This window comes from Cyprinus carpio, chromosome B20, assembly GCF_018340385.1.
Source record: "Cyprinus carpio isolate SPL01 chromosome B20, ASM1834038v1, whole genome shotgun sequence".
Classification (NCBI taxonomy): Eukaryota; Metazoa; Chordata; class Actinopteri; order Cypriniformes; family Cyprinidae; genus Cyprinus; species Cyprinus carpio.
This window is the reverse complement of record NC_056616.1, coordinates 21,537,763-21,609,851: the sequence shown is the minus strand read 5'-3', so window position 1 is coordinate 21,609,851 and position 72,089 is coordinate 21,537,763. Positions and strand designations below refer to the sequence as shown.

The 72,089-nt window shown below is 35.3% G+C and overlaps 3 protein-coding genes across 4 annotated transcripts; all 3 read right to left on the bottom strand.

Annotated features, from left to right (window-relative positions):
- Positions 1-954: 954 nt before the first annotated feature.
- LOC109053750 (protein stum homolog) lies at positions 955-16,785 on the bottom strand. Of its 2 annotated transcripts, XM_019071070.2 has the most exons (4): positions 16,480-16,783; positions 6,675-6,854; positions 5,369-5,377; positions 955-2,411 (listed from the first exon to the last, which is right to left on the bottom strand). In XM_019071070.2, the coding sequence occupies exons 1-4, from the start codon at positions 16,646-16,648 to the stop codon at positions 2,377-2,379; spliced, it is 393 nt and encodes a 130-aa protein (XP_018926615.1). In that variant the 5' UTR covers positions 16,649-16,783; the 3' UTR covers positions 955-2,376. The 2 variants fall into 2 exon arrangements, with proteins under 2 accessions (XP_018926615.1, XP_018926616.1); XM_019071071.2 differs by lacking the exon at positions 5,369-5,377 and having other exon boundaries at positions 16,480-16,785.
- Positions 16,786-31,176: 14,391 nt separating this feature from the next.
- Positions 31,177-32,043, bottom strand: LOC109053777 (C-C motif chemokine 8-like). The gene is made up of 3 exons (XM_019071095.2): positions 31,835-32,043; positions 31,550-31,661; positions 31,177-31,464 (listed from the first exon to the last, which is right to left on the bottom strand). The coding sequence occupies exons 1-3, from the start codon at positions 31,902-31,904 to the stop codon at positions 31,353-31,355; spliced, it is 294 nt and encodes a 97-aa protein (XP_018926640.1). The 5' UTR covers positions 31,905-32,043; the 3' UTR covers positions 31,177-31,352.
- Positions 32,044-45,219: 13,176 nt separating this feature from the next.
- Positions 45,220-65,073, bottom strand: ehd3 (EH-domain containing 3). The gene is made up of 6 exons (XM_019071072.2): positions 64,325-65,073; positions 60,439-60,615; positions 58,608-58,705; positions 51,406-51,818; positions 49,015-49,179; positions 45,220-48,528 (listed from the first exon to the last, which is right to left on the bottom strand). Exons 1-6 carry the CDS (start codon positions 64,549-64,551, stop codon positions 48,001-48,003), a joined length of 1,608 nt encoding a protein of 535 aa, XP_018926617.1. The 5' UTR covers positions 64,552-65,073; the 3' UTR covers positions 45,220-48,000.
- Between the last annotated feature and the right edge of the window lie 7,016 nt (positions 65,074-72,089).

The window sequence follows — 72,089 nt, the reverse complement described above, 5'->3', positions numbered from 1 at the left end:
CGCGGCTGTACACATGACATTAAATTGTTTACTGAAACTATTCACGGTGCCTTTGGTTGGTTTTATCACGAGAGACGAGAAAAACCAGTGACACTAGAGGAATGCAGGGGAAAAGCCTATGATGACAGAATACATGCCCAACTGCACGAGGAACAGCCTTATTTGGAGGCAAATGATTATGCTTTGGAAACAGAGTCAAAGGTAACCCTAGAGCCAGAAACACTAAAAGCGGGAGGAAGAGATTTTTAGGGCACAGATTTTATGTGCTGTTATCTAAAGTGCTCTACTGCACAAAGACAAAACTACACATTTTGTTGAAATTCAAATTGGATGATACAAAAAAAAAAAAATGACTTCATACATTTGAAATAAATAAATAATTCACAATATGGCTGTTAACTGTATTTTTGATCAAATACATGCAGTCCTATGCACTTGAAACCCAATGCAAAGCAGGAATTAAACTAGGCAAAAAAATAATAATAACAATAAACTTTATCTGGAATAAAATACCTTTAATTTTCAGTTATTTTAACTTGATGTACTAAAATAACTAAAACTAAACCTTAAATAAAATTAAATAAAAACTAGTTCAACATTAAAAAAAAAAAAAAAAAAAAAACTAATAATAAAAATGACAGAAACACATCAAAATTACTAAAAATTATAGAAAAATAGAAACATTTTCAAAAATATTAATAAAAACTATAGTACTCAATGGTACTAAAATAACACTGCTGACAGACCAGGCTCCATAATACTTAAAACATGGCGATGATATAAATAAAATTATTAAAAATTAAGAATCCACACACCTATTTAGCAGGATTTTGAGTATTGCAAAATTGCTGAAAAACAAACGTTGCTTTGAGTTTTGATCATGCCACCAGATTAGTTGCTTTTGGATGTGTACATTTCTTAGTTTGTAATTAGAAAACAAAACAAGACACCATGTCACTTTTTGAAAGCAGAATTTATTCGATATGGTACCTCTGACATTTCTGGAGATGTGACAGCATCATTGTGTAAGTCTGCTTAGTAACATATGTTTGGCTGTACTATATTTATGCCTTTGGACTTAGCACTGAATGATGTAGTTTGTATTTAAAAGGCAGCACTAAACACAACAGCACACAAATTTACATGACTAATTCACTTTCTGTCCATATGTACAACAAATCCTCAAACACATTCACAGCACACATTCACACCAGAGACCAGTTAATATCCATTAATAACATCCAAACTTGAGACTCTTTAGTGTGAGTAAAATATTAGAAACCATTTTAGGGTACCTAATATTTAGGGCTTAAATTTTTCCGAATATATCGCATACTCAGCAAGAGCACGAATTCTGCTTACTCAGTTGCTGCAGTCATTTGCAATTGGTGGATAATTTTTTAATGTCAGTCTTAAATCATAGTGTTTTGACTATTTCAATATGCACCGTGCCTTTCTCTTATATCGGTCACATAAAAATAACTTGCACTTAATTATGTTATTTCATACCCTATGCATGGGTTGATTAAAGTGGCCAGTCACTATGGCAACTGGCCTACCGTGATTCACCAATACTTGGCTGTTTTACTAAACAACAGATAATTACTGGGCAAAAAGGTTATGTTTTTGGCTAATGGTCTCTGGGTATTTAAGACTAACAGAGATTAACAATAACAGGTGATGTATTCATGCAGAATACAATGTATGTTTTATAAAACCACGTAAATACACTTTCTGCTTTATAAGGCTTAATATGAGTAATAAAACACAGCACACTATAAAGAAATACTGGAGACACTGTAATGCACATGACATATAAATATTCAGTGTAATATGTATTCATAATGCTCTGTGGGAAGCAAAATAGGAGTAGTTCACCCAAAAATGAACAGGCATGAGGGTGAGTAAATAATGACAAGAGATTTTCATTTTTGGGTGAACTTTTCCTTTAAGATTCTTTCAGCTACTTCATTAGATACCTCAAAGCTTTTTAACAAATATAGTTATTTTACAAACTGCAAATGTCCATAGTGTATATTGGCCAGCTTAATACATTAAGACTACAGAGTAGAGTGTGATTAAGATCGGTTTTCCCTGACAGGTATAGGATGTGTTCGGCACATAGACGGTGCGCACGTTTGCACAATTTTTAGAGATATTCACAGAATGTTCATGCTCTTCTGCTGTACCTCAACAGTCAGGTGCCCTTAACGCAGTACCTGACAAGAATTTAGCAGGAGTTGGGCTGAGAATCTGCATGTGATCAACCCCTGGATCTCCCAGGCCTCGTGGGGGCCGTCTCAAAGCTCCCATACGTGTTGGCCAGACAGCACAGGAGAAAGGTGCACATTCAGGATTAGGTTTGGAGGACGGCAATCAGAGCTGCTGAGGAGTGGCCTGCTCCCTGTAGCCTAAAGGAAAAGAGCATCAGACTTCACAAGACAGCTATACTGTATGTATGCATTACAGGGGTCAGCAATATTTTCAAAAATGTTTTTCAAGGTCTCTAATGCTCACCAAGGCTGCATTTATTTGCTTAAAATACAGTAAAAACAGTAAAATAATTTCAAGAAAAATTCTTATTATTATTAATATTGAAAAAAGTTGTGCTGCTCAATATTTTTGTGCAAACCATAAAAAATAGAAAGTTAAAACCTTTGTTTTTGATTTATAAATCTTTTGAAACTTCATCCTTCAACTGCATCCTTGCTGAATAAAAGTATTTATTTGTTTCCAAATGACCAAACAACAGTTTCATACATAAAAAAAAAAAAAAAAAATAAACATCCAAACCATCCTCAGTAAACCTAAATCATAAAAAAAAAACAAAAAACAGCCCCTCGACAACAATATTGAATGCTACCACCTGATGCAAGTGGCACATGACACAGTTCAGTTTTCATATATATCGCCTAAAAAAGCTCACTGGGGTTTACATTTTACAGCACTGGTTCATATCTGTGCACTGAAATATCACAGGTTTTGGCTTTATCTTGCAGTATTTCTAATGAGATGTACAATGGGAATAGATTAATGACTCATGACCTTCTTAAAGCATTGTTATAATAGGATAAAACGCAGATGACTCAATGCATTAAAGCTTTCAAAAGATCAAGACCCAAGCTTCAACTATCAAGCCTATTCTTTTTAGCATGCGAGCCATTTAGTAATCTCTGCTGCACACTTTAAAGCATACAGTATATAGTAGTTAAAGAGATAGTTCACACAAAAATGAACAACTGTAGTTATTTGTTAATATTCATTGCATTCCAAACCCAAATGACTTTCCTTCTTAAAGAAAATCCTGGGCATAATCCTCCTAATAAAAATGTTTTTTTTTTTTTTTTTTTTTTTTTTTTTTTTTAAATCTCTCAGTAGATCCAGTTCAGAAAACTGGTCTCGTTCACAAATCGGACTGATTGAATTCTCCCTGACTCATTGATTTAGGCTATTGACAGCCTACAAATCTACTTTTAAATATTCTTATGGTGCATTTTGAAGCTTGACAGCCCTATTCCTTATTTAATTTAATTATATAAGCCTCATTCTTCATTTCTCATTATATCCTGTCACCACAACATTGTTCAAAAATTCACCTTTTGTGTTTCAAGAAAGAAAGAAAACCATGCAGGTCTGGATTATGATTTTTGAGGTGAACTATTACTTTAAACTGTCTTCCAAGGCGGCCGAGCCACAAAGGCAAGGCTGCTGAAAGATCTTGTCAAAGGGCTCAGTGTGCGACTGAAGGAGTTAGTGGTGCATCGTCACAGTCTCTGTATGAAGTCACACTGTTGCAAAGCTTCTTTTCTAATGAGCACTATGGTTCTACTGGCATTTAATGGACAAAAAGTGGATCAAACAGACTGAGATGAGACTGGCAGATGGCAGGTGGTGGGAGGCACATTATCCGAGATGGATCAGAATAAACAGAATGGGAGAAGCCGAGCTTGCAGCATGGGTAGTGATAATGGGCTGAGACGAGATGAGTGACCAAACTGTGAGGACAGCAGACCTGTATCAAATAATTGTGTTTGCATCTAGAACGGTTTTCATTAGTGTAATGTTTCATAAGGGTTACATACACACTGCAGATTTGACAATTATTTGACCATAAATATTTAAATGCAAGAATGAATCCCCTAAATTCATTCTATTAAAAAACTGGCATAGAGAGATTTGGGTGTCTCATGTCTATGAACATACAGTATACAATGTATGTAAATGTATGAACTTAATTATGCTAAGTTTAAGCCATATTTTAAGGCAATGTTTCATGCATTAGTGGAAAAGTCAATCTTATAATGCATTGCAACAAGCTCAACAAAATAAATTATTTTATACCGTTCAAATTAATTAAAACAAGCTAATGCAACATAACTCTTAGACATTTTGTCCCTTAACCTTAATTTCATTCAGTTTTATCTTTTCTGTGACCATAAGTTTTAAATTTAGATCCAGAACAAGAAGAAAGTCAGGATAACTAAATGAATTTTAGTTTGCCCAAAAAGAAATACTATAAAGGAATAAATTACATTTTAAAATGTATTAAAATATCATTATAATTCTTAAAATATAAATATAATTCTGCATTTTCTTTATAATAATATGTGACCTTAGACCACAAAATCAGCCATAAGGGTAAATGTTTTGGAACTGAGATTTATACATCATTATACATCTGAAAGCTGAATAAATAAGCTTTCCATTGTTGTATGGTTTGTTAGGATAGGACAATATTTGGCCGAGATACAATTATTTGAAAATCTGGAATTGGAGGGAACAAAAAATCTAAATATTGAGAAAATCGCCTTTAAAGTTGTCAAAATTAAGTTCTTAGCAATGCATATTACAAATCAAAAATTAAGTTTTGATATTTTTATGGTAGGAAATTTACAAAATATATTCATGGAACATGATCTTTACTTAATATCCTAATGATTTTTGGCATATAAGAAAAATCAATAATTTTGACCCATACAATGTTGGCTATTGCTACAAATATACCTGTGCTACTTAAGACTGGTTTTGTGGTCCAGGGTCACACATAATATTTTTATTAGGTTAAAAATGGGACTGTTGATGCGTCTCATGCCTGTGAAAGAAACTAATAATAAAATATTAATATTTTTATGTTATTTTCTATAGCATTTGCTGCCTCCAAAACACATTAAATTTAATATTAAAGCCCTTACACTCTTAGACAATATTGAGGTTGCAAAGGTCGGTTATAACAAAACACTTATTTTTTGCAGTGTAGATGCAGTATGTTTGTGCAAGGCCAATGCTTGCAGGCTATGTTTTATTATATTTGAGACAGGTCTGTGTATAATTAGTGAAAAGACATAAGTCAAATATTAGGTTCACCTACCTTCAGAAACTTTTGATCCAAAAGGTTGTAAAACAGCAAAATAAATAAATAAATAAATAATACATTAGAATTTGGAATCTTCAATGACAGTATGAACATTCCACAGTAAAAACATGTGACAAAGTTCTCTGATTTGCTTCGTCCGCCTACACAGAACAATTACTGCAGAGCTTTCAATCCACTCCTACCAGCAGACCGCTCTAATAGTCATTGTTCAAAGGATTCTGGCACCTTCTACAGCCCTGGAAGGCGGAGGTGATATTAGAAGAAGAGAGAAAAATGTCAGGTTGAACATGAACGGAGCTGACTATGGTCCACAGCAGGGTTACTGCTGAAATCCTGTCATCTTCTACACTTACTACGCATGTGAAAAGGATAGTTCACCCAAAAATGAAAATTCTGTCATCATTTACTCACACTCATGTTCTTCCAAACCTGTATGATGTTCTTTCTACTGCAGAACAATCACAAAAGAAGATATTCTGAAGGATGTTTCAGCAGTTTTTGCCTATATGATGAAAGTCCAAAACAACACTTGATTTATTATCCTTAATTGTATGGACAAAAACAACCCAAAAGATAGTTTTTTCTCTCTTTTTGCATTTGACAGAAGAAAGGAAGAAATTTATACGAGTTTTGGAATGAAATGAGGGTGAGTAAGTCATGACAGGATATAAATTTTTGGGTAGACTATCCCTTTAAATGTACAGTATGTAAATGTACTAGACCATATACAGTAAAAGTTTTCCTAGAGATCAATAAAAACAGATCTGTGAAATCATGATCATTGATCTCCTATTCCTAGAAGGAAAAACGTTGCATTAAGAACCGGGGGGGTGAAAACCTTTTGAATTTGAAGATCTGGGTAAATTTAACTTTTTTTGTCTTTTGAGAAACCAGTAAATATCTTCTGCAGCTTCTTAAGGGGAGTACTAAATGAAAAAATATGATATTTAGGCAAAATAAGAAAAATTTACACATCTTCATTCTTGTTCAAAAGTTCTTAATGCATGGTTTTTCCTTCTGGAGCATCAGTGAGCATTTGAACCTTCTGTAATGGTTGCATATGAGACCCTCAGTTGTCCTCAGTGTGAAAAGATGGATCTCAAAATCATACAGTAATTTTTGGAAAGGGTTCAAATATGCAGAAGATGCTGGAAAACCAAAGAATTTGTGGGGCCTGAAGGATGTTTCTCAAGAACAGCAGGCAGTTTCAGGATGAACAAGGGACAAAGGTTTCAGGGGACTACCGAAACAACCAAAAAAAATTAATAAATGAAAAAGGTGCTTGTAGTGGAATACTCACTTGCAAGAATGACCATGTCCATTCCCCAAAATATGCTCATGATCCAGCCCACCATGACAATGGCAGTGACGATCTGGATGAAGGCGGCTGCGATGTTCAGCCAGAAAACGCAGCACATGTGCCTGTCGGGAAGGTCTGTCCTCGCTCCGCACAGAACTGTGAAGGCTGAGATGAATGTACCTGAAAATACAGCGAGATGCCGTCAACATGGGACAATATGATCCTCTTCTGTGGTTAAAATAGTTAACACATACAATATGACCTCATCTTGATCTTGATCTCATCTTAAAACTGCACACTGTAATGATAATCATTCATCATGGTGTGAATAATACCGTACATTACAGTAAAGTCTGAGACATAATTATGGCATAAAATATTAACAGAGGAGCTTGAATATAAATTAACATGGTGATTTTAGTAGCAGTCAGTGTCAGACATGCCTGTAGCTTTTATTACATCTGCGGTCTTGGCCTTAAATTAATGTTTATACTGTGCTTAAATGATTATCATTGAATAATAAGTCATATGGATTACAAATTACAAATATGTTTTTTTTTTGCAAAGACAAATAAATAAACATTTGTTGCATGTTATTTAAGATGTGAAGATATTCTATTCATGTTCACTTTAAAGAGCAGTCTGCTTTTAAATCTGGGCACAAAGCAATTCCAAGGAGACATTTTCAGTATTTAAGTATGTGTTATGTTGTTCTGATCTTTCCACAGATCTGCAGGACTAGTCTGAAGAAGAGTCTCATTTGGGAACTCTTGGGAACTTTAACCAACATGGTACTATAACTCGCTAAGACATCTCTTGTCAGATACATTTTTTTCCTATCCCCCTCAATCCAGGGCAATTAGGTTATGAATAGCTTTCCATATTTGTAAGGCCGATAAGCATAATTCACACTGAAGGAGTCTGAGCAAGCAGGCAGCACTATGCTGCCAAGCACAACTTAGCATTTCATTAGTGTTATCACAATAATAGATTCCAATAGGGAGGACAGCGGCTGAACATTAGCATAGCCTACAAAACTGATGAGCCTCCTCATTATGAGAAATGTACTTTATTCACCACGGATACAGCCTGTTCTTTAGTTAACAGTATGGTCTGCCACTATAAAATACTTGGCTGTTATTGAGAAGGACTGGGATAGAACCTCTTAAGTTTATCATTTGGAAGGGGCTTTCCAAGTAGAGAAGGGAAAACATCACTTTTCACAGTTTTTTTATTCCCACGGCTGTTATACAAACAATACGCTTACTGTACTGCCCCCAAAAGCAGACAGCTTACAATATACACCAAGGAATTAAAGAACGAGTGTAGGAAGTGGAAAAAGACATCCTTCTCTCTTAGTTCCTAGACTTGAGGAGAAGATATGCATAAGCATTCTCATTCATCAAATAGAAATCTTTTTTTAGCGTAGTACAAAACTTTTGAATGGCAGTGTATACAGTATACATTGAAATTCAACTGAAATATGTGTTATATATTAAATATCATTTAAAACTGACAGACAGACAGATAGACAGATAGATAGATAGATAGACAGACAAATAGATAGATGCTCAACCCTGCCAGCCATCCATCACTATGCTTTCAGTCTGCATGGCTGAGTGAACACTGCTCAGGTCTAAGTGACAAACAGAGCCTTGGGTGTTTGTAGCACCCTAATTAAACTGAATGACGCGAGGACCCCTACACCACCATATTATTAAACACTCACACACACACACACACACACTCGGAGGTCAAATCAACTGTGTGATCTAGCATCAGGCTGTCAACAATGCTTCTGCCTGTCAAACTGCATTAAGCACGGTATACCAAGGCAAATGTCTGCTTGCATATGCCACACATATAATTTAGAGGCCACATCACACGTCATAACTATTCAACATGCACACATTCACACTAATTTTCTCTGTGAAGAAGGGATGCTTGAAGATAAGATACAGTAGGGTGGTGAGGGGTCCTAGTCCCTGCACATCAGGCTCACAATCACTATAATTTCCCTCAGCCCTTCCTCACATGCACCCCATTGCCAGTGTGGGAGGTTAATTATCCCGTTCAGTTCCTTTTCTTCTGAGAGAGACAAATGTTGCTAGGAGAGCATGTGTGGAGGTTCTCAGGTGCCAATGTCATTTTTTTTAGCGCTCTAGGATGTTTTAAACATACATACTGTAAGCATGCTTGGTATAAATAGTCTTGATGACCCTTGGAGCTGAAAGGAATGAAAATCAGTTATCTTCTCTCCCATTGTTCACCCTCTTCAGACTGGAAGCAAGTGGATGCACCATTCAGTTTCAGGAAGTCATTCAGAGACTCTTTACTTGTTGATTGCACATATTGATTGAGTTTCTTTAAGTCAGACAGCATGGTTTGGCAAACCACTGCATAAAACTGGAGAGACAAAGAATGACCTTAAGTCTAACAAAACAGAGATTTCAACACACTCTCCTCTTTTCAGATTTAAATAGAGCACAGTAGTAGTGTTAGAGGTTATAATGCTATTCAAAATCTCCATAGAGATATTGATTTTTAGCAATAAGGAATAAACATTTCATGGAAGACCTATGCCTTTAAAAATATAAATTCCAAAAAGGGGGTATTCACAACGATGCCATAAGAACCATTTTTTTATTTTTTAAATTATTTCAAGAACCATTTTCCACTATGAAGAACCTTTTGTGCAATAGAAAGTTTCCATGGATGGTAAAGGTTCTTCATGGAACCACTGATGCCAATAAACAAACTTTTTTTAAGGTGTGCGCTATGAGCTTCAAGCATGTTAAGCAATATGCTTCTGCTAAAGCTGGGTGATTTTAAATTAACTACAGAACAGCTGACATCACTTCACAAGCCAAATTTGCAGGACTGAATTTCTATTTTACAATATTAGTTTTTGATTTCTGAGTAAAATAATGTCTGTTACTATAGGACTAAATTCACAAAATTCTCCATTGATGTACACTACTTTTCAAAACTGTTAATGCTTATATTCAGCAAGGATCCATTAAATTGATGAAAAGTGACAGTAAAGACATTTTAAGGTTACTAAAGATTTCTATTTCAAACAAATGCTATTAAAATAACTTATTAATAATATATTAATTTATTAGCATATATTGATCAAAGAATCCTGAAAAAATCATCACCTTCTCCACAAAAATATTAAGCAGCACAACTGTTTTCAACAATGCTTATAATAACAGATGTTTCTTAAGCAGCAAATTAGTGTATTAGAATGATTTATGAAGGATCATGTGACACTGAAGACCTAATGTATAACTGAATAAATGACCTTAACATTTTTTAAACTCTATTAATATTTTACAATATTACTGTTTTACTGTATTTTGATTAAATAAGTCAGTGGCGTATGATTGTGTATATCCTCTTGAGGGAATCCATGGTTCGAAAATGTTAATGATAACTCATGGCAATGTGAGTTTTTGTAAGCTAGTGGAGCTATATGATTAAGTCATTTTTTAAGTCTTATTTTTTTTTTAAACGCATATGGAGAAAATTAAGCATTATACATACAACACCTCTCTAACATTTAACATTATGTACGCTGTGTTTGGTGCACAGGTGGCGAGTAAACTAGGCCCGAGAGCTTGATGTATAACAGAGTCATTTGAAAAGCGAGGTGAAGGATTAGCCTCAAGGTAGGCCTAGGAAACATGCACAGCAACCATTCCGGAAATTGAAAATTCCACAACAGCTCTGTGGCCTCTATTTATAACAGCTCAAGGATGAGATCCAAGACAGCTTGCGAGGAGACGCGACAAAGTCAGTCTGACGGCCTGCAGCCATCACAGTTTTCAGCCATTCTGTGAGAAGCTGATTACTCATCAGTCATTTACTGGCTGTTCAATCCCTCTCGAAGATAGAGTCATTTGGGTTAACACTCTCTTTTATGAGGCTCACAGCACCAGTACTGCTCATTTAATACAGACTTTAAGGGACAATTTCACTTGGAGTGACTGGGACTTGAGAAGATCGGAAATGAGAAAGCATGCTAGAACAATCTGTGATATGGAAACCCCATAAGGGGAACAACTTGAGTCATTTTCATTACCCCAAAAGTTAAACTTTGTGATGAACTTGTGCTTGCCAAATCTTACAATCAATTTTTTCAGTTCACTGGGTTTGCTGTTTATCGCTAATATAGTCTTGGTCGTTAATCACACTGCAAATCTTCTGTAATCTGAAGCAAGAGCATCAGCGTAATTATCGCGTGTCTCTACTGACTGCCACAGCGCAGCTGTATTAAAAATGAGACCAATAACAGTCTCTGAATGATGTTATCCCATTCATCTCATTTTTTGAGTGAAGAGACCGTCTGTATAAAATTAGAAGTTACAGCGCTCAGTGGTCTTCTATCTGCGGCAAAAATGTTGTGCTGAAAGCCATCTTTCTGCTCTCTAAGCTAACTATTGTCACAAAAAACATCAACTGTGCCCTCATTCTGGTAATCATGTATAATACTGTAACTGAACTGAATCTATGAGCTGCAATTTAATAAAATAAATCTGGCAAGGTTTTTTGAGTCTGGCTGTCTAGTTCAAATCTAACATTGTCCAAATATGCACATACTTCCCTACTATAATGCATGCAAACAGCAATATGTCAAATAAGCATTATATTTGCATATGAAGTATCATGGTGACAGAGAACTGAACTAAGAGCCAGGCTACCATTCAAAAGTTTGGAGTCTGTCACATTTTTTATGTATAAAAGAATATCTTATGGTTATCAAGAATACTTTACTTGTTTAGAAAAAAAAAAAAAAACAGTTATATGGTGAAGTATTATTACAATTTAAAAGTGTTTTCTATTTTAATTTATTTTAAAAATGTTATTTATCCAAGTGATGGTAAGTCATTATAAATTATAATAATTAATTATCATAATTAAATTATAAATGTTTTATTTATCAATTTAATACATACATGCTGAATAAAAGCATAAATCAAAAAAAACAAAAAACAAAAAAAAAAACCTTACTGACAACTTGAGTTGTTGTGTTTAAATTAAAGACCTGAAGTTATTTAATTTTCACAGCTGTTATGTCTGTTACAAAAAAAAAAAAAAAAAAGGTCAAAGTACAACTCTAAGCTAGTAGTATATTGGGGAATATTTTTATAGTTCACACCTGCATACCCATGTAACATACTTCATCAAAGGCTGAGAGGAAATTTTGTTCAATTTCATTCATACTTAAAAGCATTTGATTTCAGACTCATCTTAAATTTGCATTGCAAAGCTTTGAATATTAACACAATGAAAAGAGTAAAGTAAAACACCATATTAAAGCACCACTACACAGTTGACCTCTGCAGTCAGTTTATTTTTTTAGCTTGAATCCACAAGAGAGTTAAGGTTGCATAGAAGAGTCCTCTACCTGACAGTCACAGGCTCCTCTGCATGTCTGTTTTTCCTCTGTAATTCTGTTTGCTTTATGAAAAGCTTAAAAGAAGCTTTTAACATATTATTAAAGGTCTAAAAGAAGTAATGCAATCTAAAACGATAACCATACTTAATTTTTTTAAGTGCACTTTGAAGGACCCCCTTGGAATGAATTCATTTTCTGGCTTATCTACCTCTTTCAATCTTAGAGGAGCCAGGCAGGCAGGCTTCTGCTGGCATCTGCTGTCATGGAAACTAGAAGAGCACCAGGGCTAGAGCGATAGGCTCAGTTCAAAGAGTGTTGGGATAGCATCAGCATGAGCAACACAAATCTCTCAAATTGACCTGCTGAGAAAATAGTTTAAACCAGCCTAAGGTGGCCTGCACCTAAACTGGCCAACCAGCTAAACCAGTAGAAGACCAGGAAACCAACTTAAAATGGTTTACACTGTTTTGTCAGCAGAGTTATCACTGAAAAGACTTCTGTCATTTTCAAATCTCTGGTTAATGTGATTTACTGTACATTCCTGGTTGGGCAAAAATATCTTGTGAAAATGGGAAAATGAAAGCAAAAAAAAAAAAAAAAAAGGCATTAATTCTAGAATAAATTATTCAGGACATTTTAGCTGTGTTTCTGAAGTTAAATGCATCTGAAGTGGTCAACCTTTGTCTTTTCTTTGCACTTCAATTCAAACATTTTAAATGGTACTCAAATTTTAGGCTTAAAGTACAGTTCATTTCAAACAAGGGTTTTGTATGATTTTCACTATATATTTCCCTCTATTTTTGGAAAGCTTTTAGCACTTTATTGTCCTTCCTTTGGATGTATTAGATGACAGAAATCTACATGCTCACCACAAAATTTATTTTTCTTTTTTCCCATGCGAAAAGACTTCCCATTTAGATTAAGATCAGGTCAAGATTAGAAGTCAACAGTTTTCCACTTTTAGACCTTGAGAAACTACTTTCTTTGGATAAAATTCTATCCATATCTGATTACATCTAAACCAAATATATTTTAGAAAGGGCTACATATTTGGCCACACAAGCCTGAATTAAAACAAATGCCTGAACAAATGGGGCAAATAACCATGCAAGCCTAAAATTAAACAGCTGTGAATCCAACTGTCAAAATAATTTTGATGCCACAGATTTTTAGAATTGCTGAAAAAAGTGTTAAAAAATGTCAGTCAGGAGTCCAATGTCATAATTGAATTTTAAATCTGCAGTGTTGGATAGGAAAAATTGTTTAAAACCAGAGGGATTTACTAAATTGCAGCTCACAGTGATTCAGCACAGGTAATGCATTATGGAAAATTAAGTGTCTTTCCACCCTGGTCAACACAAGATCATTTATTAAATATGATAAAATATCTATCCATCCATCCATGCAAAATTCAAAGTTGGCCCTGACAAACTTTGCTGTTTTAGGTAAAATTTCTAGTTCTTTGAATTTATGCAAATTTTACTTGAAGCAACTTATTTAAAAGTATGCTTATTGCATTATCAGCATCAAAGAACTGTTTAATGCAACATCGATGCATAAGCAATAACCCAGATGCACAGCTGTTGTCATTGTTTGGACATGAAATCTATTAATAAGACCCTCAATTTGTGCACATGTAAATTAGCATGATTTGATGATTTGAATCATTCAACACATGCCCTGCAAAGTATCGGCAATTACAGGTGAGGAAAGCAGGTTGTCAAGCATGACTCACTAACTAGAGTGGTAATGGTCTCTGACAACCCGAGCGCAGACTGTGTGCTCAAAAGAGCCCCATTTGGCTCTTGGCATTTTCCCTTGTATCATCGTCCTCCAAACATGGGCTCTCTTGTCATAATATTCCGCTCTAGTTTATGTATGAGCAACTCTGCAGCAGACAGGAGCTCAGTAAACCATGCCCACATGCACAGATGATATGAGACAGGCACATTACTGCCTGTAGAATGCATGTTTGTTCTGTAAGTATTTATACAGCATATGCACTGATTCATACTGAACGCTGGCGTCCTCCAAAAGCACTCCATGTCCTCCAGACTCCAGAGGGACTTGCTGAAACTTGAGGAGGAAAGGCTATGCTGAAGTGGACTCCAAGATTAGATGACTTGAGGCACGGGTCCAATGGGGGTATCCTGATGGATGAAACCAATATTGACATAAACACCAGAGGGCCACAAGTGGTTGAGTGATGCGGTCACCGGGTTGATTACTGTATGTTCAATTTAACTCTGCAACTGGATCAGAGATGGATTCCAAGTTCTGCAAATGTCCTGGATGCATACGTCTGGGCAAAGAACAATCATGACCATTTAAAAGAAGAGCCACATATTTCCTACATGCCGCTTGATAAAAAGTAGGGCTGGCTTGACAATATCGATTACCAGTTTTTAAATGTATGTTAAAAAAACAATACAACGTACTGAAATGTATCATGTCTCATGTATTCACTCATTTTGTGTTTCAAATGCAAAAAGTTGTCAAAAAAAAAAACAGTTTGTAAACAATGTGTCACTTTACATTTACCTCAGAAAAGACACTCAATACACTAACCTGTTATTGGCATCTCATTTATTGCAAGTTTTAATAAATTTGTCATAGGACAACCACAGTTTAAATGTTTGGATTTTAACAACAAATTGAATTTAATCAAACTGATTTAAAAAATGCTTTATTTAAACTTTAAATATTTGTACACAACTCAATACATTGAATAAATATATCCAAACAAACTGAAATCTGAATCAAGTAGAGAAGCTTGTGAATTTAAATCTAATCAATTTGTAAAATCTGTGTCAGTTCCCGTTAACAAAAAGGGGTAATCCATATCTGTGGGGTTAAAAAGAAAAGATATCTGATGTACTGCATTATCCATAAAAGTCGAGGGAGGGAGCAACAAGGTATCAGCTCACCTATGAAGACAATTCACCTGGCACATACTGTATTAGCAGTATTCAGCACACTGCTTTTGTATTGAAAGACTCTGGTGCAAAATAACCAGGAGTATGATCCTTTTGTTACTACTACTAGCATTTTTCAAAGACTTCCCAGCCTTATTAGACATAAGGGAGATCAATATTCTTCTGCCCATATGTGTTTTTATACTTTTAAAATGGCAAGCTACAAAGTGATGCTTTAAATGTGTCTGTCTAATGCAGTGGTAATAGAAATCTTAAAGAGAAAAAAAACAACCCATCTGGTCTTTGAAGACTAACATCTTGGCACAATCTATTGGCAATTAAGAAAAGAGGCGTGTTGGATGAAAGAAGATGCTCGCAAAAGCTGATAACACACATGACCAGACACCAGAGATTAGCAATTACTTAGACCGAACTAACATGACTGAGAATTAAGTTGGAAATGACAATATCGAGATGGATGAACGGACCGAATCTTGACCTAAATGTCAGCGAGAAACACAATCTGATCCTGTTCATGTCCAGATACTCCCAAGTGTGTTTTGGTTCTTTATGGCTCAATAATGTTTTTCATGATCATAAAAAATAATCTGTATTAAAACACATGCCTGACTGTTACAAATATAATCTTTTAATACATATTGAAAAATTATTTCTAACAAAAATTACCATTAAGTAATAACGTATATCCTTATTTGGCTACAGTGTAAGCATATTAATCACTATTTTCACAAATATCATGCATTTTTAAATCAAAAGCCAAAATATAATATCATTTACTTTGGGTTTTTCCATATGGCATCTTGAACTAATCATGATATCATTTCCTGATTATGTTTTTTGTCACATGACAACAACATGGCTTTCTACCACTTTTATACAAACAAAACATATTTAATATATTTATTTTCAGAAGCATTAATAACACAAGGTTAGTCAACCTACTCAAGGGTCATCTTGTTGAGATTTTCAGCCTTTTGACGAGACTTTTATCATCATTGTACCACCCACACGTTTGACTTCACGCCCCACAAACACATAAAAATAGATTTTAATTCAGAAATTTAAAACATGCTAATTGTAGGTGGATCCATTTGTCTGTAGGAACGGCATTTTTCTGTTTTGCTGTGTAATAGACACGTACAAAAAAAAAAAAAAAAATTACCTCACGTCATTGACCCATATGCAAAAATATCACCAAAAACATAATAAAACGTATTAAGGAATGCATGAATAAATTAAATTAATGAAAACATACAATAAGCGTTAACCAAAGTATATAAACAATAATCACAAGCATGTAGTACAGATATATTTAAACTGTTTTATATTCAAAGCAAATTTAAATGACTTAAAGCACGCTCTGAAAGAACTTGTTGATGGAATGTCGTTTATTTCGGGTGTTAAGTACATTTCTCGCAGGTCAGGTGGTTGTGTGGTAACGAGCGAATCGCCTCGTCGTACTCACCCAGTCCGGGCACAAATGTGTTGAGAAACAGGCAGATGACAGCTACTGGGAAAGGCATATAGGGGATGGCAGCGCGTAAAGCTCCTTTCTTCTCCCTGACTTGAACAACAACTCCGCTGGTAGAAGAAGAAACTCCTTTTTCGTTCATTTCTGTGTCTTTCTGGTCCATTTCCCGATTTTTTAAACTACTTGCAAAGCTTGAAATCCTTGTTTTGGTTTGTACTGGACACTATCAGGCGCAGCTCCAGAGCTTTATGTTGAAATGAGTGCGCGCAGTGAACGGTAGGCGTCACTCGGTTACTACCGTGTCAGTGAGCGATAGTACAGTAGATCGTTACACAATGGATTTAAAGTCACAGTGGTGACTTTAAATTATCTAATCGACAGATTATAACTGGATTATCCCGATTGTTTGAAATATTAGGCTACTGATATCCAGTAAACTGATGCTCAGTGTCTCCAAACCATGTAAAACAGTAGTTAAAAGGATTTTCGTTCACACACACACACACACACACACACACACACACACACACACACACACACACACACACACACACAAAGAACATTCAGTCAACCCATTTGACTTTAAAGTTAAATTATAATTTCTTTATATCTTTAAATTTTTATGGATTTTACATTGCTTTACAGTACTGTAGACTACAACAATTAGTAAATATAGAATATAAATACCTTATATAAATAATCTCACTTTCATTAAGTGTTTTGGAGAACAGTGAGCTCAAGAAAGGCAAACATAGACACCTACTTCTGAAACTTTATCTGCTGGTTACTCTTGAACAGAAAAATTAGACAATTATTAGATAATTTAAAAATATTAATTGTGTTTAATTTTTGTCCTGTTGATTTTATTTTCCCTTTAGACCACTGTATCTCTGCTCCTCGGAAAATTCACCTGCTGTTTATCCAGAAGGATACTCTTTGGTGAGCCATGGCCTGTCACTGACAGTCTTTGAAAATGCTGATGTGTTGCACCTTGACTTAAAAGGCCCTCCAAAGCCAGAGCTGTCACAATGAACCAAGCTGCAAATCAAAACCATCTGGGTCTGTTGTGTCAACAGCTGTGGGTCTGCAGCCGAGGCACGTACTCAGAACACTTGCCATTTCCCAGCCTGCAGACCTGCAGTCTGCATAATTATTACAGTAGATTTTTCTTCTCGTGCCATTATTTGAGGATGCACATACTTAGCATGGAAAAAGTGAGAAAATGATCAAAACAATATGATTGATATAATAAGGATATTTTGATCAATTTAACCATCTAGTGCAGTGGTTAAAAAAAAAAAATGATGTTTTTATTTCAATGAAATGAATGCACTTTATGTTATAGATTGATTTTTTATTTTATTATATATTTTGTATTTTATTTTATTTTTTTACAATTTAAACATTATATGGTACTAAATTACAGTATATGTATGCACGCAGTACCACTTTTTGAGCACAGACTTATTTAACTGTCCTAAATCTTTAATGCTTTGAAGCACAGATTAGTTTAGTCTCTGTTAACGGAGACACTAGAAAATTGTTGAAGTGAAAAAAATTAAAAATAAATAGCCTTGTTGGCAGCGGACCATTGCACTATAGGTGTCCTGAGTTTGAATCCAAATTTAATATTTGCATTCAATGCTGTCATTTTTAGCATGAGGAGTGTGACTATACAGGTGCTGGTCATATAATTAGAATATCATCAAAAAGTTGATTTATTTCATGAATTCCATTCAAAAAGCGAAACTTGTACATTATATTCATTCATTACACACAGCTTGATATATTTCAAATGTTTATTTCTTTTAATTTTGATGATTATAACTGACAACTAAGGAAAATCCCAAATTCAGTATCTCAGAAAATTAGAATATTATTTAAGACCAATACAAAGAAAGGATTTTTAGAAATCTTGGCCAACTGAAAAGTATAAACATGAAAAGTATGAGCATGTGCAGCACTCAATACTTAGTTGGGGCTCTTTTTGCCTGAATTACTGCAGCAATGCGGCGTGGCATGGAGTCGATCAGTCTGTGGCACTGCTCAGGTTTTATGAGAGCCCAGGTTGCTCTGATAGTGGCCTCCAGCTCTTCTGCATTCTTGGGTCTGGCATATCGCATCTTCCTCTTCACAATACCCCAGATTTTCTATGGGGTTAAGGTCAGGCGAGCTTGCTGGCCAATTAAGAACAGGGATACCATGGTCCTTAAACCAGGTACTGGTAGCTTTGGCACTGCGTGCAGGTGCCAAGACCTGTTGGAAAATGAAATCTGCATCTCCATAAAGTTGGTCAGCAGCAGGAAGCATGAAGTGCTCTAAAACTTCCCGGTATACAGCTGCGTTGACCTTGGACCTCAGAAAACACAGTGGACCAACACCAGGAGATGACATGGCACCGCAAACCATCACTGATTGTGGAAACTTTACACTTGACCTCAAGCAATGTGGATTGTGTGCCTCTCCTCTCTTCCTCCAGACTCTGGGACCCTGATTTCCACAGGAAATGCAAAATTTACTTTCATCAGAGAACATAACTTTGGACCACTCAGCAGCAGTTCAGTCCTTTTTGAAGCGAGATGCTTCTGACGCTGTCTGTTGTTCAAGAGTGGCTTGACAAGGAATGCGACAGCTAAAACCCATGTCTTGCATGTCTGTGCGTAGTGGTTCTTGAAGCACTGACTCCAGCTGCAGTCCACTCTTTGTGAATCTCCCCCACATTTTTGAATGCGTGTTGTTTCACCATCCTCTCCAGGGTGCGGTTATCCCTATTGCTTGTACACTTTTTTGTACCACATCTTTTTCTTCCCTTCGCCTCTCTACGAATGTGCTTGGACACAGAGCTCTGAGCTCTAGACTGAGAGACCATTTTAAAGGCATTTATATATATATATATATATATATATATATAAATGATGAAAGAGCACCAGAGGGTTACATATAATTTTGTGCAGTATCAATATTACCATTGGTACACTCTTAAAAGAAAAGGTTCCAAAAAGAAACCTGCAGTGATTCCACAGAAGAATCATTTGGGTTCTACAAAGAACCATTCAGTGGACAGTTCTTATATGCCTTTTTCTACTATAAAGAACCTTTTGTGCAATAGTAAGCTTCCATGGATTTTACAGGTTCTGCATGGAAGCATGCCAATAGAGAATCTTTTTTAAAAGCACTATTCCAGAACATTTCTAGCAAACAAAAACTCTTACTTATTAAATCATCATATTCTCTAGATTTCATCTCCAAATCAATCCAAATATAGAATAAGCTTCTCCAAAGTGAAAGGACTTTGTCGTTATTTTAACCCTGAAGGAATTCATTTAAATGTGCTGCTAAGACTCTTTTATTTGCAGTATAATTATATCAGGGTGTTCATGACAACCCAAGCACTGAAGTATGAAGAAATCTGAAGGGTTGTGAGGTGCATGAGCTAATGTATAGCCTGCAGACATGTGTTCCTGCTTTATTTCCTTGCCCTTGGGAAAAACAGCCAAATGAAAACAGACAATCGATTTCAGTTCAGGCTGTTCTGACATTTTTAGTACACACATGCACTCTTTGTGTAATGATATCATGTCAGTCTTTGGAGGCTGAAGTAATTCCACTAGTGAGATTTAGATGCTCCATTCTTAAACTTAACAAACAGGAACCAGTCGTCAGACATTTCGTTATAAATATTCATGAAGGTGACCCCCCACCATTCCAAAGTCAGTCATTTTATTGTCAGGTCACCTAGCAACAGGGTATTCTAGGGCAGATGTGGTTAATTTAAAATCTTTCTTGTATGACATCAGCTGCAAAAGTCTGACGTGAAATGCTAAAAAGTCATTCTGGCTTTTCTTTATGCATGCATTTTGTATTCCTTGTGGTTTTAGAAACCAGGATACCAAAGAAATATCAAATGCATTGTAATAATAGGACAACATGTTATAGATTTCCATCTGTAGGGACAAGAGTGGCTGTGGGCTTAATATTAATGATTACTTCATATCTCGTTTTTAATATTTCTTTGGCCCTTTAGGCAAAAGAGGAGGGGGGAGTGGAGATGCATGCACAAAATATATTGCGGTTAGCTTTCATCCACCAAAGGCTGTAGAATAAACTGATTTATGTATTTATGTGATAGTTAGTAGTTTTGTCATAATGTCTGTTTTTAAAGCCAGCAAATCCACTATCCACTTAATGCTTTTTTAAAAAAAAAAAAAAAAACAATTTTCAGTTGTATCACCATAATGCAGATATATGCTGGATAAGGGATAGCCAGGACAATTAATCCTGAAGTCATTTTTGCATTTTGACTGTCAAGTCTGAATACAACGCATTTCAAATCCATTTGTCCACAATCTGCGATAGAAAAAAACACACTGGCTGGCATCAGTACTTGCCACCACCTGTCTGGTCTCATGTCTTATCTGCTACATCAAAGCTGTCTGGTTCAGCTGGACGCTTACTTGCAGTCTTCTGCTGTGCTCAGCTCTGCTCTTGGCTGCTGATTATTTCGGAATGAAATATTCAATTTGCAGCCCTGTGACAGACAAATAAAAAAGCACATGTCTCATTCCACCAGAAAAAAAAATATTGAAGCTTATATATATATATATATATATATATATATATATATCCAACTTATGAACTTATAAATGGACGTTTAAAAAAGTGCACATTGAAAGGCTTATAATGGTGCTAGTTAAAACCTGAAACTGCACTAGAATTGTTGTATAATGGCGTCCACTAGTGGTCAGAGAGTTAACTGACCGGCTCCAATGAGATTCTAGGACAGGCTAAATGAGTTGAACATGGCATAGTGTTGGTGCGAGAAGAGTGATCGATCAAGAATCTCTGTAATAAGTTCTTTAAGAAGACTGAAGGGAATACAGGAATCCAAGAGCTTCAACTAGACAATGGAGAATCAAAGGAACGGATGTAGAGGATGACTCACTTTCAATAATGACAAAGCCTTTTATAGCCTATCCTTTATTTTCTTTAAGGACTACATCTGACAAAAAGTAACTTAATTGAAGAAAACTACAAGTGAATTAATCATAATGAAAAAGAAAGAATAAGCTTGCAGAACAATACTGTATGTGTTTGTGTATATATGTGTATATATTCTTGAACACTAAACATTTTCAGGCAAACCTAAAAGAGTAAAACAAATATAAGAAAGAAAAGGAAACAAAAACTAAAAGAAATGAAGAAGAGAGAAAAGATGAAACGACATTCCGTAGGAATGATAACATGATTAATACCTTGTGGAATTAAAGGAATATATGACATGCAAAATGGAGACGAGTATGAATAAAATCATTAATGGAATGGTTCATGTAAAAGAAAAAAATTCATGCAAAAATCTTAGGGTAAGGCATTTCTTTAAATAATGATTGTTAACATTAAATGAAAAATTCTAGTAGTATGGCTTTAAAGATTGAGAAATAGAATTTGACTGAATAGAAGTCAAGAAGAGATTGATTAAAAACAATCAGACTTCCAGTAATTCCTGTAGAAAAGACAAAATAAAAGGGGAGGGTTAACATGCCAAACCCCCACAGTTTTACACAGTAGTAACAAATCAACCTCACAAATGTTGCTGACAGCCTCAGTGTGCTACTGAATTAGCTATCATCAGTCAATCAAAAGAGACTTTTAGTTACGTATCTTTGCTTTGTGCGATGCACAGTTCTGGATTTAGTTTGTAGTTTTCCACAAATAATACACTTACATAGAATGTGTCACATTGAGTTGGCCTGCAAAGGCTGAAATATATATGCAAGACAAAGAAAAAAAGAACAGTTTCATCCTCTGGGCAGTGACATTATAAACCAAACAACATGCCGGAATTAAACATGCATGTGCTTTGACATGATGGCATCTTCACTTGTGTATTATACATACACTTATTTATTTAATCTACACTTAATCTTCTCTATACCCACCCTGTTTTAAATTTAAAACGCCAAATGCATTGTACTGTATATGGTGCTGTATTACATAGTTGTGCAACGATTCATATCCTAATGTTCAGTACTTCAGTATCTTGAGGGCAGAATTTTAAGTTCTAGTAATTCTCTTCTGTCTGAGCTACAAAACAATACTTAAGTAGCATTTACAGTAGGTGCCGCTCACAAATATATATATATATATATATATATAAATAAATAATAATAATAATAATAATTGTTAATTTCTTCACAATGTAGTACTCTACATTAACAGATGTAATGGTTTCCTTGGTCCTAAGGTCTCAACATACCTTAGATAAGAAATACTGTAGTTATTCTCATTCTGGCCGCATGCAGAAATGAGTGGACCTATATGGCACAAATGAAAGAAGAGCTCTTATAATATATAATACAGGAATGGACTTGTTTTTGTATTTATAAGGGAAAAAAATGTTTTAAGAAAAAAACAATTGCAAGTGTCTTTTAAGAGTAACCTTTTTTACATGCAGTACATACAGTATATTCCAGATGTGGCTCAAATGTCACACATATCAAAGCTATTATTTCTCTGTCTTGGAAGACTTCAGTGAAAGTTCTTTTTGATAAAGGCATCTTAATGAATTTAAGATGTAGTGGACTATTGGATTTGGACCATTTTTATTAGTTTATTCATGTGCTCACTATTTGGGATGTATTTTTCTGTGTTCTGTACGGTGGCCGTGAGGCGCAAAACAGATTACAATTATGAAAACACAATAAATTACAAATGCAAATCTAAAAAACAAAATAACAATTTGCCCGATTCAGATGGTAAATGTTTCTCATGTGGAAGTCTGTAAAAATAAATTTACATATCACCTCAGTGATCAAACTCATGGATTCGGATGGCGATCGATTCACAGAGGAGCCAGTTCTGTGATCCTACGAACCTGTAAACGCGCTGTTCACATGACCAGTCACATAATTGTCTGCTATAAACAAAATGAATTTTATTTACAAAATGTATTCTTATTGTGTAAAATGCATTTTTTTAAATACATATGTAAAATGTAGGCCTATTCTTATTATTCCAAGCATATTTTAGAATATATAATCCTATTTATTATTTGATTATTTAAATCTCCTGTTTAAAAAGACGCGCTGTATAGTTGTATATAATTAGGCTATACGCCATATAATTATGTAGCCTATATATCAGTTTATAATACACATTTTAAAACTGTATTGCATACCTGCTGCTGCCATAATAAAGACCCATTTTGAATGTTTGCGTGCTTTTCTTCTCTTTCTGCTCCAGCAGTTATGAAGTTTTGTTCACACTTTCCAGCATTTCAGAAATAAATATGTATGCAAATTACACCGAAGTACAACAGTTAACATACCTTATGGCGTTCGGGAATATTCAAAAAGGGTTTAAGCACTAAATTTTGAATCAATTTCTTGTAAACTCAGATGTCGGCAAAAAATTCAGATGGCAATTAAATTACCACGCGACCTCTGTGTTTGTCAAAAAACAGTAGGTAACGTTAATTCGGCCCGGGATTTTTACGGGGGGTGGTGAGAGAAAAACACCGACATCCTGGATTCAGACGGTAGTTAAATCACTGATTACCCCTTGTAAATGGTGAAAATCACTTACGTCCCCCTGAGAAACAATTACAGTCCGAGTAGGGCTTTTGATGTAAAAAAAAATAAAAAATAAATAAAAAATAATCCTCTACAGCGGCGCTTCTCAAACCTGTCCTGTAGGCCCCTGCCCTGCACCTTTTGTATGTCTCCCTTATCTAACACACCTGATTCCATTCATCAGCTCGTAGAGACTGCAAGAACTAAACTGGGTGTGTCTGATTAGGGAGACATACAAAATGTGCAGGACAGGTTTGAGAACCACTGCTCTAGAGGTAACAACCAACTTAAAAGAGGAGAAAGTCTAACCATTCATGTGACTCTTTGAAGCGTACTAGACACATTTCCTCTAGTCGGTGGAGTGGTGTAGTTTCTGTTGTTCTGAGTAACTCTGATGCTTTCCTTTTAGGATGGAAGAACAATGTCATTTTTATAATGTTCAATAAGGGTCTAGATAATATTATAACTTCCTAATATAAGAGGAGAAAATCTAACCAGTCATGTGACTCTTTGAAGAGGACTAGAGTTGTTTCCTCTGGTCGGTGGAGTGGTATAGTTTCTGTCTTTATGACTGACTGTGATGCTTTCCTTTCAGGAGGGAAGAACAATATCATTTTTACAATGCTTGTCTAGAGTTTAGATAATATTAAAGGGGTCGTATGATGCTGCTAAAAAGAACATTATTTTGTGTATTTGGTGTAATGAAATGTGTTTATGCGGTTTAAGGTTAAAATAACACATTATTTTCCACATACTGTACATTATTGTTTCTCCTCTATGCCCCGCCTTCTGAAACTTAAGGCTCATTGCTCTGAAAAGCGAGGTGTGCTGTGATTGGCCAGCTATCCAGCGTGTTGTGATTGACTGATGTAGTGGGGGCGTGGATGAGTCTTAACTTTTATAAAGAATATCTCTATGGATTTGAGACTTTAGTCTTTGCAACTTTACAGATCTTCTTTATTCACCAAGAGCTTGTAACACTCCAAAGAGAAAGGAAAATTTGAAATCGCATCATATGACCCCTTTAAGACTTTTAAGAGTTTTTGCTTAAATATGCTCTGAATAAACTATAAGATCATATGTTCTGCTCAGTCAATTATTGACATTCATAAGGTACAACACTATATATATATTTTTGTATTTAAAAATGTTAAAGCATTTTATATATATATATATATATATATATATATATATATATATATATATATATATATATATATATATATATATATACATACTGTAACAAGCAGTTTACTTTGCCTCAGTGCCCACATTAGACTGGGCAAATGGTCTCTCATGTTCGTTGCAACGTTGTAATGCTTGTAAGTTCATCAGTCTCTTAACCCATCTCTCTGTCGGGTCAGCACAGATCTCTCTTTGATTTTTTGTGATGATACTGAATTTGAAAGATATGGTGATTCATGATTTTACGTAAGATTCACAACAACAATTAATTATAATAAGACATTTAAAAAGTTATTTACATGATTCCACACTTGTGGCACTCAGGACGTGTAATATGATAACTCACAATCTGCTTTACTGGGATCTGTACATTGGTGTAAGAAAAGCAGCACTTATCAGGACCTTGGCAGACTGTAGGGAAAAATACAGATGAAAAATTCAATGTAATTAACATTTGTGTTCAAAATGTGCAAGATTACAGTATATGAATGGGGAAACATTTAATAATCTAGAAAAAACCTCATAAATATGTTAAATTGTTAGCAGCTGATTAAAAGACGCACATTCACTTTGAGTCAGTGAGCAGAAGGTGAAGAGCACAAGACAGGTGATGAAGATGCAATATGGCCTCATGTTTTTGGGTCTGTGGTCAGTTGTTGATCAGATCTTGATGTGCAGGGTGCTGTATCAGTAGCTGGTCATCTTGTGTGTGATCTCCTCACTGATACTATGCAAACACACATTATACAACTTCTCATTCTAGGACCTACCTAGACAAATATAATCTATCCCAAGAAACCACCAAATATATATGGGGGGGGGGGGGGGATGAAAGCAGTGTTATTTTCCCTATTTTTACTTAGTAAAATTAATACTAATTATAATAATAATAATAATTAGTAAAATTGTATACTTTTACTTGTATCTTTTCACTTATTTGCTGAGATTTTGTTAAATGTGAGCCAAAATCATCACAATTAAAAGAACCAAAGACTTAAACTACTTCAGTCTGTGTGCATTGAATTTATTTAATACACGAGTTTCACAATTTGAGTTGAATTACTGAAATAAATGAACTTTTCCACGACATTCTAATTTATTGAGATGCACCTGTACTCAAATGAAATGGTATGCCTATAACCATATAGCCAAAATGAGTCAGAAGACTGAAATAAAAGGTTAAAATCAGATCAGGCCCAGAATGATTAAGTTCTGATAAATCATTCCTGTTAATTTTTGTTACATTTTTATACAATTTTAATGTTCTGTGTAACAAAGTGCTTTCTGTGCTCAGGTTTGAATGTAATAATAATATTGCAAAAAAAAAAAAAAAAAAAAAAATCACTTCAAATCAACATTTAAAACAACAAAAAATATAAACCTTGACAAAAAGAAGTCCTTCAGAATGCCTTAATATACATTTAAATCCACAACCTAATAAAAGTAAACAATTATGTATAAAAACAACTAGGGAGTTCACAAGCCTCTCTATAGAGTCCTACAATCTAGTGGTTACACCATGAAATTACAGGTTTTTATTTTTTTGCTCTCACCAGGAGGTGCTATTCTGCCTTCAAAAATTGGATTTTAAAGGCCTAGTCTCTATTTTAATCTGAAATACTGCATTAATTGAAAAATAATTTGAAAAATTAGAAATTCATAATTATTGAATAAATATTAATTAGTACCATGAAATTCTCTCAAAATACAAAAGAAAAAAATATATTATTGAACAAAAATATATTAGATTGATTTTACTGAAGAAAAAAAGTTACATTTCAGGTGTCCGGTCACTTTTGACCTCGAAGTCTCTCAAATGAGGAGCGGACAAGGGTTAAACTAGCTTAGGCCTAGCCTACTCCTCATTGAAAATTATCTAAAACATTTAGATAGCCTATATTACACAATGAATAGGCCTATAATTAAAATTCCGTCTAAAGCCTATGTCGAATCACTGTAATAAGTCATCAGTGAAAATATAAAACTTTGTTTAACACGAAATACTGTGTTTTTTTTTTTTTTTTAAATAAATTAAGACAATAGGCTACCCAGTATGCCTCTCGACTCCTCTGAGAATATGTGCCGTTACTTTTTTTTTTTTTTTTGTACATTTCACTATAGCTAAATATGAATTGACTGGAGTTTAAAACTTCTTCACGGGCATAACGCTCATGCAGTTTTCACAATGTTTGTGTGGCATGCGCTGGCTCGTCTTCATGGTTTAAAACTGAAATATAATTTTGCGAAGTTTGTCTTTATCACTAATTGCAAAATTATGGACATGGCTCACATTTCCCGTGACAATAACAATATTTTTTAAAAATCTTTTCTTTTTGTTTCATGCTGTATTAAAGATTAAATAGTAAAAGTTATATTTTCGCGCAGGCGCAGTGAGGGAAAAAAATCGGACAAAAATCGCAGTCTATGCCCGCTTTAAGGCTTTCTTATCAATGCCTGAACCCACTTTGCTTCTGCGTTATTGTGTACTTACTTGAAAATACTTGCAGGAGACCATTTCTGGGGCAGTCTTGGTGTGCTTTATATTAATCCACTACAGTCTTACTTGAGAGTTGTTTGTTGCAGAAGCAAAAGCAGCACTTGTCTTAAACGTATAAAAAAAGTGACTGTATCTTGTGTTGTCGCTGACTGGACGTCATGTGTATGATCATCTCACTGGGGTGGTGCATGGTTGTGTCTATATAAGTGGGCCTGTTTTTCTACTACACATGCCACTGGGGGAGAAACCACAGTGTGGTTTATAAATGTAGCTAATACTTCCTTTTTGTACATAATGTTCTCTGCACATTACCTTGCAAAAATCCTTGGTTTCCAAGGCTCTTCATGTACTTTTAGAACATATCCATGCTAAATTGTGCACAAGATGAGGACATGGGTATAAAATAGTAGTATACATTGAAAATGGTATGTAAAAGATAATCAGATGTACTAAATTAATTCATGCAAATATTTGTGTAAAAGTGCATTTGCAGACTAATATTGAGATGACAATGTTTTCTTTTTAGACTTTTTCAGTTTCATTTGAATGAACCTTGTTGATTCCATGCCATGAGAATTTTACGGTGTTCTGGAGACTGGAGGCAAAGTTTTGAAAGTTAATAAAAGGTCCACTCTGCCTTTCTTAACATTTACATCGACATGCTGCATTATAATTGTGATAAAATGGCGACCTCTAGCAGTCAGAAAGAGCAACTGGCCAGCAGGCCTGGAATCCATTGGCCAGGGGTCTCTAACCCTGCTCCTGGAGATCTACCGTCCTGCAGCGTTCAGCTCCATCCCCAATCAAACACACCTGAACCAGCATATCAAGGTGTTCAGGGTTACTTGTGCTGCGTCCGAAAGCTCTAAGATGCAGCCTTTGGAGGCAGCATTCCAAGGCAGGAAGGCATCAAGGCATGTTCGGATCCAAATTCTGCTTTACTTACTGTCTCCGGAGGTAGCTTCTTCTGATCGAATTTTAAAGGCAGCATAGATTTAGTTATCACCAAAATTCATTCTATTTTGTTGTAGATCATTAAACTGTTACACTGCCTCAGAAGCCTATCTGAAATCAGTTTCATGAGTTGCCTTCATGCAAAATGAAGTCAGTTGCCTAGGCTTTTGTACGCAGCCTTGATAATTACAGACAGGTGGTTTGGAACTGAAGAGTTCCCAAAGAGTTTCCAAGATCAGGGTTGCAGGCCTCTGCTCCAGGCTCATCTGGAGATGAGAAAAGGGTTTATTTCAGGCATTGTTGCCAACACTGTGCAGTACTGTAATCATTTTGTATTAGCCTAGACTAGCAATCAGGCTAAACAGCTCAGACAATTAATCATATTACACAAACTATGAATTGTTTTGAATATGTGAACAGTTGCAGTATGGTTAACACTGAAACTTTATTGCCCTTTTGGAATAATTCATTATATAGGTTGCAGTTTGAGGAGAGTGCACTAATATTTTCAGTACCATTCGTTCATACATTGTCTCAAGGATATGCCCACAATATGTGAAATTAATGAATATTCATGTCAGCACCACTCATGTCACAAATATCTCAGAAACTGACCATATTTTAACACCGGGCTCCAAATGAAAAAGAGAAGGAGAGAAGTGAATGAGTGGCACAACATTAGCGTTGAGAGAAGATGGGTCTGTCTGATGAAAGAAAGGAAAGATGACTCATTGTGAGTGGAAAATGAAAAATATTTGAGGTTCATCGTCAGCATCAAGCGAGAACAGCAAAATCATTATCAAATACAGAAGAGGTTACACTTAAAAAATGAAAAAGGCAACTAAATGAATCAATATATGAATAAAAAACAGTGCATGTCTGGGATGAAACATTGAATTGAAATAGCCCTAAAAATATGAAGAGGAAATTTGAGAAAGAGGAATTTTTAAGAAACCAGAGATAATAAAGTGCAGTGAAGAGAGACAAAGAGTTATTAAAATTAAAAATGAAAAGAAAATGTATTTGCTGAAATTGGGACAAACCAGTATGTGTGAACTGAAAACTATGCAAAGAACTGCATAAAGAAAGATAGAAAACAAAAACTGTAAACAGGAAAGATCATTTGGAAAAAACTAGAAATATAGAATGTTTGTAAAAAAGGCAGATAGATAAAAGCTGATACAAAAGAGAAAGAGAGGAGGAAAAAGACAGAAGTATGACAAGCCTTTAGACAGGAAAGAACACATGACAATATGAAAAGAGAAAGAAAAATATGTCAAGAACAAGTGTGGAGTAAGTGATTATTATGAAATTATATTTAAATAAGTAAGATTTAAAAACCAAAAACCAGTTAACATTGATACATGAACAGTAACAGAATGTATAATATTATTACCAGTAATAGTTTATGTTGGGGTAATAATGTCAAAAGTCTGAATATAAAATGGGAAAAAATGTCAGCCACAGATTCACACAGTGGTAACAACCAACCACAGGAAGGCTGGCGTCAGCCTCAGCGTGCTCATGAAGATGATGATCTTTGGATCAAAAGAGTCAACAGGAAACTCTGGTTTGTTTGATGCAAACTTCTTTTTTATATTATTTGATCTACATGAAGTAAACTATCCCCATCACACACACATACTCACTCTCTTACACACATGCATGTGTATACAACCCACACATGTATTTGTCTATAATATAATATAATATAATATAATATAATATAATATAATATAATATAATATAATATAATATAATATAATATAATATAATATAATATAATATAATATAATATAATATAATATAATAATTATTAAAATAGTTTGATTTTAAATAGTTTTAGAATAATTACAATACAGCCTAATGGAAAGCTCCCACAGAAAAGCTCAGTGATACGCTTTAATTGATTTTAATTATTTATCTTTTTGTCTGCGCAGTCTGACAGTGGCATTGCATCATGTTAGTAGTATAGCAGTTATATAAAAGGCAATAATAACCTTAATAATACAGCTGAAATAACCCACCCTCAATTTTTTCATACAGAACATATAAAGTTTAATTTCCATGCCATGGAATGATTTTTCTATTCATGAACGCACTGAGCATTATCAAGGCAGAGTTGCTTACACCAAAAAAAAAAAAAAAAAAAGAATGAAAATGATCTGTAGCACGTTTTTAAAGTGACACAGTACTCTCTTATGAAAGTCCAACAGCTCTTTATTGGATCTGTACAATATGTAAAAAATAAAAAGTACTTAATGTGGTAGCATCCAAATGAGCCAAAGTATATTAGCCAAAGTATATAAAATATTATATTTGATATATACTTTATATATTACAATAGGGACTAGCGTTGTTATTATAAGCAGTATCAGTATTCATGTTGCTAGCGCAATTGTTGATTATTAAAAAATGGTTATTTACATTTCTATTTATTTTTTCATAATTTTTTCTTCAAAAAAGAACAACATTGATGAAACCCGGTGTCTTTCAATAAACTTTAATTTGCATATAGTAAAGTTAAGAAAATGAAAACAGATACACAGTCTTCTTAATTGATTAACAGATATACATATTATTGCTTTTAAATAAAATCAGCTTAAAATCAGTTTGAAAACTGTTCAATTCAATAGTTTGAAAAGTGAAGAGCCGTTCACATCTTATTCGCTGTCCATCTCCTTGATGTTTCGAGCATCCACCAAGTTCATCAGTCTCTGAACCCATCTCTCTGACGGGTTAGCGCAGATCTCTTTTTGAGCTTTAGTGGAGAAACTGAAATTTCAAAGAGAAGACGGTTCATGATTTCACATAACTAATTCACAATTCATTTTAATGAAGACATTAAAAAAATACTTACATGACACCACTCCTGTGGCATTCAAGATGTGTAGTATGATAACTCTCAACCTGCTTTACTGGGATTTTTACATTGGAAAAAGAAAAGCAGCACTTGTCGGGACCTTGGCTGACTGCAGAAAAAAGAAAAAAAAAAGAAAATTGTTCTAAAAACACTTAGTATAAATCAATATATGAATGGGATACATTTAAAAATCAAGAAAACACTTAACAAATATGCATTAAAATTATAATAGAGTATTGTTTGTCTAAAAACAAAATTCAAGAAATAAAGAAAAAGACACACATTCACTCTGAGCCAGTGAGCAGAAAGCGAAGAGCACAAGGCAGGAGATGAAGACGCAGTAGGGTCTCATGTTTGGGTCTGTGGTCGGTTGCTGATCAGATCTTGATGCGCTGGTCGCTTTATCGGTGGCTGATAGCCTCGAAGATGATCACCTTACTGATGCGGTCCGCTTTATAACGGGGTGAGCTTGTACTTTCCACTCTACAGACCTATAGGGGTTCAGTCCGACAAGGAACAAGTGACATCACAGGCACGGGGGAAAACCGTGATGTAGCCTGCAGAGGTAGTACTTCCTGTTGTACCCTTCCCCAAGTCTGTGAATCTACTCTAATTCGCTGACACAGGTAACCAGGGAAATGTGGTCGATTTGAGTTTTTCATATTTTGTTTCTTATTTCTTTTCCATCCAAATTCCACAGAAAACATCTTTACATTTATGATGGACCCTCATAAGGACCCCCATATACAAATTACCTGTTTTACATCAGCATTTTCAGGTTGCATCTTCTCAAGAACATGCCCAAAGCTCTCAAGTGCAGTGCAATGCAAGAAAAGTCCCTTTCTGCAAATGCACGGTGGAAAATGAGTACGGGGCTCAATTCAGGAAATGGTGAGCTCTACTTATCGGTGAAGGTGGAAAAGTGGTTGAACTGAAAGTGTTTTTTGTGGTTAACAGATTTGCACACAGTGTGATCCGAATGCAGATAGTATCAGCAATTACTCACTGAGTTTATACCACATAAATAATGCCTTATCATGTTTCGTTATCATTTTAAAAATCTATTCAATCACAGACATATGAAAATGACTACTTACTGAGTAACATCTTGTTTGATTTGAAATTCCTTGGTTCTTATTAAATTGTTCCTTTCATACCTTTTGTTTTTCCACTTATCTTATTTTGGGCTGCACATGTCAGGTCATTGTTCCTCTGTTCCCAATGGCCACCCATAACAGCACCTCCTCGAACACCACTACACTTTTTCTTTATGTAGGCCTGTTTAAAACACACATGACTATGAAGTCAGATATTCCAACATCAGTACTTCCATTTTTAGGCTCAAACTTGCCTCTATAACAACAATTTCTCTGTGTGAAATCTAAGATCTTAAAATCTTACTGTATATAATTAGTGTGTTTCAAGCATGCCACCACAACATACACACCATTTTGTAAGTTTTCAGGATATTTTGTGACTCATATTTAGTGATATGATTAATGCAACCTGTCTTTAGCAATGTGTCAGCATTATATTTAGAATCGTTACATCCTGTTCTTAGTGTTCTTGATGCTTACTGCATAAACTTTGGTTTTCATTTGTACTCTTGACTTCCTGCTAAGTCAATGTTTACTCAAAGGTGCATGCTTCTTTTTTTTTAAAGTAATACTTCACAACAAAAAAAAAAAAAAGAATAATAATAATTGAATCACCTTTATGTCATTCCCATTTACTTTTACTGTATGGACAAAAAGTATTGAAACAATCTTTAAAATATCTTCTTTAGTGTTTCACAGAAAGTGTAAAATTTAAAGAGTAAATGATGGCAGTTTTATTTTTGAGTGTACTCTTTCTTTAAATGTCTTTAGAAATCAAATCTCTGAAGAAAAGGACTCTAAGTATATTATTAAATATCAACACACCAAAACAAAAGCAAAATACAAATATTTCATATATTTCTGTATAGCAATTAGTAACCAGTTTCTAAATGGGCCAAGCTGGATTTTCTGTAGTATTTAAACCCAACTTTAAAATGTAGTTTACAATTTATGGTTGCTTGCCTGACAATGTACATGCAAAAAGATCAAGTATCTATCTATTTATGTAGACAGATATATCAATAGATAGACAGATAGATATGATTAAAGTTGAAACTTCAGCTGTCTTTGACTCATGCATTGGCAGGTGTGGGTTTTTGCAAAAGCAAGATATGAAACCACAAAGCTCCAAATAGAACCACAGAGAGAGGTCAGGTCGATGAGAACATCACATTTTTCCCTTTCAACCCCACGTTTACTGGGTACTCAAATGCCAATAATTTCTCATCTTTATATAAATGAAATGTATATAAATATCAGCATGTACATTTATTCAGATAAATACTAATATTTATTACTTCTGCTACTAATAATAACAGTTGTTATGATTATTTCATATACACACTGTAAAAAGGGATAACATGCACATTAATGTTCTATGAACTAACCTTTAAAAATTGCTTTCATTCAGTAATATTGAAGAGTATAATATATATATATATATATATATATATATATATATACACATACACATACATACATATACATACCACATACACACCCTAATAATATAACATAATATAATCAGATTTCTCACAAAAAAATATAAAAAAAAAAAATATAATAACTAAAATTTGATTTCTCACCTACGTGTTTTTATAAATAATGATCAATCAAATGAAACTGCTTTCCATCCTTGTCCTGCAGCTTAAAGCTTACATTTTGCAGTGTCTTTTTGGACACACTATTAGCTTTGATCTTTGGAGAGCTGGTGTACTGTGTGCTACCAGAAATATTTCACATTTTTTGTCAAAACCTCTCTGATACTACTTGTTTAAAGACCTTGTAAAAAATAAACCATGAACCTTTTGATCTTACTCACAAATGAGCAGCCTGTAACATCAAAACCAGATGTCAGGATATCTTACAGTAATAAAATAAGTAGCTTCACTGGCTTCAATCATGGAGCCATGTACGAGGCAGTTCAGGAGACGAGCCACTAAGCAGCGCTATTGCATGTGAAATCATTTGCCCTCCTCAAATCTCTGGTTATGAGAGCAGTTGACATGTTTCTTTACAAAAACAGATACAGTACATCCCGATAGGTCTTAACTCTCCCATTTGGAGTCGTGAACACCATACTGCTTTATTAGACTAAATCATTTATTCACAAATTATATAAAAACTGATTGTGTGATCGAACTAGGCCTATTGTTATTCTGCAGTCCTCAGTGTCAAACATAAACATAGCCACTGAATCTATCACTTTTGATGAAATAGCTCTGTCTAAAAAAACTCCTACATATCCTGTCATGCTTGCAGGCTATTTTTCTCTTTACACAGGATACAAGAAGCTGATAAAAGGCCTAGAAAAACAGGAATATGTACCTTTCTAAAAAGTACTGTCTGTATTTTTGACTTTCCTCAACCCTTTCCTTATCTACTTACGTAATATCTGCTGTCAGAAACCCTGTGCTATCTTAGGAATGTCATTTTTCATTAATTGGATGCTGTTCATCATTATTATCAATTGAGCAAGAACCTGCACAGCTATGAGAAACAGACAGACTCATTCTTAACAAAACCCTGTAAACCTAAACTTATCATACATTGTAAGAAGGAAACTCAATATAGATGGCATTCCAGAAAAGTCAACAATTTCTCTTAACTTTAAATAAACCATGAACATTGTTGCATAAGAGTAGCTGATGATAGAAATGTAAATGGGTACGAACGCGCTGACAAATAACTGGATTGATATGAAAGAAAGGAAACCTCTACAGTCACCCATAAAATGGCAAACAGTATTATTTTAGTGTTATTTACTATACTGTTACAGTATTTGTTAATATTTTATTTTTATATGTATTTATTTTTTAGTTTTCATTTTATTTTAAGTTTTAGTGATTTTGTCATTTTTGTGATTTTTATGTTATTTTTTATTTTTATGTTTTTTTTTGTGATTTTTATGCTATTTTTACACTTTTCATTTTTTTTTTTTTTTTAGCTGTACTTAAAATATGGAAAACCCCTTTGAATACTTTTATTTAGTTTTAATCAACAACACCGCCACTGACAAATGTGACCCTGGACCACAAAACCAGTCTTAAGTAGCTGGGGTATATTTGTAGCAGTAGCCAAAAATACATTGTATGGGTCAAAATTATCGATTTTTCTTTTATGCCAAAAATCGTTACGATATTAAAAATCATGTTCCATGAAGATATTTTGTCAATTTCCTACTGTAAATATATTAAAATTTAATTTTTGATTAGTAATGGCGATTTTCTCAATATTTAGATTTTTTTGCACCCTCAGATTCCAGATTTTCAAATAGTTGTATCTTAGCCAAATATTGTCATAATTAACCATACATCAATGGAAATCTTTTTTATTCAGCTATTCGAAAAATTGACCCTTATGACTGGTTTTGTGGTCCAGGGTCACAAATGAGAATATGCAATATGGCACATTACTGATTACCTCAGGCAAATGATGTGGTTGTGGTTTTGTCTCTATGAAACATCCTCATTTTCAAACACAAATTAAGTTACTTAATGTTACCCTGCAAAAAATAACCACAACAAAAAAAATCCCCCATTTTGTTTCAGAGAGTGTGGGAAATCGCCGAACAAAGACAGAAATACCATTCGCTGGGATGAATTCAAGAAGTGAGGAGACTGGTAAACAACTCCTTAAGAGGTGTTTTGTTGTGAAAATGCCAATGTTGACCAAGTCAGTGGCCAACTGTGCACTGAATTTCTTGGATTATCACACTGATAAATCACAGACATATAGCGTTTTGGTTTGGTTAACTAGTAACATTGGGAGGAAAAACTACATTGTCATGGAACATGGAACAGATACTATAATCATTAGTCACTTCATGTGATGCATATTAGGTTCGGTGTGGCCATGCTTGCCAAAAAAACATTCATTTTTTTTTTTTTAAATCTTAGCTAATGTGTTTCAAAATAAACTTAAAGCAGTAGTCCGTAATTCCGTCCGATTCTTTGTGTGTGTGTGTGTGTGTGTGTGTGTGTGTGTGTTCTACAGATAAAATAATGGCATGTTTGTTTTGAATGACATGAGGGTGAGTAGATAATAAAATAATTAACATTTTTTGAGAGAAGTATTGCTTTAAAATTCACATTTATCTTCACATATAGTCTTTTGTCCAAACACACAAATCAGTGTCTTGGAACTCTGATATGGGGCAGGGGCTCTGACCCAGGAGAGCACAGCTGGGAATTCTTTCAGCTGAGTTTGGGAAAATTCCTCATGAGACAAGACTCTCAAAAAGATCTAAACAAACTCTAACAAGAGCACAAGACTGAAGATGATCACTAATGCCTCCCAAATGTATTATTTGCTTTAAATAAAGTATGGTAGGTAAAGAAAGGAATTTCAATGTGTTTTTCTGACTACACAACAACTACAGCAATCCTGTATCTAGTTATTGGCTTTTGGAGGTTACATGCTGTTACAATGACCTTGGAAATGTAATAAGTACTCAGAGCACAGCAGCAATGGCTCATAATTCTTTCCACCTCTCTCAGACCCAGAAGACTGCTTGTTTTTCTCAAAAAACATATTTTCATTATTTTTCTTGATCTATGCCTCATACATTTATCAACTCATCTGTTTTCTCAAGCTGTAAATCTGCCAAACGAAAAATCACATGATGAACTTTGCCCAAACACATGGGACTTTTGCGATCATCTTCGTTCCATCCTCCGCACATGCCCTCACCTCAAAGGTCAAAGGTCAGTCTTTCAGCGCATAACATCTCTGTGTGAGTGCAGCAATAAAATGGCACTTCTAGTAGAAATTCCTCTTTGACATTTCATGGAAGAAGGGCTTTGGTGCATCACCAGTGTTTTGGTTGGCTGTAGAAGGAAGAAGACATTTTCTTAAACAGGTGTTCACTCAAACTGACATGCAAAGTAGTGATGGGTAAGGCTGTGCCAGGTACAGTTTTGTAACTTTAAAAAGATCAAACATGACATGTAAACAGAAGTGCCTTTACTTTTCTAAGTGATCAAACCATTTTTGACTTGTGAATGAAAAATTCCCAAAGGCTTGCATTGACGGGGGGACCTGAACCATACAGTAAAATTCAATTCAATTCAATTCAATTCAAGTTTATTTGTATAGCGCTTTTTACGATACAAATCATTACAAAGCAACTTTACAGAAAATTAAGTTTCTACAATATTTAGTAGTAGCTTATCAGTGGTGACTGTCAGTTCATGTGCATATGGCAGAAATGTTCAGAAAAATCAATAAAAAGACGTTAACAAACAGACGATTAACACTATTAACAGCAATTATGCAATCAAACTTATAGCAAAAATGTAGTTTCTGTATGTTGTCTCTGGGTTAGCATCATCTGAGGTCCTCTGAGGGGCTGGCATCATCTCTTCTCAGGTGTTCTTGATCCAGACTGGAGCTTGTGTAAATCCTAGTTACCACGGGATGTAAATCCCGTGGCAAAGCAGAGAAACAAATAGAGACATAATTAGCGTAGCTGCTGTTCCAGCCAAGTAAAATTAATTTGTTTAACCCACGCTAAAGAATAATAATGCACATTTGATCAGATATAACTGCAGTCCAAAATTATGAGATGCATTATTTGAATGCTTGGCCAAAGAGGTGTGTTTTTAAATCTAGATTTAAACAGAGAGAGTGTGTCTGAGCCCCGAACATTATCAGGAAGGCTATTCCAGAGTTTGGGAGCCAAATGCGAAAAAAGCTCTACCTCCTTTAGTGGACTTTGCTATCCTAGGTACTATCAAAAGTCCAGCGTTTTGTGACCTTAGGGAGCGTGATGGGTTGTAGCGTGGTAGAAGACTAGTTAGGTACGCAGGAGCTAAGCCATTAAGGGCCTTATAAGTAAGTAATAAAGGGACAAAAAAATCAAGTAAAAGGGACAGAAAAATCAAAAACAGCTGATCTAGGTTAGTATGTAAATGCTATTGGCCACTCAGAACACTCAAGCAACAATACCTTAACAACCCATTCAATGTATTTTAATTGTAAATTTAGAAAAACAACAGCTTGTATTTTCTATACAAATAAATTATGTGTGTGTGTGTGTGTGTGTATATATATATATATATCTATATATACAGGTGCATCTCAAAAAGTATCGTGAAAAAGTGCATTTTTTCTGTAACATTTCAAAAAGTGAAACTTTCATATATTCAAGATTCATTACATGTAAAGTAAAACATTTCAAACATTTTTTTTTTGTTTTAATTTTGATTATTAGAGCTTAAAGCTCATGAAAGTCATAAATCAAGTATCTCAAAATACAAAACCCATTATAAATGTGATATAAACATGATTTCTAGTCCTGTCTTCTTTTGGAAGGCCAAACAAAGTAGTTTCCCTTTCTCAACAAAACAGCGTCATACACCGCGGCCTTGAGTGAGCAGAGGCCGGAGGTAGAGTGAGCCGTGGTCTAGAGTGCACCGCGGCCAGCTTGAGTGAGCAGAGGCCGGAGGCCTAGAGTGAGCCGCGGTCTTGAGTGAACCGTGGCCAGCTTGAGTGAGCTGAGGCCGGAGGTAGAGTGAGCCGCGGTCTTGAGTGAGCTGAGGCCAAAGGTAGAGTGAGCCGCAGCCTAGAGTGAACCGTGGCCAGCTTGAGTGAGCTGAGGCCGGAGGTAGAGTGAGCCGCTGCCTAGAGTGAACCGCGGCCAGCTTGAGTGAGCAGAGGCCGGAGGCCTAGAGTGAGGCTTAAGGCAGATTCTACGAAGGAGCATACCTTGTGCTTGCGGCCACCACATGTGATGACCCCGGGCTGGACTCCGCTTCGTCCACGGTGAAAGCTGATTCGAAGATCCACAGTGCAAAGTTGCTGTATTTCCTACCCAATTTCTTCCTTCCAGTCAACTGTACATTTAATATGCTTAGATACAGCACTCTGTGAATCAGCCTCCCCTTTAAGTAATGACCTTCTGTGACTTACCCTTTTTGTGGAGGGTGTCAATGATTGTCTTCTGGACCATTGCCAAGTCAGCAGTTTTCCCCATTATTGTGGTTTCAAAGAACAAGAGATACCCGGAATTTATACTGTAGGGGATGGTCATTTAATAAAACTCAAATGTAAATATTCTAATATTTTGAGATACTGGGTTTTTTACTTTCATGAGCTGTAAGCACTTATCATCAAAATGAAAAAAAAAAAAAAAACTTTTGAAATGATAATAACACATAATAAATCTAGAATATATTAAAATTTCACTTTTTGAAATAAGTTACAAGAAAATTAACTTTTTCACAATTTTTTAATTTTCTGAGATGCACGTATATATATATTGAAAACAATTGAAATAATATTAAATTGTTAATATGACAATATAAAAAAATTATAAAGTGTCCAGGCTAGAAGACACTATGTAAAAGTTATAAAAATACAGCTGTGTAGGCTTTACAACAACAGAGTCAAGCAATTCCCATGAGGCAACAAGCTATCATCTGTGATAATCACCACTACAGGAAGTGTTCAGAAATGCATCAAAACAAACTAGACCTCTATGATAAATATGAATGGACCATTGTGACTATCTCATTACGAGTGGGTTGGGTTCTACATTTGGCCAAGACATACAGCACAGTGCCCTTGTGTGTCCTTCACCCATGCTAGGAAGAGAAGTTCAAAACTTGGCTATGGTTGAATAAGGTTCCCCCACTCTGCCCACAGGGATATTGCTCCCGGCCCACTCATAGAGATAGATTTCTACTGCATCCTGTTTTTACTGCTAAACACTTGGAAAACACTGCGAACAACTACATACTGTATGCAACCACAGATATCACAATGTCAGACTGCACGTACACAAGTAACTTTACATGTAAAGGAGCTTTTTTGGGTTACTTAAAACTCTGTGTGCTCTGGAATGACCAGCAGATCCAACTAAGCTAAAAGAATATGTTATAATAATTATTTTTTACACTCAGCCCTGATAAGAAGTGATTTCTTCATGAGAAATCTCAGTGTGCATAAATTGTATGAAAAAGAATCAGCTGCCTTTTATTATACTTCATGGTTTAATATAAATTAATATTTATTTTACAAATTTATGCCAAATTAATTGATTGATTCATTCTCCATTTTACTCTAAAACAATTTATATGTGAAGGAGAAACATATTGAACAGACTCGCTACAGTAATAAAGGCTTAATATTTTGTTTGTGGTAAAGACCAAAAACAATCAAAAAAACAAAAAAAAAAACTGAAGAAAAAAAACTGAAGAAAAAATCCTTACAGCATCTTTAAAGATGAAGTATGCAGTTTCTGCGCCACTAGTGTCACCTAGTGGAACTACAAAAACAAAGCAAATTTTCAAACAACCTTTACAAATGTCCCTTATATTCACCCTTTATATACGAGTATTATCTTTACAATATCTTAATATTTTATCTCGGGCTTGACAATAAAGAGCTAACATTTTTGGAAAAAGACAGTAAAGAGCTCACATGTTGGGCAAAAACTTAAGCTCAGCTTACCTGTCCAAAAGAAACTCTGCAATTTCTGTGTTTCGAATGAAATTCAAACACACCATCAAATTCCTCCATCCCGTGAAAGCACCGCCAGCATTTTCCCTTCTTTTACCCTGTTCTCTACCTCTGTGTATTTTTGTAAGTCTTCATATTTTAGCTTGTAACCAAATCGTATTTTTTTCCCCTATGTTAGCCTGGTTCTTACACTGGATAAACACCCTCTGGCTCAGTCTGCTACAGAAGACACACCCCAGTTCACGCTATTGGTCAAGCTGAAATGATTGACATATCTGATCTGACACTCCAAATATTTTGATGGTGTCAGGGAGGCACAGTGTTGTTTACATTTTTGGGGTAGATAAACCCATGCATCCTTTTAGTAGTGAATGAAAATTAAATTGGTTTAATTTAAGAGAATGTATTTTGACATAAAAAGTCTTACAAACTTCACATTTAAACTTTAGGCTGCTACTCTTAGTCGTGCATTAGGGGGAGACAAATACTCACACACTCCAATTACTACTCACACTGTTTGTGTTTTTATTTCACCATTTCACTGTTTCATCATTTTATGAAGAATGATGGAAACCTTTTTTTTTTTTTCAAAATCAAACCAGAACAGATCATCATCAACAAACAGATAATCTAATAAATATTAAATCTAACGGTCAGTGCACAAAGCTGCAAACAGATGTTTTTGTGCTTCTAATCTACAGTACACATAATACTAAACAAAATTTCCAAAGATTGAGTTTTCAACTCAGCATAGAGATGTTAATCATGTTTGGTGCATACTAAGAGGCATTCTCCTCACATACTTGAGAGTATCTTCAGGTCTGAGAGCTGAGTAGCACACTCGTGAGGCCTCGTGGCCTGGGTTCAGAGCTCCTCTGCATTTCTGTCAGCCAGCTCATCTTCAGCTCTGTCAAGCAGGGGCTCTCCACGTCTGAAACAATTAGCAACGTGATGCGAGCTTTCATGAGTACAACAACCTAACCTTGACACCCGTGACTTTCAGTTCGGCAAAAGGGAAATGTGAACAGCACTTTCTAAGGATCGGGTATTCTTTAATGTGTCATTACATTAATGAAAATTATTAAATAAGTTAAACTATTAGTAAACGATTTCTGAACCTGATAAGCAAATAGGTTAACATGGTGATTTAGAAAAACAAACAAAAAAACTTTTTCATAATTTTACACTCAAAAGCATATTGTTGACTGTATTCATGCATGCAGCTCAACCATTCAACCTTGAATTTATTTAATTAAAATATAGGTTTATCAGCATCTATAAACCAAATTTTTCAGTCGCAACACTGTTACTCATTCTGCAATAGTGTTTTTACATTTTGCAAATCTTATTTAAATGTAAAAAAAACAATTAATGACTGATCATGGTTTAAAAACTTGGCCTGAATTTCAATAAATTTCAACAAAATTTTGTACCTACTTGTATCCGCGTCCCTTCAGTTTCTTTGTCTAGATTTGATTTATTCAATACAAACATTCTATTTACCAATAGAAAATTGGGCCTAACCTGCAGCTCACAGACATTGCCTATAATAACTGAATTTGTTCATACTTTTACATACCCATAAGAGGATTCTAGTTTTACACCCAATGACCCTGCAAAAACATGTACGAGAATGTTTCCCCTAGCTCTACTTATTTTTCTCTCCAGTGTAAAACAAAGTTTAGAATGTGATAATTTGACTTGACAGATCAAAATTTATTTGGTTGCCAACAAGATACGTGGAACCAGTTGCATAATGTAGAATAATTGGGAACAGAAGTTAGAGCTGTATTGTCTCATCTTTATTATATCTTTCACTATCTGTGTTCAGACTCTCTTTACAGCTGCATTCCTTAGGCACGGTTGATTTTATCAGCATTATTAATGAAGCATGTATTTGATAACAAGTTCTGACATGTCTGTGCAGTATAGCCTCCTCTCTGATATCCTTATCTTGAAAACCATATACAATTCTGTCCAAATGAAAATGATCCATTTCTTGCTGCCATACTCACAGTCCTGTATAAGCCTGGTGACTCTGAAAACTGGCTATTCTACTGAACCTTTCTGTGTTTTCTTTTGATTATTTAATTTTTTAATGAATGTTAGATATTCACTTTGTAAAGTCTTATCTATATGTGACAGCCTCGCACATTCCACTCACTCTTTCACATACAGCAGACATACTGTACACAAGGACACATGTGAGCGCCCAGCCGGCTGTAATGGAGCGCTGCTCTTCCTGAGGGATTTATCTAGAGCGCCGGATGTTTGGGAGCTTTTGAATCATGAAAATCTTCCTCTTCCTCTCATGGTTCAACATGGGAAGGACTCAAGGTCAGGGTACATACTGATGAACAACCCTAAAATGTATTTAGTTAATTATTTATTTATGAAATACTTTCATTGTATATATTTTTGAGTGACTCATAAAAAAGGTTTAAGTCAGAGATTATTTTGTCTTTCTTTACAACATGACATGCATATCAGTGGTGCAATAGACTGCTGCTGATTTGATTATACATACATTTCATTTTTAAGTTGTTTAGCACAAGCAAGGCAAACATTCTTTCAAGTATTTTTTCAACAAAAGTCTTCTTGTAAGAACTTCTGCTGCAGGCCTTAACTTTGTAATTCCAAACCCTTCATTTCTTCATCTTGACCTATTCATTTGTGGCTTTTCTTGAGTGTTTCAGGTCATTGTCTTGTTATTTCTATGTCCACTTGTGGTTCAGCCTCAGCTTTTGGACAGATGGTTTCACATTCCCCTCAACTTCTTTCTGGTTCCATGTGGAATTCAGGGTTGACTAAGTGATGGCAGGCTGGCCAGCCCAAAACCATAATGCTTCCACCACCAAGCATTGCAGATGGTCCGAGGTGCTGCTGGGCAAAGGCAATCCTTGTTTTTTGCCAAACATGTCAGGCTTTGGTGCCAGTGAGCTCTAACTCGGTCTCATCTGTCTACACACTATTCCAACACTCCTTACATGTTGTCTGGCAAACATGCCTGATAATTCTGCAGTATAAATCCTGTAGCCTCATAGGTTTCCTGATAACTTCCAGCTAAATGTTATTGATCAGCTCTTGTGGTGAGATCACCAGACCTGATAGGTAACCAGTGGTTTAAATTGTTCTCAAATTTTCAATATTTTCCAAACTTTGCCATCACAGGAATAAATTACATTTTAAAATATATTAAAATAGAAAACAGTTATTTTAAATAGTAATAATATTACATAAGTTTTTATTGTATTTTTTACATGAGACTTTTCCAAAACATTAAAAAACTGTAGTGCATGTAATTTTCAGTATTGCATTTTGAAGAATAAAAAGTTTACCAAAAAAAAAGGAAAATTCCAAACTTTGAATATTGTATAAATTCTTTTTCTATACCCCTGTAGCCTGAAGTAAGCATTTTCCATCAGTGGACAGAATATTCCGTGACCGGTAGTAAGGAAAAGTCAGGTGTTCCCTGCTTATCATATCCTGCTGTCAAGAAAAGGACCAGATGAGAATCCACCCTGTGCTTGCGTTTCCTAGGACATACAGTACATGATGCAACAAACAGGAAGTCATCACTCATGCAGACCGCCCTGTTAATGCAGGACAAAGATCTGCTGAAAACATTATGTACTGTCTCCGTTGGGACTGCCTGTGTTTAATATGATTAACAACTATGTTTTTTTTTTTTTTTTTCATTCTGTAAATCAATCGGACCTGTCTTTCCCATTTTTAGACAAAGAGAGACTTGGGATGGAAAAAATAAGGGAATATTATTATTATGGATATTGTATAATGAAATTTTGTTTTGCGAATTAACATTGTGAACTGTCATAATGAATAACTGCATTAAAATTGCACTGTTTTAAATCAGTCAAAATAATAATAATGAAAAAAATAAAATACAAAACTTTGATCACCTTTACCACAGATTCTGTTTAAAAATCACCAAGAAACCAAAAAAAAAATATATATATTTTTTTTCCATTTCTTTTTCTTTCTTTCTTTTTCTTTTTTTTAAGTAAAGAGTAAAATAGTTAGAATTTTAATCTGGAATAAATTAAGTCAAGATGTAACAAGACTAGAACAGAAAACCCCAAAACGAAGCACTTTTAAATGAGTTAGAACTTTATTAAGTTGAATAATGTCCACCTCCCTGAACAGTAGTGTCTCACATAGTTTGTCCACACCGGTTAAAACACAATGAGCAACAAGCACACGTACACAGACCACAGAACCTTTGCAAACCATATTGCACCCATATACATGTACACACTTGGTCAAACGCACAAATGCACAACCCTAGATTTACATTATGGCCAAGAAAAATTTAATGTGCAAAAATGATGAGCAAATCTGGAATTTTTTTCATTAAAGACTCAAATGGAGCATTAATGAAAGTCTTCGAAGAATGTCAGTTTATTTCATGAGCATGTCATGATATTGTAGAATACATCAGTGTGTTTGTACATCTCTAGTTTCACAAATCTGATTGTGTCTCAAGGCATCGAGGCAGCTTATAGGTTTAATTGATTGACTAAACAGACTTGAAGGTTTAGTTAAAATCAGTGGAAATATTTCACATAAGCAAATGGGCATTCAGGTCAAAGCATATCAGATTTAAAGGAACAGTACATCAAAAAGTAAAAATCCTGTCATTCTTTACTTGTGTCCATCCAATGAGTATGATTTTTTTTTTTTTTTACGTTAAAGGGATAGTCCACCCAAAAATGTCACCTCATTCCAATGTTGTTCCATTTCTTTTTTCTGCTGAACACAAAAGAATATATTTTGAATAACTTCGATAACCAAACCTTTTCACTTCCCATTGATTTACATTTCAACCGAAAGAGTTTAGTTACCAACATTCTTCAAAATACCTTCTTTTGTAATAAGATCTGCAGAAGAAAGTTAGTCATACAGGTTTGGAACAACATGGGGGTAAGAATTTTAATTTTTGGGTGACCTATCCCTTTAATGTCAATGACCTCAAACATCAGCGTGCCTTGTACAGTAACTGATCATGAGAAGCCAAATTACAATATGTACATATATGGCAATTTTCAGCAAATAATCACTTATATTTGAGCCTTTTCTTTACATAATGCTATCACCTGGCTACAGAAGACTTGGAATATAGTATAAAATTCATATCTAACTACTTTTTGATCTTGTATATAAAAGAGCAGTGTGTCTATTTTGCTAAACGTCTCCTTTTTCATCAACCATGGAATTAAAACATGGTTTGAAATGACACGAGGGTGAGTAAATAGTGACAGAATTGACATTTTTTGAGTAAACTACCCCTTTAAAGACCATTTAGTTCAGTGCATAAAATTCTATCAGTTCACATCTGCTTAAGTAAAGGTGACAGCTCTAGATAACTGCTTGTCAAGGGGTGGATACAGAGGTAAAGAGTTCATTAAATCATTAAATGCAGATATTATAAAGTAATATAACCAAATACATATTTAGATCCAAAGCTGCTGCTCTTTAAATGAGCATGTGAATGCAGAAACGCTCAGAAAGAGAACTTCACATCACTTGAATAAAGCTGTTTTGCAGCATCATTCTTTTTTCTTCTTTGCAAAATCAGACGGGAATTATATAAACACTACTAGTTAGTTTAGATATGTTAGGCATTAACATATACAGTAGACTACTGACAAGGATACTAGCTCTACGGGTCCATCAAGAACACTAAACAGAGAGTCTTCTGACGTGACGGCTATACAGTTTTAACAGTCTCTTGGTCAGGCTAGAAAGGACTCGCATTCATTAAAGATGCCGCCTTAACAAGAAGAGAATAACAGTTACACCTACTTATAAAAGGAATTGCGCTTTTCTAGCAAGATTTTAACAGTTGTATACTTAGAATAACAACTGATACAAAAATTCAGAATAAGATTCCTGTTTTTCTGCATTAATTGATGTCTCACCCCTCCTGAGACACAGATCAATCTGACATACACTACCATTCAAAAATGTAGGGTCAGTGAGATTATTAATATTTTTTTGAATGATTTCTGAAGGACCATGTGACACGGAAGACGGCGATGTAACAGAAGTATTCATCACAGGAATAAATCACATTTCAAAACAGATTAAAATCTTTTTTTTTTTTTTAACTGTAATATTATTTCACAATATTACTGTTTTCACTGTACTTTTGATCAAAATAAATTGGCAAGCGAAAGAGATTTTCAAAAACAAATTATTGATTCTAAACTTTTGAACAGTAGTGTAAATTGAGCGTGAAAGTGAAATTTTAGCATGTCCTAACCAGGCACAATGCGACAAATTATTTTCTGAACACAACAGCTACGAAACGTGACACAATGTCATTGTCAACCAGTCAGAAGATAAAGATGTTTAATGTAATTACCTGAAGTAGATTTTTAGACCAATGAGATTTCACTGTGGGAAAGGCTAGAAAATAACTTGTCACAGAAACTGAAATCATGATGTGATCGACAAAATGTGCTGTTTTACATTTCTCATCATTCATCGCCACATGACTGGTTAGGACACAGCATTACAGTCATGATAGCTGAACAGATGAAATTGAAATTGTGGCATAAAAACATAACTGTAAAATCTGAAAGCACACATAAAACAGACTGCAGACAGCACAATTTGTTCATAAAAAATAAAATAAAACAAAACTAAACTAAAAAAAAATTCATACACAAGTCGTGAGTTGAAAAGGTGGGTCATTTTCAAATCCATTCTTGCTAGTGAAGCACAAACCACACATTTCAAAGAAGTCGCAGGTTTTTAAATTTTTTTTTTATATATAGTAAAGGTAGTCCGGCCATCGTGGATTCAACTGCAACCTAAATTGAAACTATATGCTTTCCCAAAATCCATCCCAATTCCAAACCAATCTTACTCTGGAACCTTTCTTTTAGAGGGCGGCACAAGATGAGCGGGCAGTTCGCTTGGAAGCTCGTGACCTTCTAGTTTGACCTTGATCAGGTGATTGGCCAAGGCAAACTCCTCATCATCGAGCATACCATCCTTATCAATGTCAGCCAGCTTCCAGATCTTACCCAGCACAGTGTTTGGCAGCTTGGACTTCACCATCTCCTTCTTGGCATTGGCTCCAGTCACTTTGCCATTGACGGGCGAGAGAGTGTAGAAGATTTCATCATACATAGGTTTGTCACGTGCCACCACCCATTCGACTTCATCAATGCCCTCGCCAGCTCCCTCGCCATATCCATGTCCGAACGGCCCATTCATGGTGCCCTCGAAGGCGCCACCCTTCACCACCTGGTTGGGGCGCTGCGTCTCCTCCTGACGCACCAGAACCATAAGCTGGGCGATGTCATGGGCCAGCATGTCGTCCACAGCGTCCAACAGCTTCATTTTCAGAGGCTGGAACTTGTTCAGATCATGTGCTTGAAGCTGCTCCTATTCAGCGGGTAAGAAAGCAAGAAAAACACTTATAGGATGTAATAAAAGATCCTGTCAACATCTGTTGATATTTCCAGGGTAAACCAGCTCCGCTCCCTTTAGATACTCTATTGCAGACAGGCTGTGTCAAGCTGTTGACACTTGGCAACGTGAAAAGGTTGATGCTTTGGCTTCTTTTGGAATTAGTTTCATAGGTGGGGAAGAAACATTTAAACTAACTAGCCAAATTTTGTCTGTAACACAAATTGCTCAATATTCATTTGTTTATAGAGCTGTTATATAAAAGTAACAGTAATCTAAACAGAACTTTTTAACAACAAAAAAAAAAGGCACATAATCAAGTTTGGAGAGGTCCACCCAAAGCTGTTTGTTGACTTGAAAAAACGTGGGTCAAATTATGCTGATTTTGAATGTGCACTGAAAGAAGTCCCAGTAAAGCGTTCTTGAATCAGCCTTTATGTTTGTTGGTTAAATTGACCTTACCTGCATTTTCTTAAGATTAGGGAAGTCTCCAGGGGAAATCTGGTGTTCCTTCTCAATGCGGCTGTAGATCTCGCCCAAGCTGTTAATCAGCTCCTTCTTTTTGTTCTCCTTCCCAAAGACTGAGGGCATATCTTTTTTCAAGGAGCTAATGATGTATGCATGGACCTGTGAGAGCACAAAAGCAAAGCTCTTTGTAATTTTATAGAACAGACATCAGTATATTACAATTACAAAGAGCATGCCTGGGTTGTTTTTAACACACACAAAAAATAAAATAAAATAAATAAAATAAAAACGACTGAAACCTCTGCTCAAAACTTTTAATAAAATTAAATGAAATTCCTTATTTCATAAATAAATACATTTTATTGTGACATTTTCATTATAATTAATGTTTTTGCAAAACGTTTACAAAATACTTATTCTCTGGAATACATGATTTTGATTGGTTAATTGTAATTTTTCCATATTTTTAAACTCACTGGTCATTTTGCATGTGAATGTGGTTAATTATATTGAAAAAGATTCTAAAACAGACTTCATTTTTTATGTTTTTGCATAAAACTCTATATTGATTTAATAGTTAAACAAATTGAGACATTGAATATAAAAAGATGCAGCTTTTTACTAATGCATTCAACCCAAACAATTCATTATGAAGCTGGATAGTAGCAAGAATACACAAGCTACTAAATAAATCGTCGTCTGCGGCAGAAAGAGGCCTGGCCCCTGCGTGGAAGGAAGGTGACTGTATAAATGATGACAGGAGGGGAAGCACATCTGTATGATCAGGGTGAGGGACAGGGAGAGAACTTATATGTTCTTTTTTAATGCATCCAGCTGGATCTAGAGATTTAAATTGAGTTTGACAAGAGACAAGTACTGACAGTCCCTAACATTTCCTCTTTTAGAGAGGGTCTCTATGGCCCAGCCCATGTGTTTTGACCAACGTTTATACTGATGGGGATAATAAAGGATTTCAGACGTAAATGCACCGACATCAGAGTGTTTCAATTTCCTTTTAAATGACAGCTTTATGTCTGACTACCTAAGTTACTGTTCTCTTATATATCTAAGAGATGGACTGCGGTTTAAAAACATGTGGAAAGACAAGAATGTGTTTTGTGAATACAGGCCTTAAATCGTTCTTTTTCTGTTCCTTTGAGGAGAAAAAGGCACAGGTTTGGAACATGAGAACAACATTTTTGTGTTTTGAGTGAACTTTCTTTAGATGCGATTTTATAATAAGTAATTAAAGCAAGGAAGACTGCAAGATCACTCAAGGGCATTTATAACCATGTCTTTATGGGAAATGACTTTATGAGTCATGATCCCTCAGTATCTTTCAGCACATCTAACAATCCCCACTAATTACCTGACCTCTGAGTCAAAGTCAAGGACTTTCTTTGCAGCATCTTTGAATGCATGTTACATATATGTATTAATAATGGTCATTACTAAAACAGTCCTTAAATATAAATGAATCAAGCTTGGATTCCAAAATTACTGTAGAAGCAAATATAATGTGCTTAATGTAGAAAAAAATCAATGACTGTGTCAATTTTAATGTAGCTGAACATCAGAGCCTTGTACAGAGCCACATCAGCAGACTATACGGTTTGGTAAATGGCCTCATTACTTGGGCAAATCTGCAAGATCAGACAGACAAAAGAGCCAGTAAACACACAAAGTGGATGTCACTGCTATTACTTTTACACTAGAGCTATATGCTGGACCACATCAAAAACATGTTGGAACGACAACAACATTCACAGCATGTCAACTCAATAAATGCAGAAACAGAGACCTTTTATTCTGAATCACACACACTAAATATTTTCCCTTGAACATCAACATAAGTCCATAAGTGTTTGTTTTGCTTTGAACAAAATTCGCTAGCCAAATTTTGAGCAGTTTGTTAGCCGTTTCCTGCTTTTGGTTTCAGTAGTGGTTCTGGTTCAGAACTTTCCAAGACTTTAGAACTTAAAGCATTAGTTCACCCAAAAATGAACATTCTGTCATTATTGTCTGACATTCCAAATGCTGTTATTTTGTTTTCTGTGGAACACATTCTCTTCCATATACAAGGGGAATATGTACTGTAGTTTTTTATTTTCATAGCTATGAACTATATTATTTTGTGTTCTGAGGAAAGAATAACAGTTAATGGGTTTGGAGTGACATATTTTTTAATACAACCCCCCACCCACCACCACACCAAAAAAAAACACTTATGGTCCCATCTTATAATGCTTTTATTTGTTTATGTCAGATTCTCATACTTCCAGATCCAGAATCTTAACATAAAGGTTAATAGTCTAGACTCTAGGTGGGTCATTTGTTTGTTAGGCTAAATGTCAAATCTCATAGGCTAATGTAATAGAAGTTTACCTTAGCAAGACGAGCTCTCTTGATCAGATCGTTGAGCTTGCGGAGGGCGGCGTTACGTGGCAACGACTGGATATCCTTGAACAGGTCTTGCTCTTCTGCCTCAAACAGCTTGCGATTGTCTGGAATCAGCAACGGATGCGACCAAAAAGAGCCGATGTAGACACGAATCACCTCAGGTGTGTTGACGATCTTCCCCAGCGACCACATGAGGGCACCGTAGACGCGCATTAACTGTTGCGTCTCGATCTGGTCGGCCTTGTTGAGCACCACGCGGATCTTGTCCTCATGGTTCTTGAGGGCCTTGATGACCTCTGAGAACTCGTCTGAGATGTCCAGCTTGTGGGCGTCGAACAGCAGAATGATGCGGTCCACGCGTTCGGCGAACCACTCCAACACCGCAGCGAAGTCATAGCCTGAAGGAGAGATTGGAAAAGAGATTGATATCCTGTCCAATATTTACAGTTCAGAAAGCTTTCGCACCGGATGGATGCTCGCACGAGAGCGAAGAGGCAGCCAGCCAATCAGAACGGGCAAAATGACCTTGTTAGACCTGGCACTCAACAGTACTGTTGAACTGAAGCTGCTGACTCTCTTCCAAGCATCGTTAAAATGCTTAGGCCTGTTGCGGTTTTTATGATCTAACGTCTGCCAGTTAATGGCTTCTGCAGCTCAACTTCACTCCCTCTCCAGGGATGCAGAGTCAAACAGCAAGTCCACCATTCAAGACTAAACCAAGATGATGATTCATTTTAAACCAAGGCTGCATTACATAGAGTATTAAGGAAATACTTTAAATAATGCATTTAGATGCAAATGGTGAATTTTGGTTAAAGTATGTGTATGCATGCAATGTCTGTATGATTCAGAATGGCTCTTATTTTAAGGAACCGCAGACTCTTGTGAAGGAGCGTAAAACTAGCTTTTACATTATCTGGGTAACTGCACATTTAACTTCCTAGCTGCTGAGATTTGGAAAGGGGGAGACCGCTAACTCAGCCAAGAAAGCCAGAATCCTCCGAATGAAACCTAATGCTGTGGGCTAATTAGTTTTATAATGTATGATATGAGATCTCCACATCCATTTGCATTGCTGCTATGCAACCAAGGAAGGAAAAGGTTATGACAATGCAATACTGTTAAAATGAATCAAAAGCCACGCCACTGTGTCCGAACCAGCCTGAACAGGAGATTGTTATTTTGCAGAATTTTTGCTTTTAGTGGGGACAGACAAATCACTATCTCATAGCAACCAGTTAGGACACTGTGTGCTCATGACAAGAAAATCATAACCTTGCTAGAGAAAACAAAGTTCACAAAAACCTTGAAAAAGATAAACTATCAGTACTTAAAAAAAAAAAGTTTTTTTTAAAAAATCTATTTTTGTCCCCTCAATCCACCCATAAAACAAAAACTATTAAAGTGCTCAAAGTTATGTAAGTGTTTCCTAAAACTAAAATTATTAAACAAGTTTGGACACACCTGTTGTAAAAAAACAGTTTATGAATAAATGTTATGTGTAATATGTTGTAATTTTCCACCCTGGAACATTAAGTTGAAAGACATCTGAAATGAAGAAAGGTGATGATAATTCTGACAAGGCTCTGCTGTTGAGTCAAGCTGTAATTGTATATCTTCTGTAACAACTTCCAGCTTATCATCAGTTACGCCATCAGTGTGTAAGCATTTTTGCGATGACCTTGACTGAAAAGGAGTATATTTCCAAAGCTGGCAGTTCTGTTGGGAGGAATTAGTGTGTTAATATTTCAAATCAGTGACATGGAATATGGCAGATATAGCCATTTCTTCCACAGGAAGATCCCATGCCTACAGGAATGGGGTGGACCATCCCTTCCGATTTGGCAGTTTCACATGGGGAGGCTTTATTGTCACCTGCAACAGTGTGGTTTGTCTTTTCAACAACTTATAGATCTCTATCCAGAACTGTCGTAACTTTAGACTGGGACTAGTCAACTCAAAGGTCTAAGAAAGACAACATCTACAGTAACAGACACATGAGACAGTGTCATTGAGAGCAGGACAATAACAGCGGTGAAACTGGGCTTGGTATTACAGCTGTGATTATATTGTTGCAGAGGGACAGATCTGAGGGTTAATATCAGGAGGCCCTGTGATTTCACAGCACGTCTGGAGTCGAGCGGTGCTGGAACTTCATTGGCATAATAAGCTGCATGTGTTAACAGTAGTTTGGCAGTATCTACAATACCTCCGTATGGACAATTACGCAGGTAGCTATAACCAAAGCCATCTTCTGTAGCAACTGTTCATGGAGAGAGAAAGATACAAAGATGTCAAATTACAGTACCACAGGACACAATTATAGACTTTTAATTAGAAATGTTTCAGATTCTTCCTTGAATGAGAGAAGTGAAAGTTTAGGCAGTTCATGGCCCTAGAAAGAAAAGTCTGGTATGAGCTGATGAAAAAACAAAATGAAAGATATGAATAAAACAACATGAATAAAAGGAAATGGTTTTGGTTGACGCTGTGCTGCGTTTGCACTCTGCAACATCCTGAACTGATGAAGATGCTAAAAAGGATGTTATTGAAATAACTTGCAAAATCAAAATCAAAACCATAATCATAAACTGACAACTGGTAACTCAACTTCTTAAATTTTGCATTAAAAGATACAATTCATTTGTCCAGGAATCACTGATTCCCAAAAAAGTGACTTATAAGTATTAGACTACTAGTTGTGCTGGATGATTCACTGAAAATAACCAGCTCATGAGAATCATTTGTTTATGAATCATTTTACACAGGTTGTGCAGAATGTTACTGGTTCACTGAAAAGAACCAGCTTATAAGAGTCTTTTGTTCGCGAATCAGACTACACTTGGTATGTTGTGCTTTGCACACAGTAAATGAATGCTAATTTTCAGATCTTAAAAATGTCTGTTTAGTGTTTACATCAATTGTGATGTGACTAAACTACACCAAGTTTAATGCTGAATAATGCAAAAGTCAACAGGCTTTGAAAATGCTTGTTTAAAGCACTATCAGTTAATTCCAATGTAATATAGCTACAAGGTGTTTCAACATATTGTAGCAATCTGAGCCTAACCTTTTTCCAATTAAACACAAACAGTAGCAGGTGTGTGGTTTTGAGCTCTATGTGGTTCAGAGCCGAGGCATTATTTAATAGCATGCTACTACAACAAAACAGTAATACCATTAAATGAACCTTAACCACAAACAGTGATTTAAGTGACCACTGCTTATCTACAAACTTACACCGGGGCCACGATCATCTGTTACACAGTCAGCTGAACATATAATACAACAGAACCACTCCAGTGATTGGATTTGGCAGACAGTATTTCCTGGAGGAAATGAGGTCTATTTCACAGCACCTGCCTGTGGTGGAGGTAGAGGAGAGCTGGGAATGATAAAGCCACTCTTGGGAGCAGCACTGGCACGTGGTCAACGGAGCTTTACAGCTGCACGCTCAGAAACACGCTGCACTGCCACTTGATAACAGAGTAGAACAGAGAGAATGGTATAATGGGTCCTGCAGTATTACAGCGATGAAAAATTAAATGACGAAGCTGATGGCCATTCTCTACTAATGACTCTCTTTGCAGAGGTGTAACTAGGATCATATGGGCCCTTATTATAAAGCGAGAGAGAGAGAGAGAGAGAGAGAGAGAGAGAGAGAGAGAGAGAGAGAGAGAGAGAGAGAGAGAACGAGAACGAGAGATAGAAAGATGCTGTGTTGATGTTTGTCAGACAAAGCAGTAGCATTTGCTTTCTGTGAGATGCTGTTCTTGTAATGGATGCATGAAAAAGTGCTGATGGTGAGTCAGAACTGTATAGATGTTATTTAATGGAGTGATCTGGGTGGGGAACTGTCTCTCAGTGTTGATGATGATCTATACACTACAGCTTCAGATAAATCAGGTTACACTGTAATACTGTAGGTATCCAAGCCAAATTATGATTCTATATAAAATGCACTATTCAGTCTGATACTGCAGCTTAATTTAGTCCAGAACCGTCCACTCTGTCTGTCTGACAGGAAGAATCTATTTTTAACTGACACGTGAAGTTCTTACACTACTGTTGAAAGGATTGGGTTCATAAAGATTTAAAAGTTTTTTTTTCTTTTTAAATGTTCACGGTTTCCCTAAAATATTGTGTGTGTGTATGTAAATGTTTTTGTACATGTACAATGGTTAACTACTAAATGAAAAAAGTAAAAAGCAGAATGAAAATGCTCATTTTGCACATTTGCTTTTAATACATTATTCTATTACAAATTATTTTGCTAGCCTAACAATATTTAGTATGTCAAACTGAAAATGCTCAGTATTATATCCCTAATTAGTGTTAAATCTTATTATAATATTATTTTTATATAAGAATATAATAATATATTTTAAACATTTAAAAAAAATCTAAAACTTTATTTTCAGGTTTTAAATTTAATTTTGAATCCCAGAATTTAAATCTGGCCTCGGACTCTTGTACGTCTTCTGTAAGGCACTTCATAAAAACTAAAAGATGATATCAACAAACTGACCAACTACAGAATTGTGCACAAGCAAGCCAATCGGACAGGACAGTTTCAGCCAGTTCTTGGTGTTTCTGTGTGCAATATGTATCAAACAGTGATTATGAATGCTCTGTGGGTGTGCCGTCTGAGACTAAGGCTGAGTAGAAAGACAACAACATCATCTAATTACAGACACACACAGTAAGTATAAACATAAACACATGCACCTGGCTGAAAACACCTGACCAAAAGATCCTTAGAAATAGAATTCACAAAGCAATGCAGGAACAAGAGAAATCTTATCTTAATGATTTGATTCAGTTCATATGCACCAGCATACAGGAAAAAGATGAAACTGGATAAAAGATGAACTGCCTGTAGTTATGAATATGAACAAGAAGGTTCCTCCCTATAATCTCATGTGACTGCTGGAGAAATTCCACAGACCTGCTTGACATAACCAAAGAACCGGGGACGCATGACAGACATTTACACAACGTCCTGCTAAATTCAACCATCACACCGACATGTAAATGAGACTTTTGGAGAGGAAAATGGGAGGAGAAACAAAGAAGACAGCAGGGATAGGAATTTAACCAAACTGGTTCTGACTTAGATTTTTTTTGAAGATCAGCATAAAATGAAAATGCAATGAAAACTAGAAACAGGTTTAGCAATAGAAACTTTCACATTCAATTCACAACTCAGCTAAAACAATTTCTTTCGTAAATTCAGGAACTCTCGTCAGCTGGTACAGAACCAAATCTCATGAAAATCATTCCTTTCAAGTATTTTTTTTAAATAAAACGAACTAGTTCTCGATTCCAATCCCTAAAAGAGAGACAGGCTGTGAGAGAAAGTAAAAAATAAATAAAAACTGCTGCAGCAGCACATACTTAGAGCCAGTGTTCAAACTATTAGAAAGATCGCTAAACGCTACAAGAATAATACTATGAGAAGAATGCAGTTTGGTGTGAAGATACAATAGTTGTCACTAAACTGCTTGCTCTGCTCTCATGCATTCATGTGTGAGAACACCCCAAATGACTTAATCCACAATTCAATAGCAGCTTTAAAAGCTCACAAACATCATGTTCACTGCGATCAATAGCTCTTTAAAGCCAGAGCTAAGCAGCCATAGACTAGAACACACACCAATGTCACTTGGTCACTGGATGCTGTAGTATTCTAGTGTTTGAAAAGATTACCACTGCATGATGCATACTGTTTCACATAATATAACAATATTGTGTGCATTTATTTTGTGCTCCGGTGTGCATCTATTTGACACACTTCCACTTCATTTTCTACAGAGGCTCCTGTATCACATGACGACTAATTTCACTGCCAAATTAAAGCACTTACCTTTAAACCTACATTTACTGCTTTCAGCGCAAACGATATGTACTAAATATTCACCCTCTGATATGACCTTGGAGAGCCCGGCTCTTGGCTCTGGCCTCAGAAACATGAGTGCCTATAATCCTCGGGCCGCTCAGCTGCAATGAACTTCTCTGAATGAGCAATGAAGTAACCATATGCTAAACAAGCTTACTGTTACGAGGGCACTGGTTCAGTAATTCAACTAGAAGTGACATTGTATAGTAATTTTTATATCACTGAAATTATGTCACAATTATGTATAAAAGTCTAGAACGCTCAATCATGCATGAAATGTAATGGCGGGTGAAAAAATTATACATATGCTAATGAAATATGAAATATTTTATGTACCATTTTGACATTATAAGGCCTGCATGAGGTCTTGTATCTGTCCTTACAGTTTACAAGCCAAAACAACATCCTTTATCTTGATAAAGCCTCGTCTCTCATCATATTCAACACAGAATTTCAACACAACAAAATTAAAAACAGATTGAAACTGCAGTTACACAATGCACCAACACACGGTGTTGGTTTTCATGGGAAAATCAAGAAAAAATCTCTTTTTTTCCCCTCGATCATGTGAACTCACTGGTGGTTTGAGTTACCAAAAGAAAATATTTTTCAGTTAATGCCACAGGAAACAAGAAATATTATTCAAATTTGAAATCTGAGATCACATGATCTTGTTATGCAGCAAAATATTTAAGGACTGGTATAACCAAACACAACCATACTAAACCATTAAACCAAGTTATACTGAAGTGTGAAATGAATAACTTTAAACCTCCAACCTTTAATGTTTGATTACTTCCTGTAAAATATTACAAATTAAATGCAAAACCAAAACCAAAAAAACATATATATTAAAATAAAGGTTTGGCAAGTCTTAATTAAGGTTTCTACAAAAATATCAAACAGCTGTTTTTAACATTAAGAATAACAGTAAATGTTTATTGAGCAGCAAATCAGAATGATATCAGAATGGAGGATCATGTGACACTGAAGACTGGAGTAATGATGCTGAATATTCAGCTTTGCCATCACAGAAATAAATTACATTTTAAAATGTATTCAAAAACATTGTAATAATCTATCACTACATTACTGTTTTTACAGTATTTCTGACCAAAGCAGCCTTGACAAGAATAAGAGACTTCTTTTATAAACAATATAAAATCTTACCAGCCCTAAATTTTTCCATGGTAGTTTTTATATATCAATAGTTCCTGATTCAGATGATAATTTTTTCTTCTGTGCAAGTGCATGTTGATGCATTTTGGCATGCATGATGCATTTTTACCTCTGCTGATCCTTTGTTTCTCTCCGCTCAGGATTCCTGGAGTGTCAATCACACTGATGCTCTCCAGAACAGGGTTGGGCAGCTGGGCACACACAAACCTGAGGGACAACCAAAACAAACCAGAGTCACACTCAAGGACACTGCAGACGTCTTACAAGCACATGACTGGCACACTAACCACCAGCTTCCAGAGTTTTGGCTTCACTCTTGATTTGAAATTGTTCTCTTTGCTCTTTGTTAGAAGTAAAAATATACATGTACCATATATGTACCATATATATATATATACAAACATACACAGAGTAAAACAAGCTCTGATTTCACACTGCAAAAAAGTTCAAAATATCCCAAACTATGAAGTTGTAGTAACTTGGCATGAAGACATGGAGAAGAATGCCATAAATCTTTATTTTGTTTCCATCTACAGCTGTAGTTTGATCAAGTTGGACATAGTAAAACATAAAAACCAAGACGGACTTCACATTTTTACAGTCTGAGAAAAAAGTCTGCTTTGAAAAGCCTTAATAGCAAGCCAAAAACTAGTATGCATGGCTTTTGTGGCTTAGTGTGTGAAATAGGCCCAGAAAAAGTGTGTCATGTTTTGGAGTGAATCGCTAAGGACCTCAAGCTACATTTTCCTAACATTATTTATTCTCATTTTGAAAGTCCCTACTATAACAGTGTTTGTTGGACACAAACAACTTTAGTCTTAGAACACATTCTAGCATGTACACTTACTGAACATCTGGCACCAGACCACACGCTAGTACAATATATGTAACGGTTTAGGCCAAATATGAAAGTTAAGCAGAAGAGTTTTAATTACTATTGTAAACTACCCACAACCAAACATTAACCAACTTACATAATAACCATATTTGTAGCCATTTTGCTTGCACTGTCAAACAATTTGATGTTAATTCTATGTACTAGTTTACACCATGCGCACTGAGCTGCTGCTATTTGTGAATTCATAAATGATATACTATCTCTAAAAATAAATCTGAAAACCAGGGCAGTTGTCTCAGGCATTTCAAATGACATAAACCCACAGCCAAACAGGGTGCATGACAAGTAATATCTCATGAGCATGTTTACTATTTCCATGCACCAATATGTGGAGAAAAAAGGTGCATTTCTTAGCATAACTCAGATGTTAAAAGGATAGTTCACACAAAAATTATAAATTCACTCTTTGGTCCCCATTTTTTTTTTTGGTAAACACAAAGATATTTTGAAGAACTTTTTATTTAAAGTGTGTGTTGCTGCTCTTTCTGACAGAATTACATGAAAAATATTCAAAAACATGCAGGCTTTGTGATTGCAAATGCGATTTGCGATACGATTTTCTCAAGAGTTTCTGCTGCGCAACAAGCAGAGCAGCCTGCCAAACCATCAGACTACGAAGTACAGCAAAGACCACCTGCAAAAATAATCACATGCACACGATTGCATCACTTGGAGGTATAATAAAGGACCGTCACTCTACCATACACACTTTTATAGCTGTATTATTTTTAAACTGCGAATGACAGCCCATTTAATAATATGCTGGTGAGCTTGATGGTATCATGTCCTCTTATCTGTCTGTTGCTCAATCACGTGATGGGAGGTCAGTGGATCAGACAGCATGAGGAAACTCAATCAAGAGAAGGAATGCTGCCTAGAACAAGCCCCCCCTCTGTGACATCATCATAAGACAGGAAGACCATGTTACATATGCAAAGCTCTACCCAGACTAAAGCTCTAAATGTTTAGCTGAAATATGTAAATTTCTATAAACATGAGAATTAAAGCTAAGCACACAGTTTTATTATTGTTTTAATTCCACCTGTTAAGGAAGGCATTCCCAAAGGCATTGAGTTTCCGAAAGGGTTTCTTGGGATCCACTACCAGCGCGTTTCCTGGTATTAGTCCCTCCATTGTGCCATGCATCACTGCTATGAAGGAGTCAGTCGTGGGTTCTGGACCGATCCGCATACCAGGGAAGTCCTGCTCCAGAAGATATCTATTTAAAAAAAAGAAAAAAAAGATAAATTCACTGTAAACACTTCGGATAGCCATTACCTTGTGTAAAGTATGATAATTATGTTGTTCATTTGAGAAAGTTTAGTTATTTAAAATTGTTTCAGTTGAAAAATACTGTGAATTCAATATAGATGTAGCATTTTTACATATAGAGTCCAAGAACACAAAGCTCGTAATCTGCACTTTTTCTAATTATAATTTTCAACATAATTTTGTTAAAAAAAAAAAAAAAAAAAAAAGTTATTATAAAAATGCAGAATCTTAAATATGTCTTAACCATTTTATGTCAGAATTTTTAGATTTGTCAAAATTCTAAAACATTTATTTTACTTTTATATAAAGTTCTTTTTTTTTTTTTTTTTTTTTTTACTGTAATCCAATGTGTTCGCAGATTTTTGGAACATGTACATCCATTCTTTGGTGTCCATCCCTGTAATGGATGTTCTCATATATTGTATTCTTTCCTTTAAAAAAAATAAAAAAAAAAAAAAAAAAAAAAAATAATAATAATAATAATAATAATAAATAAATAAATATATATATATATATATATATATATATATATATATACATTTATTTCCAACTTAATTTTTTTTCTTGATTTTACATTTATTTACAACTAAAGATCAAATCTGACAGTAAAGCAAAAAAAAAAAAAAATTACATTTCAGCTAAATATTGTTTTGAATTTTCTGTTTGTCAAATAATCCTGAAAAAAATGTATCACAGTTTCCACAAAAAAAATTAAGCAATTTTAAAACATTGATAATAAAAATAAATGTTTCTTGAGCACAAATTAATAAATATATTAGAATAATTTCTGAATTCAAGACTATGTTCACATGGTTCTGATGAGTTCTGCTGCTGTTGAAAGGAACACTGTTAAGATCACACTCTAATGGAGAATGTGAGTTTACTAAAACAATGTTTACTCTTCTAAGCACAGAGCCATTTAAACAGAGCCTGCTGTGGACATGTGACGGCACTGAGACTGTTTGGAATACAGTGCAGGTCAAAATGCCAATCTGAGTAACTACAGGACACTTGGCTTCAACTGAGAACTTCTTAGCTGCAGTTTATGCCAGTAACACAAGTGTAACACAGTGTAAACAGGACACTGGTGTCATTTATGATGGGATGTTTTGCCAAAACCAATATATCTAACACAGAGGAAGTTATCTATTGCTTTTCTGTTTATTAAGCCTTTCTTACAATCATTCCAGTGAAATCATAAAACAAATCTGTCCTCAACTCACAATACTTACTACCATTCAAACATTTGGGGTCAAAGATATTAATACTTTTATTCAGCAAGGATGCATCAAATTTACCAAGAGTGACATTAAACACACTTATAAAGTACAAAAAGATTTTCCAATTTAAATCCTGTCCTTTTGAACTTTTTATTCATAAAAGAACGCTTAAATAAATGTATCACGGTTTCCGAAAAAAATGCTGAGCAACTGTTTTTAGCATAGATAATAATGAGCACCAAATCAGCATATTAGAATGATTTCTGAAGGCTCACGTGACACTGAAGACTGGAGTAATGGCTGCTTACAAAACAGTTACAAAACCCCGGGACTGACAGTGGTGGATGTAAGGATGAAATATTATGTGACAATTCATTTTACATTGACAAAATTACTGGACATAAATGTCTTCAGCTCTTTTTAAAACAAAGGGCAAAATGGCCATGAGCCAAGCTTTTGTATTATGCGTCCATGTTGAAAAGATTCAATGTTAAGCATGAAACTTCCCCGGACATTATAATGAAGTGTTTCATGGGCTTTCTCACATTTGTGAAGCATACACAGAAAGTCAAGCTTATTTACTTTCATAGTTATGTGTTCAGTCAGCAGAATGGCTGCTGTGTCCACTGAGGCTCTCGCGACCCTGATGAATAATGCACAGGAGGAAAAGAGAGCCAGAGCGAAAATGAGGAGGCACATTTGTTATTGACAGTGCAGGACAATACCTCACTTTCACATTTAACACTCACCTCGAGCAAAAACTCAGCTCAGTCACTCACTCAAAAAATACAAAATAATGTGATTAAATTAACTACAGCCAAATGACATGGCATTTAATGACAGTAAAGAACTAAAAAAATACATACACTACTAAATAGTAATTTTTCATGCTGCATTTATTTGAAAAAAAAAAATACTGTAAAAATGGCAATACTGTGAAAGATTATTACAATTTAAAATAACTGTTTTGTATGTTCATATGTGAAATTATAATTTATTCCTGTAATGACAAAGCTCCATTTTCATAAGTCCTTACTCCATATTTTTTGCAATGCAAAAATATTTACCGTCACTTTTATTACACAATGTAATGGATACTTGCTGAATAAAAGTATCAATTTCATTTAAAAACTTTCATTGACTATCATTGACTCCTTGCTTAATGAAATTGCCAAAATATCTACAACTTGACAATGAACTCAGAATCACATAGACCTACAAAAAAAATTCAAATAAAAATGTTACTATCACACTTAAGTAATAACTCTGAGCAATTTATTAAACTTTTCATTCAGAATAATCTTCCGTTTTTTGTTGTTGTAATGACCACAAGAGTCTTTCTAAAAAGGATATCTGATATGTCTCCATCCACATTTCTATCTCTTAACTTTTCTACATTCTGGAACCTATTAGTGACAAGTTACTATGGCAGTGTGGGAGTCATTGGAAGGGTCTCTCGTTGCCTGGTGATCTGTTGCCTTTCATTTTGGACCAAAGTAGACCCGTAAGCCTTAAATCACCCAGCAGACAACCATCACACCACAGCAGCGACATTGTGTCATACAGATACATCTTAGAGCTGGAGCCAGGCCTGGTCTGTTTACAAGGTAACCGTCTCTGTCTAAACTAAAATTATAGTACTATGTTAAAAACTTTGTTTAGCATGTAACATCAAGATTTGTATTCAGTGAACACAGAAATTAGGTTCTCATGTAAACAGATTAATGATATCTGTAGCACAGATGTTATTAAATATTTTGTCATGTCTCATGTCAATTTCTTTTTTTTATCTATTTACATGCTTCATAAACAGATGAATTAATCTTGCATTAATAAAACGTTTGTAAAGTTAAACATATGTTCTCTCAATATAAATAAGTCCTCCAGGTAAACTGACAAGGAGCCATTAACAATCCTATAGGATTGTGAGGAATCTCATATGAACTTGCAAAACGGGTTTTGGATGTTAAAAATGTGATTGCTACAGTTATTCAAATATATACAAAAAATAAGTTGTGTTTGAGATTTTCATAAATCATAAATGGGGCAATATTGTCAGATTTTACTGAAACGCTGTGGTCTTGAGAGCTTCTCACAGTTTTGAAAAAATGTTTCACCAAACCTAGATGTGTGATAGAATAATATGCTAAGTACCCTGTTAAGTATTAGAATATATTATCATGAATGACATTATATCATTACATCAAATACTACATAAAACATAATTGAATGTACATGAAAAATAATCAATATTACAAATATTATTAAGTATATTATATATTTACTACATACAACTCATATAATGCATTATATAATGCTTGTGCATGTATGACTTATTCATAAAAACATTATGAAGTGCTAGATTATAAAGTTTCCTGACTGGTGTCTTTATAGGGCTCAGGACACCAGAAACTGGAGCCAAAACTAACATCTTACCTTATGAAGCTGGTTTTGCCAGTGGAATATTGTCCCACCAGGAGAATCATGGGCTTATTGTCAAAATCTGCATCCTCCAAAGCGGGTGAGTGAAACTCGTGGAATTTGTAGTGTTCCTCCAGTGGAAGCAGTTTGGTTTTGTAAAGCTTCTTGAGTCCTTCACTGACAGTCTGGAAGACTTCTGGATCTTTCTTTCTCCTGTCGTCGGTACCCAACCAGCTGAACATGATGCAACTCAAGTATAGGCAACCTTAGACGATATATCTGTTGTTTCTGGATAATTATGTCACAATACGCACAAATGCGCCTTAGTCCTACTGTAGTGTATTCAAATGAATGGATTTTAATGACGTCGATGTATTTTAAGAGTCCATTGAAACTGTTCCCTTGTCTCTATAGGCCACTCACGACACAAAACGCGCAAAAGATTAGACCATAATTACAAAATAGGATGCATTATATAATATTCTGTTTATATGTTACGGTCGAAAAACATGGCCAAACAGGCAGCCTTTCATTCAGGCTTTGTTGGAATAAAAGCGCGCGTCGCTAGAGGCTACAATGTATCTCTCAGCAAATGCAAGAGACACAATTGCTATTATGAAAGAGAAGAGAAAACGAGCGCCAAATCCTCCAATAGAGCAGATTCACTCACTGTGACAGGCGTCCACAGGCTTCCCACTGCAGCAGATTTAAATGCCAGTGCGCTGGAGAAACCCGACACTGGAGGAAACGCTCCACTCAAGCCCCACCCAGAACACAAGAGCTCCAGTCAGGGATGCAGCGCCATTGTAGCGGATGGTGATGGTTGGTACTGCTGCTGTTGCTGCTTTCCTCCAGAGACTCCCATTTACATCAGCAAAGTGATTGGTGAATAAAAACATACAGGTGCATCTCAATAAATTAGAATGTCGTGGAAAAGTTATTTCAGTAATTCAAATCAAATTGTGAAACTCGTGTATTAAATAAATTCAAAGCACACAGACTGAAGTAGTTTACAAGTCTTTGGTTCTTTTAATTGTGATGATTTTGGCTCACATTTAACAAAAACCCACCAATCTCAACAAATTAGAACATGGTGACATGCCAATCAGCTAATCAACTCAAAACACCTGCAAAGGTTTCCTGAGCCTTCAAAATGGTCTCTCAGTTTGGTTCACCAGGCTACACAATCACGGGGAAGAATGCTGATCTGACAGTGGTCCAGAAGAAAATCATTGACACCCTTCACAAGGAGGGTAAGCCACAAACATTCATCGCCAAAGAAGCTGGATGTTCACAGAGTGCTGTATCCAAGCATGTTATCAGAAAGTTGAGTGAAAGGAAAAAGTGTGGAAGAAAAAGATGCACAACCAACCGAGAGAACCACAGCCTTATGAGTATTGTCAAGCAAAATCGCTTCAAGAATTTGATTGAACTTCACAAGGACTGGACTGAGGCTGGGGTCAAGGCATCAAGAGCCACCACACACAGACGTGTCAAGGAATTTGGCTACAGTTGTCGTATTCTTCTTGTTAAGCCACTCCTGAACCACAGACAACATCAGAGGCATCTTATCTGGGCTAAGGAGAAGAAGAACTGGACTGTTTCCCAGTGGTCCAAAGTCCTCTTTTCAGATGAGAGCAAGTTTGGTATTTCGTTTGGAAACCAAGGTCCTAGAGTCTGGAGGAAGGACGGAGAAGCTCATAGCCCAAGGTACTTGAAGTCCAGTGTTAAGTTTCCACAGTCTGTGATGATTTGGGGTGCAACGTCATCTGCTGGTGTTGGTCCATTGTGTTTTTTGAAAACCAAAGTCACTGCACCCTTTGTGAAGGCCACTGTCAAAGAAACCTGGGCTTCCATACCACCTCAGCAGTGCCACAAACTGATCACCTCCATGCCACGCCGAACTGAGGCAGTAATTAAAGCAAAAAGAGCCCCTACCAAGTATTGAGTACATGTACAGTAAATGAACATACTTTCCAGAAGGCCAACAATTCACTAAAAAGGCTATAAACAGTACTAATGGTGTTAGTTAGATGTCAGATATGTTAGCCTATGTATTTTATGCTATTCTTCCACGATTCTGAAAACAAACATTAGACAACCAGACAAAAAATTTAATTTGAGTTTCTGACAAAATGTTGTATTTAATATTATGAGTCTATTTATAAATGTCTAAAAAAGAAAAGAAAAAAAAAGAAGACTTGTTTAGTACAGAGTTTTTGAACAAATCCCTTGAATGAGTTAGACATCTAATACATTTAACAGTCAATGTTTGCCACCTACTGGCATACTGTAACACATACACTCTATATTTGAAGCGTATCATTAGTTCCAAAGGTTAATTAATTACTCGTTTTGAGCGCAGCCCTGAGGGAAACCAGTGCTCAGAGAAATGACACTGGAGGTGTAATTTCCAACCCCCAAAAACTGAGGTCTGTTTGTAAGAAAGTCCAGTATCCAATTACACGAGGGGGTACCAGGGCCCAGAGATCCGAGTTTGCTTACTAAATGCTGGGGGATCCACAATCAGCATTTGCACATGCACATGCGCCAGACTCAGGTGGAGTACAGAGGACATGGCGTCCTCTGTGGAGCGATTGGGTCGGTAAGCAATTAGGCATATAAAATATAATATAATATAATATAATATAATATAATATAATATAATATAATATAATATAATATAATATAATATAATATAATGAGATTTAGATAAGATTTATAATATAATATAATATATAATATAATATAATATAATATAATATAATCACATAAAAAGCAATAATATAGGATATGATTTGCATTTTTAATGTATAAAGATAAACCCAAACCAAGTGCAGTTGTATAAATATTCACGTAGTGACAAGCCTTTATGGAACAATAAACTTGATAATAAAGCATGTAAAAAAGAAGAGAAAAGGGTTATTATACACATATAATATAGTCTATGTTAAATTATATATAGTCTACATATAGATACATATATAATGGTGTGTTAAGTTTAATGTTGATTGTAATAACTTATTTCATAAAGAAAGCTCGAGATGGGCCAAGACTGTAGTCAAGAATAACAGAACAAAATAAATATACTGAAAGATAAGTCTGTAGTCAATATTCAGCATGGTGAGGGTACCATATAGCCTACTCTGCTTTTTTTGGGCGATATAAAAACATAAATATATTAAATCAACAGAAAATAAAAAGGAAGACATTCTATCAAACGTTTCATTGCCAGTGTGCAAATGATCCGAATACGAGTGTAACAGAACACACCACTAGATGGTGCAATAAGACAACGAAACACTAACCTACTAAGCCCCATTAAATATTATTGCTGTTAATAAACGGTTTTTACATTTTTCATCCTTTTGTGTGTTTATTACTTAATGTTTATACTAAAATTAACAATGTATAATGATTTAAAATTGCATTTGTGGACACTCATTGTCCTTTCAAAATAAAGTTGTGGATGAATGTAAACGGAAGTAAATATTACCTGTCAAACTCACAAAGAATGAGTGGACAGAGTGGACACTGTGACTATAAGCTTTCACCACTAGATGTCTCTCTCACTCACACAATAGTTTTTGATCTTTCATTTCAAGTTTAATTCAAGTCGAGGACAAACATAGGATTACTGGAGAAACAAATGAAAACAAACTCCTGCTGTAATTAAATCATATTATTATTCCATCCTTGTGAGTTAAAAGACAGAGCCAGATAATAGATGTAATATTCTCTGAAGCAGTTTCGTAATGTAATGGAGAGCAGAAACAAATTCCTCTCCTTTGTGTTTTTGATGAAAGGAACATGGAAGCAAACAACCGTGACACGTTTTCCAAGACGAGGGGCTGAATTTTATATAGCTGAAAGAGGAAGATAATTGAAACTGGGCTATTTAATATTCAGGACCTGTATTGTATTCCACTGTTGTCTTTGTTAGTGCCTGATGAAGCACAACAGATGAAGACGCACTTCTGCTAAAATCTGTTTCATGTGCATGAAGGCTTGAGGCTGTGTGTATTGCTCTCTGAATCCCCATTACAAAAGCCAACTGTTGTACAGTAATACTGTGTCACAACAGCACTTTGTCTAATGGACGATCAAAGTAAAATAAGCAACTTGTTACACATAAGATGACTTTTGCCCCTGTAGCACTGTGCAAAGAGAAAAGTGCACCGTAGCTAAACAAAGCTAAACAACTACCAAAGGTTATTAAATGGACAGTTTACCAAAAATAAAAATTCTGTCTTCATTTACTCACCTTTTTGCATGATTTATTTTTTCTGCAGAAGTTTTGGTTACCATTGATTTCCACTGTATGGCCCAAAAAATGCTCTCATTTTTTCAGAATATTTTCTTTTATGTTCCAAGGAAGAAAGTAAACCCTAGTTTTGAAATGTAATGAGGTTGAGTTGATGAATGAATTTTCTTTTTCAGGTGAACTATGCCTTTAATAAAAACATCCACAGTGCTTTTTTTTCTTCAGTTTTTCTTGGGTAGAATTGTTTTCCTAAGGTAGTTTTCCTATAAGAATTGTTTAGGCTATTATCAGAAGGATAGTTCATCCAAAAATGATCCATTCTCATGTTGTTGCAAACCTTTAAGACTTTTTTCTTTTGTGAAACACAAAAGGCAATATTTTCAATAATGTACATACAGCATCATATACAGTATATGACCCTGGACCACAAAACCAGTAATAAGTAGCACGGGTATATTTGTAGCAATAGCCAAATTATGAGCCATACAATATGCCAAAAATCATTAGGATATTAAGTAAAGATCATGTTCCATGAAGATATTTGGTAAATTATCTAACTTAAATACATCAAAACTTAATTTTTGATTAGTAATATACATTGCTAAGAACTTAATTTGGACAAATTTAAAGGTGATTTTCTTAGTATTCCAGATTGTCAAATAGTTGTATCTTGGCTAAATATTGTCGTATTGTAACAAATCATACATCAATGGAAAGCCTCTTTATTCAATTAAAAATTTCAGTAAAAAAGACCCATTTGACTGATTTTGTATTGTTCAGGGGTCACATGCTTATTTATTTATTATGACACAATAATGGACATAAACTGCCTACTGTCTTTAAACCTCTGCTACGAACCAAATCATTAATTTAATTATACAAAACAATCAGCCTAGCATAAAAAAAAATAAAAAATAAAAAATGATTAAGTATTGAAATAGTATGACGAAATTTCTGACAATGGAACACTGCTACTGACCAATCAGAATCATGCATTGAATTAATTTAGATTTTTGGGGGTATACTTTTTTTTTTTTTAAACAAGCCATAAACTTTTCTTAACTGAAACTGCAGGAGGTATTTGAGTACATTTTGAGGGATCAGTGAAAGGAGACAGTCTTGTGAAGCAGAGAGAGAGAGAGAGCTCCATCTGTCTTATCATATTTAAGGACTAAATCTCTGGGGCAGCTCGCGCAGACTTGATTTATAATGTGTCATACATCCTGACGAGTTCGCCAGGCATAGCATCTATGAGCAGCAGCAGCAGCAGCGTGTGTTTGTGTGATTCTGTCACTTTGGCGGAGCCCATGAGGCCATGCAAACCTGCTGCTTGTTTGTGCCATTTCACTCCTGAATTATCTGGGCAGATCTCTATATAGTGGTACCACAAATAGAGGTTACTTAAAGGAATCTGTCATCCTTCATTTATCTTCTTGTGACTTTGTCATATACGTCTAATTTCTATAGTTCATGGCTGTGTAGCATTACATACACTTAATATGTTGATAGGAAAAAACATAATTTTCTCTCTTACTCGCTCCTCTTGAGCTGTGATGTGGGCTGGCGGCTCATTCTGAGCATTTAACAATTTGAGTGGCTCCACAAGGATCCAATTATACACACATATTAAGCCATACAGTGGAGTGTTTAATAGCATAAATGCTAAGGCGTATTTTTTTAATCCTGTTAAAATTATGATCATGTCAGGTGTTGGGCATTTTGCAGCTAGCTCTGGACAATCCAGCATCAAGAAATATCACAAATGAGATCGCTTTAAAATAATATCACAGTTGCTTCTACACAGCAATGAGATTAAATTAAATTAATAGTTTACCCAAAACTGTGGCAAATTTACTCCCGCTCATTCAAGATGTCGATGAATTTGTTTCTTAATCAGAACAAATTTGGAGAAATTTAGCATTACATCACCAATGGATTTTCTGCAGGGAATGGGTGCCGTCAGAATGAGAGTCCAATCAGCTGATAAAAAAAATCACAAGTAATCACTATGACTCACTCCTCTGCAATTATTCATGTTTTGGTGAACTATTCCTTTAACTGGGGAGTAAAAAGAGACCTAGGAACACCTCAATCGTTTCAGATGTGATCTCATCAACTGTGATTTGCCAAGATATCAAATTATGCAATGAAAAGTCAGCAAGCTACATATAAACTCAGATCATTTGGTTTAGAAATTAGTCATGTTATCCATTCATTTAATAGCTACTTAATGCACAGTATGCCAACAACTGTCCCATTTTTCTATTTTATTTCTCTTAATAGAAACAGAGTTCAACATGAACTAAAATATGATGTTGCTGAACTTGTTGTGAAAGAATCATCTGTACAGTACATTATATTCCAAAAAAAAAAAGAAGTTTGTGTTAATCTTTTGTCAGAATGTACAAAATATTCTTGCTCTGCCTCTGACACAACTTCGCTGTTTTACTTTTTATTTTTCATGATCAAATTAGTTCCTAGTGGATGAAATTCAGCCCCACTCTTCATTTGTTCTTATTTGATATCCTGTTTCCTAGAAATATATATATGGAATTATATAAATATGGAATTAAAATGGTTATGAATGCTGTTTCATGTGGAATTTGAATAAAACAACTTCTGGGCAATGCAATACACAACATTTAAGCAATTTTCTCTGAGAGGACTGATGGTTTTTCATTCACAATCTTTATCAGACATTGGACCAAAATCAAAATGAATGGATGTTGAATAGTGTTCAAAGGGATAAAATAAGATATAAAAAGCATAATATGCATGCAGATGTGTGAGTGTATGGTGGTGGGAGTGATGGAGGAATTGAAAGGAGGACAGAGTGAGACGTGAAAATCATCCAGTCTGATCACTAATGGCGAGGAAGCTAATGGACTGATGGACTAAACTGCAGGTGGGTCAGAACCACAGGCAGATTATTGGGTCAGTCATAGAGCACTCCCATCCACTGCACAGCAGGATTAAACAGCACTGTAAATGTGTGGCCTGTATCAAATATTACTGCCCTACGCTAATAGCTGAACATTATTATGGCCATTAAGGCAATTCAGTGTTCCTACAATGTCTAGAATCACTTCCTATGGACGCCTGCTGCTGCATGATTTGTGCCTCTGATTTTCTGTGACTTTCACAATGTTAGAAATAATGCTGATTTTATTATGCAAAATTCTCTATTCCATTTTAGACTGTTACATTATAATCTTATTGTGCTTCTTTAGCGGTTAATGAGATTTCACTTTTTATATGAAGGCATTTTCAGTCTTATAACTAGAGAAATGACTTATTCTGGTTCTAGTGGAGATTCACATCCTATGCATGAAGACATGAGTCATTTTGAAATGCATTCAAGCCTTGGACTGTAAAGGTCACCCTTCATGGCTATTTAAATTTAGATGTGTTTGGTCATTTTCAGCTAACAAAAATATGTTCTAAGAACATTTTACTTATTAAGTTATGAAATCAGAATGTTCTCTGAATGTTCAAAGCATCAATGTTTTTTTCTTG

Bases quoted from the DNA above. Each gene is read 5' to 3' on its own strand.
- LOC109053750 (XM_019071070.2), bottom strand. From the start codon at position 16,648: ATGGACCAGAAAGACACAGAAATGAACGAAAAAGGAGTTTCTTCTTCT. The intron at 6,855-16,479 runs GTGAGTACGACG...CTGTATTTTCAG, and splicing joins CACATTTGTGCCCGGACTGG to GTACATTCATCTCAGCCTTC.
- LOC109053777 (XM_019071095.2), bottom strand. From the start codon at position 31,904: ATGAGACCCTACTGCGTCTTCATCTCCTGCCTTGTGCTCTTCGCTTTC. The intron at 31,662-31,834 runs GTGTGTCTTTTT...TTTTTTCTGCAG, and splicing joins CTCACTGGCTCAGAGTGAAT to TCAGCCAAGGTCCCGACAAG. The intron at 31,465-31,549 runs GTAAGTATTTTT...TTGAAATTTCAG, and splicing joins TGCCACAGGAGTGGTGTCAT to TTTCTCCACTAAAGCTCAAA.
- ehd3 (XM_019071072.2), bottom strand. From the start codon at position 64,551: ATGTTCAGCTGGTTGGGTACCGACGACAGGAGAAAGAAAGATCCAGAA. The intron at 58,706-60,438 runs GTGGAATTAAAA...GTTGTCCCTCAG, and splicing joins GGGAATGCCTTCCTTAACAG to GTTTGTGTGTGCCCAGCTGC. The intron at 48,529-49,014 runs GTAAGGTCAATT...CCCGCTGAATAG, and splicing joins CTAATCTTAAGAAAATGCAG to GAGCAGCTTCAAGCACATGA.